The following is a 72,089-nucleotide window of genomic DNA, read 5'->3' as shown; positions in this document are numbered from 1 at the left end:
TGATGTTTTAAAGAACATCCAATAACCACAATATCGTCAATATAGACAAATGCACGTTCTGGGGTTAATCCAGCCATAGCGATGGTCATCATTCGCTGAAAACTATTCGGACTAATGTTCAATCCGAATGGTAGTCGTTTAAATTGGTAATGACCAGAATTTGTTGAGAATGCTGTGAACTTTTTTGAGTTTTCTTCTAAGGGGATTTGATGGAAACCTGACATCAAATCCAGCGTACTAAAATATTTCGCTCTACCAAGTTGATCCAAAATGCTATCAATTCTTGGCAAGGGGAATTTATCTGGTAATATTCTTTTGTTTAGCTGACGAAAGTCTATTACCAAACGCCATTTTTTGTTGTTATCTTCTGATTTCTTTGGGACTAGTAGTATTGGTGAATTATAAGATGAAACTGAAGGCTCTATAATGTCTTCTTGTAGCATCTTTTGCACTTGGTTTTCAATTTCTTCTCCTTGCGAATAAATTGTTTTGTAGTTGGGAATGTACACAGGAACATTATTGTTTAAGTTAATGTTCTGTGTGTAAAAATTGTTAAATGTCAACTTCTCATCAGGTAAACAAAAAATGTCTTCATAATCAGTAACTAGTTTTTCGAAATCATTTTTCGCATAAGTGGGAATTTGTTGTATATTGACTCCTTTCAAAATCATTGCACGTCGCTCCGAGTTAGGTTTGCTAGAATTTTGAGTTTTGCAGATATGAAAGTTTCTGAGCGGTTCCATTTTTGGTCTGAAATTAGCATAAGCGATATAAACTTCGTCATTTGTTGTATTTATAAATTTGAATATGGGCTCTTTGGCCGATATTATTGTGTTACCACAAAAAATTCCAGGTTCAACTTCTTGTGAATACACCACCATATCTTCTTGTAACTCTAATCCTGGTATGTATCGAGTGACTTCATGGCGGGGAGGTAGAAAAAGTTTTCTCTGAAAATTGTCTTCAATTGGGATTGAAATTTCTTGCTGCTGTACTTTAAACGACAACAACCAAGGCTCATAATCTATTTTACATTGGTTCACACTTAAAAAGTCTCTTCCAATAATGCCATCGGTTGGTATTGGAAAATCGTTTTCCACTATTTGAAATTTTTGGTTCACCGATGTGCCATCTACTATTATATTAGCATAAGTGCTACCAAGTGACGAAATACCATTATGTCCGATTCCAGAAATAAAGCATTTCTCGTCGGGATAATATATTTGTGTAGGTTTTACTATGTTTGCTTTTATGATAGATATATCAGCACCAGTGTCCACTAAGAAAGTACAACGGGTATCAGACAAATCTAGTGTCAGGTTTACATAGTTGGAAACTTATGCATTTATCGTGCATGCTGTCCAAACTGTGCGCCTAAAAAATTTGGATTTGGCATTATTTGTTGGGAGCCTGTAAAGTTCTGGCTATTCACCATCGGAATTTGTTGATTTTGCTGATGTTGTTGCATTGGTAGTGCTAGAGCCTGCTGTTGGCTATGTTGATTTGTCGCTTGCAATCCAGGTTGCATGAAATAAATAGTTGGTCGTCCTCTTTGACTGTAATGTCCTCTTGGATTTCCATGTCCTCGTGTATTCCATTCACTTCTCGTACAAAGTAAGTCGCATCAATCCGTAGCAGCTGTCAAATCAACATTTGTTATCATAAGTTAAGTCGCATAAGATCACAGGTTGGTTCGGTAGAATATTTATACACTCGCATTGTATGTTATTATTCATAACATAATATATGCACGCATATCGCCTCCACTTTTGTACGTAGAAGGCCTTTTCGCGACATCTTATAAGTGAAATTTTGCACATATAAAGCCTCCAGGTGATTTCGTTATACGTACATTTTGGTTGTCTGGGCAACCCGTTGATCTCCAAACTTACAGTTCGGCCGCTACCGAATGGACTCATCCGCTACTCAACTACGATAAACTTTACTCTGCTTCGAAACCTGTTGATTCGCCAAGCGCGAGGCCTTCCATGTTGACCCTGACCAGAGATGTTCCGGAACTATCCGATGAGCCTCTGGCGGCAGTCAACATGGACCCTTGCCATTGTCAGACAAGTATACACCAGAGAATTTGTTTATATAAGAGAAGCGCGAATACTGAAACCATAGGTTCCAATCGAACCGTCAAACGTGGTTTCAATCGAGCAAATTCAATGAAACTGCGAAAGATGTTACGCATAAGAGACGATGGATGTGTGTGAGTGAAAAGCGGCACGAAAGTGACGTCATAGGTAAGATTGATTTCTCATGGCGACTGCCGGAATGACACGCACACTACAATATTCCTCGAATCACCTCAATTATTAACGGTTATTGCTAATATTGTTTATAAACAAAGGCAAAATGCTCTCCGCGCTTCTCTAGTATAATCATTTTCTCTGGTATACACCTACGAATAATGTTTTTCCGTGCAACCTACTGCTTCCCCGTATTACGCCTTTCAGAGATACATCGATCACTCAAAGAAATGCGGAACGCAAAACTTATCCTAATCGATGGCATCAAGGGTAATAATCTGCTAGTTAAACCCGTCACCAGCATTCTCGTCAAACTTTTCAAATAATGGAACAAACAAGCAATATCAACTTTGTCTCGAACATCGTCAACTCCGACCCTGCCTTACACGCTGAACAACTATCATCGGTTGACACCCACCAAAACATGCTACCAATTAGATTTCGTCTGAAGCATACCCTACCAGACCTCGCCAAATCGAACTCTGCGGCCTACGACCTTCTTCGGAATATAACGACACAACCATCAACCAGCAGAGCATTGCAGCCAGCATCACTTGATTCGCCAAGCGCGAGGCATTCCATGTCGACCCTGACCAGAGATGTTCCGGATTTTTCCGATGAGCCTCTGGCGGCAGTCGACATGGACCCCAACCAATCTCGGGCAAGTATTCTTCCTCCTCCATTGACTTGCAGTTTTGCAAACCTTCCGATGCACACTTTTTAGACAGTCAACGGACCGCAGAAATAAGAGTTGTTTCACCAGTCAGTACCACCTCAATCGACGAAAACAGCAGCAACACCAGCCCTGGGAAGAAGGTTCTACTCCTGCAGTGGAATATTCGTGGTTTGCAGTCTAACCAAACCGAATTGTCGCTACTTGTGGATCGCGAGCTACCTCTTGCTATTGGTCTGCAGGAAATGATGACTAGAAACATGACCAACAAATTCAGAAATCAATACGAATGGATACTTGCTGATCGACACTACAGCCAAGGAGCTGGCGCAGTGGGCCTTGGAATCCTCAAAGAAATCCCCCATCAGCTAATGCAAATCAACTCAGCAATCCCCGTATGTGCTGCTAGACTGCTTGCCCCATATAACATGACAATCGGTTCAATATATATCCCACCAAACGCCACGGATGCAGATATAATCGATACGTTGGACCACTTCGCAGTCAATCTACAACCACCATTCATTATTGGAGGCGATTTCAACGCTGTGCACGAAGCATGGGGAAGCGAAAAATCATCAAAACGTGGGTGGTGACTTCTCGAATGGTTTGTAGATCACCAGCTTCTTGTTCTCAATAATGGAGAGCCAACATTTATTAGTTCTGCTCACGGAAGTACCTCAGCTATTGATCTTACCGTGGTATCGCAAAGTCTGGCTAGTAAGCTCTATTGGTCAATTACCCAGCCAACAAATATGTTCACATAACTGAGACTGCAAGCGAATAAAGTGAACGCTTATTCGGTAAAAACAGATTGTATAAAATGCACACATTCCCTCTATTCGCACAAATCTGGAGGCCATATACGTACATTTCAGAGAATTTATCATGGTCAATACAACTCCAGACAATTTGATTTGGCGTTCACTATAATTTCATGTATGATTGTGTATTGCAGTTTATATGACTTAATTTTTACAAACAAATAAAGTAAAAACAAATAAAATAGCACGATACAAGCCTCGAACCACTGACCTTTAGATTACTAGCCTGATACACTACCACTATACCACGCACAGGTCTTTAGGCTAATATAAATGAAACACTGTAGAGCATCGTATGTGAATGTTACCACTCTTAATTGTCATTTGGCAAAGACCAAACCAGTGCAACACTGAAGGTTTCATGTTAACGTTTGCAGTTGGAACGAAGTGCAGCAATTTATTATAGACATCGTACGAAAATACTGATTCAAAGTGATTTCATCGTTTTTCTGTTGAACGGTGATGTTCTTTTAACCGGTAAGTCAATACCTATGTCGATGAATTCCACCTTTTCTGTTTATGTTGGGTTCTTGCCTTGTATAACTTTATCTCTACATCAGATGGACTTATATGTAATCTCACATTGATGATTATAATAGAATCACACCAAGTAAAAAAGAAATCGTAATGGAATGGCAGTAAGAAATTACATATTTGGTCAGATTAAATTGGAATTCTATAAGATGCAAATTCAAGTCAGATGAAATTGATGACTTCATTAACAATTTCAATCAATTAAATTTTGCATCATATCCAATTCCAACGAAAATTGTACATTTATACAATTTGAAATGAACATCCTTATATGATCTCTGGTTTGCTGGGTAAGGATGATACCTATGGTAGCGACCATTTTCCCATCGAAGTACGTTTGCAAACTGCTTCTCCACAGCTCCGATGCCGAAAGCGCTGGTTATATAAAAATGCAGACTGGCCCGCATTTGAGCAAAATATACTAGAAGCTCTTCCAAGCGGAGGAACTACAGTATCAACAGAAAACCTCGGAAAGATAATTTTAGACGCCGCTAATGCCTCTATCCCAAAAACCTCGGGTAATGTTAGAGGAAAATCCCAAATATGGTGGACAAACGAAGTTCAAACCAAAGTCAAAACGCGCCGAAAAATGCTTAGAAAACTAAAACGACTTCCACCTGATGACCCACAAAAGGAAAGTGCACGAAAAGCCTTTCAAGAAGCACGGTCCTCAGCAAGACAAGCAATTTCGAAAGCCAAAAATGATTCGTGGAACAACTGCTGTCAATCTTTCAATCCCAACACCCCGGTAGACATACTGTGGAATAACTTTCACCGGTTAAACGGGCAAAGAAAAACTATGCAACGAGGGCTCACAATCGATGGGAGCCATGTGCAAGATCCGTTTAAAATAGCCCAGCATTTTGCCGACTTTTTTCACCAAATATCTGCATCAAGTGTGCAGCAAAATCTCGAATCAGAAGCAGAACAAGTCCAAGTATGTGAGGAACCTTCGTACATGAACAAAGATTTCTCTATTCAGGAGCTTCTCCGGGCTATTGACGCAGCAAAAGGACATTCCACCGGAAACGACAACATAGGATCCCAGCCAACAAATATGTTCACATAACTGAGACTTCAAACGAATTAAGTGAACACTTATTCGGTAAAAACAGATTGTATAAAATGCACACATTCCTTCTATTCGTACAAATCTGGAGGCCATATACGTACATTTCAGAGAATTTATCATGGTCAATACAATTCCAGACAATTTAATTTGGCGTTCACTATAATTTCATGTATGATTGTGTATTGCAGTTTATATGACTTAATTTTTACAAACAAATAAAGTAAAAAAAAAAAAGTAGTACGATACAAGCCTCGAACCACTACCCTTAGATCACTTATCTGATACACTACCACTATACCGCGCAGTTATTGTTAAAGAAGATGGTTTTTAAACAAATATGAATGGAACACTGTTGAGCATCGTATGCGAATGTTACCAATCTTAATTGTCATTTGGCAAATGACCAAACCAGTGCAACACTGAAGGTTTCTTGTTAACGTTTGCAGTTTGGAACGAAGTGCAGCAATTTGTTATAGACATCGTACGAAAATACTGATGCAAAGTGATTTCATCGTTTTTCTGCTGAACGGTGATGTCCCAGTGAACCACGTATCGTATAAGAATGTGTGCCAAAAATCTCATATTCATACGTCAAAAATCAGAATCGCACAATATGCCAAATCATAACGAATAAATGTTAACACAAATTGTATATAATTCTCCACTACGATTCATTGTCGACAAACTTTGTTGACAACAAACCATGCCGTAAATAGTATAATCTAGAATCGCGTCAAGTTGTATAAACTGACAGATCATATATCAATGCAGACTAGCATCAAATGAAATCGCAATAACTTAGCGAAATTTACCACCCGAGGTTGGTATCTTCTGGCGGTGGGCTTCAAAGAACAACAAAGCGTGTGTGTTGTACACTGAGAACAGCGTTGCGGTTGAAAATACTATATCAGAGCAGTGAATCAAATTGTCATCAAAATAGACGAAAAACAAACAACAAAGAAAGCTCGCTCACAACCGTGTATCCTAACTTTAGCGGATAGGGATACAATCAAATGCAAAATTGTCATGACAATCGCAGGGCGCAACATTGTTGCTACCTTTTCAACTCGCGATCAATCAGTTATTTTAAACACAAACCCAAAGTTGTTTTATGGATGCTTTTCTATAATGAGTCAATGTTTACCAACACGAAGAAAGTTCTCAAAAATTGCAATGTGAAGCCCAGAAAATCGCTGCGCACGTGGTGATCGATCATTGTCATATTGTGTTCAGGTGGTGATAAACTGGTGTTGCGGAATAAAATTGTTGCAACAAGAATAGGAGATGACAATGTCTTTGTTGTTGCGGGTTGGATGACATTTGATTGTATCAGAGGGTTAAATTAAATACACAACGCCACTTGATTTGTGCAGACTAAATTCGCATTTATTTAGAATATTTTGTGCATTCAATTTTACCATGGCACCATTTGTATAGTAAAAATTACTATATCATGGTTAAAAACTTGCAGCAGACCAGAATCGAACCAAGGATCTGACGATTACCAAGCGCGAACGCTAGCCGCTCGGCTATCGACGCGGTTGGATTGAGAGGGAACAAAACGCAAATAAAAAGCGTTCATGATAGCACAATCGTGGTTGGAATAGTAAATTTAAAAACACGTTCATGGTTCTCATTACTGCAACGCTTGTTTCAGTGTAGAGCAAACTTCCTTTCATATTGGCAAATAATCACTCCTTAGTCATGAAGCGGTCTGTGCTGTAGTGGTATGGTATTGGGTTAGGGATCCAAAGGTCTGGTGATCGAGTCTCACTGGGAACTTTTTTTTTATTTTTATCGGAATTTTGTGGCATCGTATTGCTGACCATGGAAAGTCTGAAAAAGTCGTGGGAAGTGCGTATATGGCCTCCACTTTGGTGTGTATATAGCGTTTTCATGCATTTTATACGAGTGATTTGATTCATATAGAATGATGTATAGCAAAATATATACCAGCCAAAATGTTTACTGGGCGTTCTCTTAACCGGTAAGTCAATACCTATGTTTATGAATTCCACCTTTTCTGTTTATGTTGGGTTCTTGCCTTATAATCTCACATTGATGATTGTAATAGAGTCATACCAAGTAAGAAAGAAATCGTAATGGAATGGCAGTATGAAGTTACATATTTGGTCAGATTAAATTGGAATTCTATAAGTTGCAAATTCAAGTCAGATGAAATTGATGGCTCCATTAACGATTTCAATCAATTAAATTTTGCATCATATCCAATTCCAACGAAAATGGTACATTTATACAATTTGAAATGAACATCCTTATATGATCTCTGGTTTGCTGGGATACCCTATGATCAGGCATCTACCGCTGGCAGGAAAACTAGCGATGCTTCAAACCTACAACTCAGTGTGGTCAGCCGGAAAATTCCCTGGATGCTGGAAGCAAGGACTGGTTGTACCTATTACAAAACCGGGAGGAAAACAGCAAAATGTAGACGGATATCGTCCCATTACACTACTCAGCTGTATTGGAAAGATTTATGAGCGCATGATCAATCATCGTTTAATTACCTTTCTTGAGGGAAATAAGGTGTTAAATGAGAATCAACATGCTTTTACTGCTGGCCGAGGCACATCCTCTTATTTCTCTGACCTCAAATAAATCCTAAACGAGGGTGAACGATCCGGCTCCCATATCGAGTTCGCCATACTCGATATTAAAAAAGCGTACGACCAAACCTGGCGACCCAATATCCTGAAGCAGATTGAAAACCTTAACGTTGGACACCGTATGCGGAACTGCATAACCAGCTTTCTGAAGGATCGACGTTTCCGTGTGAGTTACGGCGGAGCAACATCAGTTGAGCGTACCCAAGAAAGTGGGGTACCTCAGGGCTCTGTCTTGGAAGTTAAGCTTTTTCTACTGGCAATAAATCCAGTCTTCGATGAAGTACCAAGTAATGTTCGCATACTGGTATATGCCGACGACATCATACTTATAGCCTCATCGAAACACCTACCTAGAGTCCGCAGTGCCCTGAAAAAAAGCTGTCGAAGCCGTCAACGCATGGGCCAAAAGCGTAAAATTTTCACTCTCTGCCTCCAAATCATGCATCCTGCATGTTTGCAAGAAACGCAAGCATAGATGGCGCAATCGTCGTTTAAACATTGAAATCGATAACGAATGCATCCCAGAAGTGAATATTGCCCGATTTCTTGGAGTATGGATTAATCGCCGCGGCGACTTTTCCGCTCACGGTGCAAAAACTAAAGAAGCCTTGCTAAACCGTATACAATACCTCAAAGCTATTGCACCTAGGGCAAACCTAGTAATTCTTTGGCGAATAGCCGATGCAATCTGCATGCAAAAACTGTTCTATGGAATCGAGCTGTTCGGCCTCGAACTCTGTAAAGCATTTCAAACCACTTTCAACAAAATCGTCAAAATTACTTTCAAAGCGACCCAAACAACTCCTGTCATTAGTCTGGTGGTCGAAGCAGGTGAACTACCACTGCATCTTCGCATGTCCGAAACGCTAATTAAAAGATATTGCCGAATAGAAGAAAAATCAGGATCTGATCACCAATACCTTCACGAAGCTGCTAATGCCGCGTTATATGACCAAACAGGCCACGAAATCCCTAATATTGCGAAACTTCACCGTAAGGCTAATAGACCGTGGTATCAATCCATTAGGGGGAGATCCCCCAGTACCGGACACTTAAGCCACAAAATTCATAATTCGAAAAATATTGATTTAATGGGCTCGTGTTACCCATTTATGATAAATATCATCATTTTTATGGTGTACAAAAATAAATTTGAAAATATAAATATGAATTTGGCATTGCATTTTGATGATGTATTTTAGTACCAAATTGTTCGATCTTGAAAGGTGGCACCCAATACCGGACACGATCTGGAAATGCCTCGAATTCTGTAAATTTGAACATCATTGAATGTGTACACTATAGGAATAGTTTATAATTACCAATTCAATGCATTTGCAACATTTACAAGAATAATTCGAGTTTTTCTTAGTTTGCAATATGTCTATTTAAAACCTCTTTCATATATGATGAAAAATAGCACATTTTACGATGTTGTTCTGAACGTTCATTCTTCTTAATTTTATTGCATGTTTGATACCATGATCGACGGAAACCATGAAAAATGAAAGTATTTTGAGACACTGATGCAATAATTACAAAGTTATCATATAACAAATCAAGCTGTCCGAAACTGAGGGACAGGAGGTGCCCAGCCAACAAATATGTTCACATAACTGAGATTGCAAGTGAAAAAGTGGATACTTATTCGGTAAAAACAGATTGTATAAAATGCACGAATTCCCTCTATTCGCACAAATCTGGAGGCCATATACGTACATTTTAGAGAATCTATCATGGTCAATACAACTTCAGACAATTTGATTTGGCATTCACTATAATTTCATGTATGATTGTGTATTGCAGTTTATATGACTTAATTTTTACAAACAAATAAAATAAAAAGAAATAAAATATCACGAAACAAGCCTCGAACTTCTGACCTTTAGATCACTAGCCGGATACGTTACCACTGTACCGTTCAGTTTTAGATGCCAAATGGTCTTTTAGCAAATATAAATAAAACACTGTAGAGCATCATGTTTGAATGTAACCGAACTTAATTGTCATTTTGCAAATGAGCCAGTGCAAAGCTGAAGGTTTCATGTTTTATCGAATTAACGTTTGCAATTGAAACGAAGTGCAGCAATTTATTAAAGACATCGTACGAAAATACTTATGCAATGTGATGACATTGTGTTTCTGTTGAACAGTGATGTTCTTTTAATAGGTAAGACAATTTGTTCATGAATTCCACTATTTATGTTTATATTGCGTTCGGCGATGTGCCCTGTATGATTTTATATCTACATCAGATGAACTCATATATAATCTCACATTGATGATTATAATAGAGTCATACCAAGTGAAGTTAAAATCATAATGGATTGACAGTTTAAAGTTACATATTTGGTCAGACTAAATTGGAATTCTATAAGATGCAAATTCAAGTCAGATGAAATTGATGACTTCATTAACGATTTCAATCAATTTAGTTTTGCATCATATGCAATTCCAACGGAAATTGTACATTTATACAATTTGAAATGAACATCCTTATATGATCTCTGGTTTGCTGGGTGCTTATCCAAAATTGTAATTTGTACATATTTACTTCAATTATGGTACAAAATACATTCATGCTATCAAATTAGGGTTATGCTCGATCATGTTTGCGGGATCCAAAGTATTTTTTCATATTAAAAATAATTACTAAATAGGCTCAAAATTAAGAAGATACGTCAATTTTTTTAAGATTTTCAAACTTTTCTACTTTTTTGAAAAGGCATGAATATTTCAAGGATGTGTTATTCTACGCAAACATTAGTCTACATAAGAGCTTTCTTTTCTACTAATACACCATCTTGATTGGACCATGATTTCTCAATGTTTCGACTTTGTCCGGTATTGGGTGCTGTCCGGCACTGGGGGATCTCCCCCTAAAGTTGATCGGTCTATCAGCAAAGGTTCAAAAAAGGTCAAAACTCTAATACTGCAATCTCTCTCGTTCATGATCTTCTGCACACAAAATACAGTGAACATGATAAATTATACACCGATGGGTCGAAATGCGATAATCACGTTGGCATTGGTGTTGTAGGAAATAACACCACAATCGAGTCAAGTTTACCATCCCAATGCAGCGTATTTTCAGCCGAAGCAGTCGCGTTGCACACCGCTGTTTGCACAGCTACCAACACTCCAACCATTATTCTATCGGACTCTGCAAGTTGCATAGCTGCCCTGCACAAAGGAAAATCCAAACACCCTTTTATACAGACAACCGAGCCAACCAGAAAGACATTACTTTTTGCTGGATTCCCGGACATTCCGGAATTCGAGGGAACGAAAAGGCCGATCGAGCTGCTGATCAAGGAAGAACTCACCTATCAATGCAGTGCCCTATTCCAGCCTCCGATATCATCCACTGGGTTCACCAACTCTTCCAAGAAAGTTTTCAAACTATTTGGGAATCTCACCGCCCAACATTCTTGAAGCGTTGTGAAAGTGATATCAACAAATGGACCGACAGAGAAAATCGACGTGAGCAGCAAATACCAACCATGTAGAATTGGCCACACTAGGTTAACTAAAAAGCACCTAAATGATAGAAATATTTCCAAAAATTGTGATACTTGCCATACTGAACTCACTGTTGAACATATTCTGCTTAACTGTATCAAATATGATAATATTCGTGAAGAATTACGAATCAATAGCGATGTAAAAATAGCTCTAGGGAATGATAAACACGAAGAAGCTAAAGTTTTGAAGTACCTTAAAAAATTTAATCTATATGATAAAATTTGAATCCTTTATTTCTAAGGGGCGAATGAACATGACTGTTTAAAGCCTCTATAATAATAAAAAAAAATTTCATTTTAGTAGTATTGCTTCTCTACAGAAAATATAAAAAGGTTTGCAAACTTTTTTTTATATCTATATTGAAAATTATCTCCTAAATTGAAAACATCACCGTATGAAAATCCCTTCTTCAATTTTCCAATTCATCACACATATCTGAAATTTCGTGAAGCTTTCAAAGGTTAGTCTGGACTCTTGACGAGCAGTGAATCGAAATGAGGACACGTCTTCCAACCAGCCGTTCAGTAACCTGGTCATCGCTTTTCAATATCCTGTCCATATTCTCAACGTAAAAAAATATGCTCCGAAAATGAAATCCTTTCACTTGCCCTTGCACACGAGAGAAGATGCTGCTCAACTCTATCGGCAAAAAGTGCGCCATTTCTTTCGTGTGTTCTTTCTTTGTCCAACACCGACTAAACGGGTCTCGCTTATCTAAATGTTTCCGGTGGGGGTAATCTTTTTCCTCACCCGTTTTCCAACTTGGGCCGGATCGGGTACCGATCCTTTGTTCCTCCCATCGGGGCGCGTCTGAGCTGCAGTCGTAAATAACATCGATTGAGATTCTATTTCCGGACTGATTCGGGGGAATGCTCCCTTGTCTCTTCCGGCCGAGCCGACGAGAAGACGACTTCAACCCTCTTGCTCGAAGATGGAGACGAGGCGTAGCCAAAATTAGGAGCCACTTTATGACGGGGCGGCCTGAATTACAAGTCTTCGGCAAATATTGATTGGTTTACGGTTTGGACAAGCGGGCAGTCCGAGCAGCTTCCTGTTGCCCGGGAAATTGAAATGTAATTTTCGATTATTGGTCATAACTTTTGCTGGTCGGCCCATTTCGGATGATTCTACTCTACCTACTACGGCTCGGTTGGCTGCTTTAATAGGGAATAATGGAGAAGGCGGTTTTATGGAATAGAAGGAGGAATTGACGTGGTGTGGTCAACAGCCGCAATAAATCGTGTTTTGATTGTCGGCACTAATTTTCCAATAAATTTAGCAATTACCTATCCTTAGCAAGCACTAATTGTTGGATTGCTGATCATCAATCTTACCGTGCGTACTGAGAGGGGAAGCTGTTTTATATCCTTGATGGTTAGTTGGTATACTGCTTGGAAAAATTAAGTGTTCTGCTGGAATGTAGCAAAGATTTTGAATTGCTTTCAATGTATTGATTGCATTCATGAACAAAGGACTTTAGGTCTTTTTCGAGCGATTTCAAAACTTCATATCTTCTTCTTTTTTGTTGTTTCTTTGCCAAAGTTGCCATTTTCGCATTCGTAAATTGTGTGGCAAGAACGATCATATTCAACGCCCAGGGAAGTCAAGCAAATGTTTTTTACGAAAAGATCCTGGACCAAACGGGAATCGAACCAAGACATCTTCAGCATGGCTTCGCTTTGCAGCCACGGACTCTAACCACTCATCGTTCGATCGTCTCTTAAAGGTGTATTTTGGGTTTTAGATTTGCAGGAAAAGTCCGGTTTCTCGAAGGAACGAGTTCTCTCGTAGACAGAGTTGTTTTGTAAAGCCCGGCTGGTCGATGATATGTTTGCGAGGTAGGTTATATTTGGGACAACAGCTAATGGCATGTTCTGTCGTATTACTTTGCATATCATTCCACTTCCGCACATGTTGTAAGAGAGCCGCGAGTGCCCTGTTCGGATTCGAGAAAGAACTTTCTGCTCCCGCCAGTTTGGTATATTAGTCCAAAGGGCTGTGTCAGCCTTGATTCTTCTCAAGCATAATGACCGATCGCTGTCCCATTTGAAAGCCTGGCGGCCCATAGCAGCCAATCCGTCAGCATGCTCGTTGCCCAAAATGCCATGACCCACATAAGTGTTGTCTGCGTTTTCATATTAGAAAGAAAATTCTGAGAGGCCTGGATGTTTATTCGTGTCAGAGTATATAGCGGTATAACGCACTACCCAAGTCACCAATAGCCCGCTAATTCGCCTTCTGTGCCAATATAGTGCTATTATACAGCTGACATGCTCTATATAATCGTATAATAGCCCTATAAGGCCAAAAAGGCGAATTAGCGGGCTAGTGGTTACTTGGGTAGCTGTGTCACTAACGATCAACTTTCTTCTGTCGGTCGATATGCAGTGAGATAGATTGTCAACGACTCCATGGTGAAGACGGTGCACTGACTTGGTAGACGGAGAAGTATTTCTGTATCGGAGCTAAAAACTCCGACTCCTACACGGTTGGCCAATTTGGAACCATCTGTATAATAAACCTCGGCATTCGGGTAGGCTTTAGATAATCGTTCCGGAAAGCAACCTTGGACGGCTACCGGATTGGCGTTTCTACGGAAGTGATTTTTGATTTTTGTTTCTACTGTGATCGTCTTGGCCGACTAGCTTCTAGGTCCAACACGATGAAGTCCCACCACCGTGGGAAGCGTAGCGTTGGCTACTTCACTAAACATAGTCCTGCCCTCTACCTACGGATATTTACAGGTAGTCAACTGCGTAACAATACAGTGCAATGGATGCCTTGTACCGAAATGGAAGGATTCCAGCTTCCACGCGTGCGGAAACTGCAGGGCTTGAGGGGAGAAGGCCCGATAGCACACGAAAACAATTATTTTTCGTGGGTGATGAGGTTTCAACAAGATCATCGAAAGATCTTCCAGATATTTCTATGCCGTACAGCAAGCGCTCTTCTTCTCGGATTCATCACCAAGAGGGTGAGTATGGCTTCGGTTATCTCGAAGCTTCTTGATGATTGCATCTTTTTTGGGTCTTTCTGGAGTTTCTCAACCATAGCAGTGAGTCTAGCAACTTGATGAACCAACTCTTCGATTTTGCCGTGTTTACGGATTGTATCAAGGCGGTCTCACGACATTAACATGTTGCTACGGTTTCGCAGAGCGCGCTCCATCTCAGCAATTATTTCGTCTTTCCTCTTAGAGTCCTCAAGGCTTTATTTGACGGTAGTCTTAGGGCCGCTTTGGCCCTAATCCTAGTTTAACTATGTGGGTAAGTGTGGTTTACGACTTAAGCCTTGGTGAAGACATCGGATCTTAAGCCCTAAAACATAAACTTCCTTACTCAGGTTGACTGCTCCAGCGAAAGTGTCGGTACTATTACCCATTCCGTTCTGTGCTTCGTACTCGTGACGGAAGAACTACATCACGCAACTTCATCGGGAGAGTACTGTGCTCATGCACTTTCAGTCGCAGCCTCTATTTATTCTGCTAGTTCGCTGTTGGAGCTTATTGTCGTCAAAAACGCTAGTCTCTACACATTGCTACGGTGTCTATGCGACTACTAGTTTTGCCCAATTGACGGTTGAAGATCTCACCGGGGCTTTGGACAGCTTTCTGTGCGACGACGCATACTTCCTTTGGGCTGTCCTCTTGTCAGAGCCCACGGTGTCTCTGGTAGAAAACATTAATATAAAAAAATCAGTATCGATGAAACACCCACCAAATGAAAGCTTAGGCTTTCCCCTTTCATTTGAGACCGGTTTAAAAATGTTCTATCGGGGGGTCCTGAACATTTTTTTTTTTTATTTTAGTTAGAGATACGTACCATAGGTGATCTTCTTCCACCAATAGTATGATACAATGAATCGCTGGTACCATATGATGACTACTCAATAGAACCGTAGAAGGCCATGACAAATATTTCTGGACAAACATTGGAAAAGGGCTGGAGAGGTCTTGAGCCTTTTTCCAGAAACGTTGCTGTTGAGCCCTTTTTAGCTCGCCCATGCAAACTAACACCACTATCAGAAAGATTGGTGAATTGGGCTTGAATTGGGCGTGATCGAGTTGAATTGGGCTCAACAGCGTCTTACAAAGACATTGTTCACCTATGTCAATGTGCCCTTTTTAAATGTTTGTTCAGATTTCCATAAAACAAGCTTGTTTTTGTTTTGGCAGTGTTGCTGTTCAGTTGATTATAAATTCGGTAAATAGTAAAATTGTATATCTTTAATCAAAATTTATTCATTTATACAAAACTAAAATGGTTGTAAATAGTATTTAAAATTTTGAATAAAAAAATGTTAAGAGATTTGAAAGACTTCCAATAAATAACCATTATTTAGATTCAGTTGTATGCTACCGTCTTAAAATTCAAATATATTTTCATAAGATATTGCTTTTTACAAATAGTAATAACCAAAGCGTTTGAAAACATTTACTCATGGATCATTACATTACCAATGGTTTCACAGATTGCAAAAAAAACAACTAAATTGGCATCAATGGTAGGAATATCGGCGCTGCGTTATAACGCTTCATTGCTTAAGTTGTCGCGTTCTAAGGTGGCATAGCGAAAAATTGGTGCTTGTGTCGCGTGATAAGTTTATAAATTCATTGTTTTGGGTCAACATTTTGGTTTGCTGATTAGAGTTCCAGTGTGGCTTCATAGCCGTGTGGTTAGTTTCACCGAGGCATTTAGCCGCATCGTGCTAAGGAGCGTGGGTTCGATTCCCGCCTCAGGCCGAAAACTTTTCGAGAGGAATGTTTTCTGACTGTGCCACTGGGCGTTGCATGCTAGTCCGTTGTCTAGTGTGGTGCTTCCTTCAAAGGGCAAATAGCCCACTGGAAGCATTAACGTGTAGTGCCTCTTTTTCTCTCTTTTAGGTATGCCTGTTAATAATTACAATAAATATATCCCAATTTCACACCTAATAATAAATATATATATTTACACTACACTCTGTCAGGAGACCTGAAACATGAAACCGTAAAGTCATGAAGACAATTGTTCGAAGATTTGCGTATTGTGTTTGAAGAATTTGTGTCTGCAACCGTTATCAGCAATAGTGGTTGATATTATTGAACAGCACATTCTTCACGACATCAGGATTACAGTCTGGTATTGTCCTACAAAAATATGTCGAGCTTGCACGTTTATTCGTACAGTAACCAGTTCAAACTTTCGAATATAGCACTGTATAAATATAAATACAATTTAAAACCTACCTAAGCATGTAATGATGTGAGAACAACAATCTCATCGAAACTAAAGGGAAAACGTGGTAGACACAGTAATGCAAAAAGTAAGTGCCAATTGAATTGGTTGGTTGTCGAATCTACACGGTTTACCACCCAACTGAGAATCTTATTCAACATCTGTGCAACCTAAAAAACCCATTTGTTCGCTGATGACTTGTTTTTGATTAAACAAAATTGATTTGAGCACCAGATGAGCAGGGGCCCAGATAGCCGTAGCGGTAAACGCGCAGCTATTCAGCAAGACCAAGCTGAGGGTCGTGGGTTCGACTCCCACCGGTCGAGGATCTTTTCGGGCTGGAAATTTGCTCGACTTTCCAGGGCATAGAGTATCTTCGTATCTGCCACACGATATACACATGCAAAAATGGTCATTGGCATAGAAAGCTCTCAGTTAATAACTGTGGAAGTGCTCATAAGACCACTAAGCTGAGAAGCAGGCTCTGTCCCGGTGGGGACGTAATGCCAGAAAGAAGAAGAAGAACCAGATGAGCAGCTGTCTAAGGGGTTTGGATGTTGCAATCACCCCAAACATCGCTTTCAAAATCAGCAGACCTAACCAATCAGTTCAGGGGTTTTTAGAGGTAACACATTTGCACTTTGATTTGAATGATATAGCAGAAACTGTAATAACGTAAATGTAAATGCATATAAATGCGTTCAGGGGCCTTCCTTAGCCGACTGGTTAGAGTCTGCGGCTACAAAGCAAAGCCATGCTGAAGGTGTCTGGGTTCAATTCCCGGATCTTTTCGTAAAGGAAGGTTCCCGTTACCTCCCTGGGCATAGAGTATCATCGTACCTGCCACACGAGATACGAATGCGAAAATGGCAACATTGGCAAAGAAAGCTCTCAGTTAATAACTGTGGAAGTGCTCATAAGAACACTAAGCTGAGAAACAGGCTCTGTCCCAGTGAGGACGTTAATGCCAAGAAGAAGAACGTTCAGGGGTTAGTTGATTATGTGACGTCCAAAAAGGGGGGTTGGCCTGGGCAGTTCGATCTGCAAGCGATGGAGAAGATACCCTGTCGATTATCGAGCATAATTCCGACGTCATCGGGACTCAAGGCCGATGTAAGGATACTGGCCTAAAAATACTGTTGCTGTTTGCTGTTGCTTCTGGCGTTCCAGAAAAATATGGCAATATTGAGAAAATGTGGAAGACACTGTTGCTTTTGAATAATTTTAGGTGCTCCATTGCTGGAGATTTGAAAATCGTCAATCTGTTTTTCGTAATAATGGGAGGTAGTTCAACATTTCCTTGCCCATACTGTACCACACAAAAAAGATTTATCCAATTTAGCTGCTCATCCACGAATACTTTGTCACATACGCGTCCGCGAAATGGAAAAGTCTCGGCTCGGACCATAAACTGGCGGAGCAGTTCTTCAATTGTATTTACTATCCACTGCTCCCAGATTAATCTGTCAGAAGCTTTTGAAAAATCGGCATGTTTTGGAAGTGTAATGGGATCTAAGTTTGCTAGCAATTGTAATTTATCGTACTGTTCTGTAAATTATCTCTTTTAAATGAAAAAATGTATTTCAGGTGCTTGATCATTCTGATCAGGCACATAAAAGTTGTTTTCAAACGAGTCTGGATGATGATTTTGCAGAAAAGTTGAGAACTTTTCAAAAACGTTGATTGCTTACCCAATAGCTCGAAGTTCCATATTTCTGCTATCATATCCCGGAGTTTTGTGAAATCACAGGAAGTGGTTTGAGCAAATACGGGAAACAAGCCAGTGAAACTGTGCATTTCGATTTTCAAGTTGCTTGGAATCATGTTAAGGTTCCGGAGAACTCCGAAGCATATGATCGACAGCTTCTTTGCGCTGTAGTAATGTACAATAGTGAGCATTTGTAAGCCGTATTATCCGTATTTACTTTACCGATATGTCGTGTATATAATTGGTTTAAATAGAATGGTATAATGCTTAATCTAAATCCATTTTATTAATTGGTTAACTATTCGTAGTACAATTTCTCATGGCTACCTAGATAAGCATGGAAGAAAATGACTGTGTGAAGAAATCAGTACTGAAAAAACGGCATTGTACTGTTTTGAAAAAAATGTTCAGGACCCCCCGATAGAACATTTCCAAATAGGTCTCAAATTAAAGGGGAAAGCCTAAGCTTTCATTTGGTGGATGTTTTAGCGATACTGATTTTTTAATATTAATGTTGTTCTACCAGAGACACCGTGAGCCCTGTTGAACTTCTACTGGACGCTCACGTGCATTTCGTTGCTCTATGACGACTCGTTCTCCGCTGCTGCTTTTCGAGTTCTCCTGGTTGACCAGTTGGATACCGAGGTCGGTTCTGCGATTTCTGTTGGAAGAGCGAGTTCACTGGCACCCCGACGACCCAAAACTGATTTGTGACGATTAATGCTACTCGGCCAGTCCCTGATGGTGGGGCTAGCTTACTCCGGCTACGCGCTTCTTCATGCTTCGATACTGGGCGATGGAGTGCCGAAGTCGATCCAGCGATGCCAGTTGGAGGATGGCTTCCGGGTCACCGGTGCGCCAACGACTCAAACCGGTGATACGCTACGTACTACCCGGTGGTGGATCTATCCTACTCCGACAAAGATTTCCCCGGCGGCGGAAGATATCCTGAACCGATGCTATCCGGGCAGATGCCGAGGTCGGTCCTGTGATTCCGGTGGTAGAAAGCTTCCGGTTCACAGGCGCCCCGACGATTATTTGTCGGTGCAACAACGCGATCTACTCAACTAGTGCCCGACGGTGGACTTAGCCTACTCCGAAGCTGGCCGGGCAGATGCCGAGGTCGGTCTTGCGATTCCGGTGGAGGGTATTTCCGGTTCAAAGGCGCCCCGACGATCATTTGACGGTGCTGTTTCGGGAATTACTCAACTTACTCCTATTCGATGTTGAACGGCCAAGTGCCTGGGTTGGTTCTGCAATTCCGGTTGGAGGATAACTTTCGGTTCTCGACGACTTATTACTGATACTACGGCTACGCCCGCAATACTCAATCTAGTCCTCGACGGAGGATCTAGCCTGCTCCGATCGTGGCCCGGAGCTCTCCGGTTTTCACGCCATCTCCTTTACAGCGACGACATAATCTGCGTTATCCCTCTGTTCACCGCATTTTAAGAGCTTTCATGCTTGCACATGTTCTGCACGATGTTCTCCGGATTTAGGACGCTTGCGGTCTCTGACATCATCTCCCTTCGTGTACCCTGAGTCGAGGGCCGTCTTTTATAACATGCTCCGGGGTCTCCTCGATATTTGTACAGACTGCCCATTGTGGAGACTCTGTGTTTCCGAGTCTGATATTTCCGGAAGCATCCATGGCCTGACAAGAACTGGGTCAGGGAGAAGTTAACTCTTCCATGTTTTCTGGTCGTCCACACCGTCACATCAGCAATTAGTCTGTGAGTCCACCTTCATTTCTCACGGTACCACTGATGGTAAGGATTATGGTCGGTGTATTTATGAAAAAGCCATCCAGTTGTCGACGTCGAATTCGACGGATGTCCTTTACAACTTGGCTGGCGAGCTATTCTTTGAGGTGCTGGTAAGTTAGGTCCGTCGAGTCGACGTTAGACACTACACACTTTCGCTGATTCAGCTGGGGGTGTACGGTGATTGAGATTTCTGTCCCGTCATTCAACTTTTGCATTCGCAGTAACCGGTTAAACTGTGAGTTGCTATGTTCTTTCAAAACGTAGGAGACACCCCGGTTACCCTCAAAAGTGAAGATGAATTGAAGCCAAAATTCAAATTTTTAAGAGCACAAATCTGGACAACCGAACACCCATTTGAGGTGAAAACTTAATCAATTGGTCACCATCAGCTAGTGACCAATCGATTAAGTTTCCAGCTTAAACGGATGTTTGGTTCTCGAGATTTGTGCTCATGAAAATTAGAGGTATGGCTTCGATTCATATTCACCTTAAATGCTCCATCTTTTGACTCGCCAATGTATTTTTCCACGGTTAAACGCAGAAGGAAAGGGTCCTAGTCTATGAATCCGTCCTTGGCAGTCATCTTCAGGTACTTCAGAGGACCTGTTGTACCATCTCGGTCCATAAAACTTGGAAGGCGAGCACCCAAATATTCACCATATTTCAAACGTTGATGCATATAATATAGATTTGATTCTCATTTAAGTATTTGAAAATCGTATCTAAATCGTATCCACCAAAAAAGTTCAAAGCTTCAAAAACTTCTTATCAACGTAAAGTCATTTTCACGACCAGAGTGGTCAGTGGCGGCAGAACACATCACGTTCCAAGAGTCAAGAAATCAATGGTCCATAAATCGTACTTTGTGACGGTAACTAACAACATATTTTTTACCATTCCACATACCGACAAAGTCCGAGCTCTCACGTACTGGTCTCCTCAAACCCGAAACCAAAACTGCAGCAACCCTCTAAACGGAGCAAAGCGTTGTCGTCGTTGCCCTGCCACAACCACTTGTAGTCACGTTTCCATTCCAAAGTGTGTTTTTATGGTGCGTAAACCATCACATCGTTCCGGTCGGCCGTTGACGGAGACGCACTTTGGCCTCGTCCCCACTCGAGCGAAGTCCTCGTTCCGAGTGAAGTCAGAAGGCTAATATGTGGAGCCCCGACAGGAGGAGAGCATAAACACGAGACCACGGCCATTATTCTCCTATTAAAAATGTAACTAGCTGAATGACTATCTAATATCTTCTTTATGGTCCTTTTTTTCCCTCTGTTATCCGGGCTACGTGTTGGGCTCGGAAGGATCGCTTTACCGAAGGGGAGGAACAAACGATACGTGTGCCGTGATAGGCATTAATATTTTAGGCGCGAACGAGCCATCGGTTTCGCATTTAAGTGCGTCGAGCTTGAACATGGTGACGATGGCGACTGGGAAGGATAATTTTCCACAGGCAATCCATTGTCGTGGTTGATGTTCATGCTAGAGCACGACCATATTTAACGTGACGAGAAGATTAATTTGATTGAAGTGACTAAGAGTTCTCATTTGAATTAGAATGTTTAATATATCGATTCGGAACAATAGTTCCAAACTTGTGTTTACGAAGTTTCTGTCCTTGTTTTCTTACGACAGAGATAGAAATCCGCGGATGAAATGACCCATGACACGAGCAGAGCATATGGTAGCATAAAAACTTACGCATTCACTTCAATCTAGTAATCTTTGACCATTACTGCCAAATCTCGACAATGGCTCTTGTCACGCGTTTCGTCGTTTTGAGGCTGCTCCGACTTCACCAATACCTCATTCAAAATTACATCCGAATCGGTGTAGTTAGCACCGTACTCGCCATCGGAACCGGCGTAATCCATTGGATCATTGTGCACCATTCGAAATTTTTCGTGCAACTAAACGAAAACGTGCAGGAGTTCCCGTTCGGTGTCACCTTTGGAATCCTGACGGTCATCCTCATCAGCACTCTGCTCCTGTACGCACTCCATCTGGAATCGGTGGAAAAATCGCACATAAGGTCCCGCAATGCCATCCGCTCTCGCTACGTGGACTTCATCATCCTGTGTCTGTGCACTCAGATGAACGATGCCACCGAGAGGTACCTCTGCCAGGGTGTCATTTCCCGGGACAAGCTGGACGCAATGCAGGCCGAAATCGAGGACAGCATCGAACGGTTCCGCGAAAGTGCCCGTAAATTGCTGAACGCCCCCGCCAGCATCTCCCTGCAGGAGCTGGAAGACTACTTTCGCCTCAGTCAGCCCGGAAGCGACGTCGGAGAGGAGATTCTCAAATTGAAAAGGTAATGGCACTTATTGGGCGTTGCACACTGGGGTAGATCGCGGATTTCGACGGCCAAAACGTTCAGAGCTATAACAGTAGCGCAACCAGGACTTGGTTATGAAGGGAGGGTTTTGAAATTTAGAAGGTTATGCTTTTTTAAAGGTATATTTTGATTGAAACATTTTAGTTGAAAAATTGAAGTAAATTTCCCTTTTTCAACACGCATTGTAAAAATGTATTGAGTAACATACACAGAAAAAAATATTTAAACTTCAATGTGATGTAAACTGAAGTCTACTGTAAAAATCAATCAAATTCGTGTGTTGTTACAGCATCATGTAAACTACATACATTTAATTTTTATTTAAAAATGCTCGAATATTACATGACCGTGTAAATTTGAAGTGAATTCGATTTAAAAATTATGGTTTGGTCATTGAAATTTAAGTTTATTTTGATGCTCCAAATACAGTGGGATTCCGTTTTTGGCATGCTCCGTTTTTGGCATGCTCCATTTTTGGCACCCCCCGATTTTGGCAACAAAATGGATCCGTTTTTGGCAACATTTTTGAAAACCATTAAAATTTGTAAACTTTTGCAAAAATCTGTGTGTCTTTTGTGTTACTTATTTGAAAAGCAAGTCAGCTTTACGCTTATCGCATTCTAGAGCTAAATTTTTGTTGATATTTCCCCGAATTGCACCAACTGCTAGTATAACCGTACGCGCCCATTTATTTCTAAAAGGTCGTGTGTTTGCAACGTTTCATAAAGTAATTAATCTCTATGAGTATCTCAACTAGAGTTCCAATGTCTTTTCTCAGGCATTAACGCTGTATGACCAGCCCACTTGAGTATACCGGTAGGTGATACACATTCTTCTTCGAATTTGGAAAAGCTCTTTTGAACGAAGCACAAGCACCCACACAAGAGCAACAAAAAGTCTATGGATTTCTATCATGAACTTTTTCTCGCCTCTCCAGCTCAAGCAAAAAGTTGGGTCTCTTAGAATTTCTTTGACAACACCAGGATAAATAAATGACCCAACTGCTTCTATACGCTGTTTCGCCACCATGACACATGCAAACACAGTCGTAACTACACTTTATTTCAATAAAGTAATTAAAGCGTGCGATGATTACGGTAGAGACTCTGTATAATGTTAGATATTTGAAGAAACGATCCAATGATGCTCAGGATGGAGTATAATGCGTGCCATTGTGTTGTGTACGCTTGAGTGTAATGTTTTTAGCGCTCCGCCTTTGCACTATGTTTTCTCCGCGAATTGGTGCCTAATAAACAATAAATTTAGTTCACGTTGCTTAGTATCGCTGTGTTCAATCGTTGTGCTTAAGGAAAATAACGGTTGGACTGATTAAGGGCACGAACATAATCGAAAATTTGTGCGTGATATTATCGAAGCAAAAAGTGATGGATGCGATGGATACGCTTTGCAAAAAGTGCTCCGCAGACATTGACATGATGAAGTGTCTTTACACTGTCTGTGAAGGTAGATGCGCGAGAAAGTTTCACGCCCGGTGTGTCGGTGTCACTGAGAACGATTTATGCGCACTATCGAAGAATATCGTTTGGATATGTGATGACTGCATGATCGAATTTTGCAAGGTTAGAGATCGCATTCCAGAACCTCCGAAGGCTCAGTCGGTAGATAATAGTTCACTCTCAATTGATCTGAAAAAGCTAAAACTGCAAATCGACGACATCAACAATTCTTTTGCAAAGCTATCTGTTGCCATTGCTTCAACATCGTCATCTCCGTCAACACAACGACAACAACGCCACTCAACACCAATTGTTTCGCCTTAACCCCTGAGCAGTTCGAGTATATGTTTGCCTGAATGTTCGCGCTCATCTACACGCAGCCGTGAGAATAAGTTTTCTCTGCTCTTGTCGAATATCGATGGACGTGTGACTGAAAACGAGATTGCCTGCTTGGTATCCCAATCTCTTTGTGCTCCAGAACCCGAGTGTACGGATGTAACAAAACTGGTACCTAGTTGGAAAAATTGTGAAGAACTGGATTATGTTTCCTTCAAGATAGTGTTAGATAAACGTTGGAAAGTATTGGCTCTGACTGCTACAACATGGCCGCCTGGTGTAACGTTTCGAGAGTTTGCTCACAGGAACAAAGATCCTTGGAAACCGATAGATGGGAAAGCGTAGTGCTAGAAATATCTGTGTTTGTTATCATTGTCTTTGTTTGAGTAATATTTGAGTTTGAGAAAAGTGTAATGATTTTGTTTTCGAGTTCGTTTAGTTGATCAATGAAGTTACTTTTTTATAGTATGTTTTGTTATGATTGTATTGTATTATGTGAAGGCGATTGATCGTAAAGAATCCTTTTTATGTTTTCTGTATAGAAGTTTAGTTTTAGACAAAAGTACAATTAAGTTAAAACAGTCTGTACAGTTTAACTGAAGACGGTGTGAGTAAATGAATAAATAAATACATATCAGGATTTTAATTAAGCATGCGGGCACATGGATCAAAATATTCCTAATGCTATCCTGGTGATCCTTAGCTAGGTCTAGGAGTTTTCTAACTATATTCTGGAGAATCCTTACGGGATCCTATGTTCCTCTCGGAATCTTCAGCGGAATCTTGAAAATACTGAGCGAAATCTGGGTATTCCTATCGAGTATTAAAGATTTCTGGCGGGATCCTTAAGAGATATAATTAGTTGTTTGAGACGATGTGTAAAATCTATCGATTCCTTGTAATTTCTTAAGGTCTCTGACGTCCTGTATGTTTCTAGCGGAATGCTGGAATTTTCTAGTTGTATGCTGAACATTTCTACCAAAATCTTGAGAATTCTGAATAGGTTTCCCGTGGATTATGGAGATTACTATTGGTAGTCTTAGAAGTCTTTATAAACTTTCGAGAATTTTCAGCAATATCGCAGCGGAATCTGAGCAATGTTCTTAAAATTCCTAGCAAGCTCTTGGATTGACGTTAATTGCTACATGACTTTTAGGCAAGATCCTGTCGATTTCTAGCGAGCTACTTTAGAGTGTTAGCGGATTTCTGTGGATTCTTAACCGACACCTGAAGATTCTTATCGGGATTGAGGGGTTTCATAGCGGGATCCTGCGAATATCTGTTGGATTCATATGATTATTTTATAATATGCAAGCTCAACTTCTAAAACTAATTGAAGTGATAAGAAGCTTATTTGTGTATTCTACGAAATTGTGGGCCACAGTTATGGATCTTGGGGTGCTCTAGCATTCGCATGTTGAGCATCACTGTTCTATACCATTTTTCAATTATTTCTAGGGGATTATTTCATCCATATTGCTGCGGAAAATTCAAATGATTGTATAGTCAACATTCTGTTTCGATAAACATGTTTGTATATTGATTTCAGCTGTTGCTGTGTGCCCTTTTGATTGAAATAAATCATTTTATATGAGATACCATACTATGCAAAGAACATAATTTTGAAGAGCCATTTTCAATTGATCGAATATTGTCAAATTTGGCAGCAGAAGCGATAGCCATTAAACCACCAACCCCGTCATTGTAAAATTGGCCGCTTTAACTTAAAAGACAAACTGTTATATTAAGTTATGTTCATTGAATTAAAAAATCATTATGTTTTGTAACACCTAGAACTTTTTTGTATTACGATTGTTAAGAAAATTTTCCGTTTTGCGGTAACCGCCGAGTTCTACCGCAGCTGTCAATGTTCTACCGCAGGCTTCGAAATCATTCTATCATTAAAGGAAACAATTCAATCATAGTATGCTTGAAAGAGAAAGCGCTATGAAAAATTTCAACAAACAACAATCATCAAGACGGTATCCAAGGTATCATTGAAGCCTACTGATGATTTACCAGTGCAAATTAGTAATGTGACAGCTGCGGTAGATTTCTGTTGAACCTTAAAACGGAAAGTTTTCTCTGAAATTGCAATAAATACGTTTCTAATGAAAAGTATTGTAATTCTGTATTATTTCACTATTTTATGGAATTGTCCAACTCTAGAATAAAGGTCACTTATGCGATTATTGTTTTTACACGGTCTATGTATGCAAAAAGTTTCCATAAAGCTCATAGAACATCATCGAAGATGCTTCAGCAACTTCAGCAATCTAAAGTGTGTGGAGCGACTGCCACAATTAACATGACAGGTCTATAAATTTATAGCATATCCCTCTCCTACGGAAATCCGCTTCGAAATGGACCATTTGGAAGTCTGGCCATCATTTGAATCCATAATAATGATGTAATAACGTTCAAATAATATTCTTGAAAGTGAAAAAAATGGGTTCCGATTTTGGCACGGTTCCGTTTTTGGCAACTGAAAGTTTCGATTTTGTTGCCAAAAACGGAATCCCACTGTATGTGCATTGAAATAAACTTAAATTTACAACATATTTTTAGCTGTGTAGTTACACACATCTACAAATTTACAATACGACGCGTCGTATTGTAACGATGTGAGACGAAGAAAAAATAATATTAAGGCAAGACAGATAGGTGGTACGAGAGATGGAAAAGAGAAACGACAAAAGAGATAATTCTGGACAAACATTTCAAAAGGGCACATCGACATTGGTAAACATTGGCTTTGCCAGTCGCTGTTGAGCCCAATTCAAATTGATCACGCTCACCAATACCACTATCAGGAAGAGCTAACACCAATCTTTCTGATAGTGGGGTTAGTTTGCGTGGGCGGGCTAGAAAGGGCTCAACAGCAATGTTTCTGACCTCTTGGGCCCTTTTCAAATGTTTGTCCAGAATTTTTGTTTTGCTCCACGTGAGACGTTACGATCTGGACGTTATCATTTAGGACAGCCGGATTCGAAATTTCTGAAGGCCCAGCATTTAAACAGCCTTGTATCGGACCAACATCTGCATTTAAGACGCATATACGGCTTGTTAGCATTTAATGCCGCGTATACTGCTAAATAAATGCTTTATTAAGTGCTTACTGTTAACCTGAGAATTGTTACGTTAGGATTTGACTGAGGAACCACTGACACAATGTATGTAGGCTTAGCTGAAATGCTTGTTGAACATCGATTCGTTCGTGTACTCAAATGAAATCTTATATTTGATTTGATTCCCCGAAGGTTAGGTTGATTGGGAAGTCAGAGTCCACGGTTCTTTACTAGTTCTACATGTAAAAGAAACAACTTGTCCGGTCGGGTGGCTAACAATAACTGACTCGTTTATTTTCCGTTCTCTCTATCTACATGGTATACATAACAATGTGGGTGTGTACGAATGTCGGGGGGATACTGAACAGTGAGAACTAATAAATTCAAATGTAATAACTATCTTTTTATGTTACATCTCCCCTTTCATCAAAAACTTAATAATACTCAAAATCATTATCTCTTCTTATTCGAACTTCTCTACCACTTCTCGTTCTAACTGGTTCCTCCGTTGATGGTTGAACTTGCTCTGGAATGTCTCTGTTTTCTCCTTCCTCGGGTATTGAAGATGGTTGTGCTTCTTCACGCTTAGTCGGTAGAAGTACCGAGTCAGGATCGTCGTCATCAAGTGCACATGGCTTCGTTCTGGAGTGCCTCATGTCTCGAACATTCCTGCGTAGGTGACGACCGTTAGATAGCTTGACAATGTACGAACGCGGCTGTTCTAGTTTGCGTTCTACAATTCCTTTCTTTCACAGGTGAGACTTCGTATTTTGCACCACTACATGTTGACCTTCAACAAATTCAGGTGCGTTGCATGTTCCACGATCTGCATAGACCTTCTGTTTATCTCGGAGATGTCTTAAGTTGTTTGACACATTTCCAACCAATCTTGGTTGCAACACTTCTTTCGTTGCTGGTAGTGTTGTTCGCAAAACTCGACCCATCAATCTTTGGTTGGAAGATAATAATTGCTGATCACGAGGTGTATTTCTGTGCATCAGAAGAGCTAACTGAATATCAGAGTTATCTTCTGTGCAGCGCTTCAATAAGTTTTTAGCTGTTTGCGCAAATCGTTCCGATAAGCCATTACTCCTCGGAAAGTGCGGGCTTGAAGTCACATGATCAAAGGTCCATTGCTTGCTGAAGTTGGCAAATTCCGAGGATGAATATTGTGGGCCATTGTCCGTAAACAGTATTCTGGGGATTCCAAATGTTGAAAACCATCTCTTTAACTCCGTTATCACTGATTTGGATGATGTTTCTCTGAGTTTCACGAAATCAAAATACCCAGAATAATTGTCAGCAATCAGAATGAAATCGTTACCTTGAAAGTGGAATAAGTCTGATCCCACAATTTCGAATGGTAGTGTTGGAATTTCGGATTTCAAAATATTGTGGGTTGTCGTAGCACGTTGATGTTTTTCGCAGACTGGACAACCTTCAACCATCCTCGAGATATCTTTGGTCATACCTATCCAAAAGAGCATCTGTTTCGCACGGCTTATGCATCCTTGAACGCCTGCGTGTCCCACATGAATCATACGCAACATTTTCGACTTTAGAGATGTCGGCACCAAAATTTGGTGTGATCGGAACACAATCCCTTCATATACTGACATTTCGTCCCGAAAATTCCAATACTTCCTAATTGTTGCAGGAATACCTAATCTATTATCTGGCCAACCTTTCATGATTGTAGACATCAACTGACTTAGCTCCGAATCCTTGCTAGTTTCTTCGATGATCTCAGCCTTGGCTATTTTTGACATTTGCAGAACTATGTGTACTTCCAGCTCGTCAAATGATTCCGCTTCGTGTTGGTTGTCCACATCTCTACTTAAAATGTCTGGGATTGGAATATCGGAATCTTTTTTATACACAATAGTGGGAGCATACTGTGACACGTCTAGCAAGATTCTTTTCGAGCGAGGAGGTGCACGATCCAATGTTTTCTTGCTAATTGACTCCAAAGGTTTGTGGTCCGTTTCTACAATCAAATTTTTTCCGTAAACATATTCATGAAATTTGTTACAAGCAAATCGAATTGCCGCAGCCTCTTTCTCAATTTGAGGGTAATTTTCCTGAGCGGGCGTAAGAGATTTTGAAGCGTATGCCACTGGTTTGCCATTCTGTAGCAATACAGCTCCCAAAGCCTTTGAGCTTGCATCCACTGATAAGGTAACGTTGGCATTAACGTCGTAATATGCCAAAACCGGAGGACTCTGCATTAATTGCTTGATCTTTTGGAACGATTCTTCCTGTTCGTTACTCCATTCCCATTGTACATTCTTAATGAGCAACATTCTGAGGGGCTCTGTTATTGCAGAAAGATTTTCAATGAATTTTCCTAGATAAGTGATCATTCCGAGGACGCGTTGGAGCTGAACTTTATTCTCCGGGCGTTTAAGACGCTGAATTGCTGCTAGTTTATCAGGGTCTGCCTTAATCCCTTCTTGCGACACTATATGGCCAAGGAATTTCAGAGATGACTTGGCAAACGCACATTTCTCTTTATTGAGCTTTAATCCCGCTAATTCTAATCTTTGGAGAACCTGTTTCGTGATTTCTTCTAACTTTTCCTTCGTTAGAGCGTGAATCAGAATATCATCCATAGAACTTTCAACCCCTTGCAAACCTTCCAAGACTGAGTTCATCAATTTCTGGAAAACTTCCGGTGCGGAAGCTAGTCCAAATGGTAGCCGTTTACATGTGTACCGACCCCGAAGCGTACCAAAAGCCAAGTACTTTTTGGTTCGCTCTGAAACTGGTGTTTGCCAGAAGCCCTTTTTGAGATCCAGTACGGTAAACCACTTCGAATTACATTCATTCATTTATTTAGTTAACATCTACACAGATAACACTGAATCAACAATTTCACGCCACAATACTCGGTTCGTGGCCGCATCTCTCCATCCTCGGTTCTGCCCCACGCTCGCCAAATCGATACGCACTTGATCCGCCCACCTAGCTCGCTGCGCTCCACGCCTTCTTGTACCAACCGGATCCGAAGCGAATACCATCTTTGCAGGGTTGCTGTCCGGCATTCTTGCAACATGCCCTGCCCATCGTATCCTTCCAGCTTTGGCCACCTTCTGGATACTGGGTTCGCCGTAGAGTTGGGCGAGCTCGTGGTTCATCCTTCGCCGCCACACACCGTTCTCCTGCACACCGCCGAAGATCGTCCTAAGCACCCGACGTTCGAAAACTCCAAGTGCTTGCAAGTCCTCCTCGAGCATCGTCCACGTTTCATGCCCGTAGAGGACTACCGGCCTTATGAGCGTTTTGTACATGGTACATTTGGTGCGGGCGTGAATCTTTTTTGACCGCAGCTTCTTCTGGAGGCCATAGTAGGCCCGACTTCCACTGATGATGCGCCTCCGTATTTCACGGCTAACGTTATTGTCAGCCGTCAGCAAGGATCCAAGGTAGACGAACTCGTCGACCACCTCGAACGTATCCCCGTCTATCGTAACACTGCTACCTAGGCGAGCCCTGTCGCGCTCGGCCCCACCAGCTAGCATGTACTTTGTCTTGGCCGCATTCACCACCAGTCCAACTTTTGCTGCCTCGCGTTTCAGGCGGGTGTACAGGTCTGCCACCTTTTCAAATGTTCGGCCGACGATGTCCATATCATCCGCGAAGCAAACAAATTGACTGGATCTCGTAAAAATCGTACCCCGGCTGTTAAGCCCGGCTCTCCGCATAACACCTTCTAGCGCAATATTGAACAACAGGCACGAAAGTCCATCACCTTGTCGTAGTCCCCGGTGGGATCCAAACGAACTGGAGTGTTCGCCTGAAACCTTCACACAATTTTGCACACCTTCCATCGTTGCTCTTATCAGTCTCGTGAGCTTCCCGGGAAAGCTGTTCTCGTCCATGATTTTCCATAGCTCTACGCGGTCGATACTGTCGTATGCCGCCTTGAAATCAATGAAAAGGTGATGCGTTGGGACCTGGTATTCACGACATTTTTGGAGGATTTGCCGTACAGTAAAGATCTGGTCCGTTGTCGATCGGCCGTCAACGAAGCCGGCTTGATAACTTCCCACGAACTCGTTTACTACAGGTGACAGACGACGGAAGATGATCTGGGATAGTACTTTGTAGGTCGCATTTAGAATGGTGATCGCTCGAAAGTTCTCACAATCTAACTTGTCGCCTTTCTTGTAGATAGGGCAGATTACCCCTTCCTTCCACTCCTCCGGTAGCTGTTCTGTTTCCCAGATTGTGCCTATCAGCCGGTGCAGACAAATGGCCAGCCTTTCCGGACCCATCTTTATGAGTTCAGCTCCGATACCATCCTTACCAGCAGCTTTATTGTTCTTGAGCTGGTGAATGGCATCCTTAACCTCCCTCAAAGTGGGGGCTGGTTGGTTTCCATCTTCCGCAGTACTGACGAAGGCATTTCCTCCGTTGTCCCGTCCTTCATTGCCTGTGCTCTCAGCACCATTCAGGTGCTCGTCGAAGTGCTGCTTCCACCTTTCGATCACCTCACGCTCGTCCGTCAGAATGCTCCCATCCTTATCCCTGCACATCTCGGCTCGCGGCACGAAGCCGTTGCGGGATGCGTTGAGCTTCTGATAGAACCTACGCGTGTCCTGAGACCGGCACAGCTGTTCCATCTCCTCGCACTCCGTCTCCTCCAGGCGGCGTTTTTTCTCCCGAAAGAGGCGGGTCTGCTGTTGCCGTTTCCGTTTATAGCGTTCCACGTTCTGCCGGGTCCCTTGCTGCAGCATGACCGCCCGCGCTGCATTCTTCTCCTCCAAAACCTCCTGGCACTCCTCGTCGAACCAATCGTTCCGTCGACTCCGTCCCACGTACCCGACGTTGCTCTCAGCTGCATCGTTGATGGCTGCTTTTACTGTTCTCCAGCAGTCTTCAAGAGGGGCTTCGTCCAGCTCACCCTCTTCCGGTAATGCAGCCTCGAGTTGCTGCGCGTATGCCGCTGCGACATCCGGTTGCTTGAGCCGCTCTAGGTCATACCGGGGCGGCCGTCGGTACCGTACGTTGTTAACGACGGAGAGTTTTGGGCGCAGTTTGACCATCACCAGATAGTGGTCAGAGTCGATGTTAGCGCCACGATAGGTCCTGACGTCGATAATGTCGGAGAAGTGCCGACCATCAATCAGAACGTGGTCGATTTGCGATTCTGTCTGCTGTGGTGATCTCCAGGTGTATCGGTACGGAAGGCTGTGCTGGAAGTAGGTGCTACGAATGGCCATATTTTTGGAGGCGGCAAAATCAATTAGTCGTAGGCCGTTTTCGTTCGTCAGCCGGTGGGCGCTGAACTTTCCAATCGTCGGTCTGAACTCCTCCTCCTGGCCAACCTGAGCGTTTAGATCTCCTATGATGATTTTGACGTCGTGGCTTGGGCAGCTGTCGTACTCGCGTTCGAGCTGCGCGTAAAAAGCGTCTTTATCATCATCAGTGCTTCCGGAGTGTGGGCTGTGCACGTTTATTATGCTGAAGTTGAAGAACCGGCCTTTGATCCTCAACTTGCACATTCTCTCATTGATCGGCCACCACCCGATCACGCGCCTCTGCATATCACCCATCACTATAAAAGCTGTTCCCAGCTCATGTGTATTGCCGCAGCTCTGGTAGATGGTATGGTTACCTCTAAACGTTCGCACCATTGATCCCTTCCAACACACTTCCTGCAACGCTACGATGCCGAATCCACGGTCCTTCAGCACGTCGGCGAGTATGCGTGTGCTCCCGATGAAGTTGAGAGACTTACAGTTCCACGTACCGAGCTTCCAATCGCTAGTCCCTTTACGTCGCTGTGGTCTTCGCCGATTGTCCCGGTTCGTATTCTCTCGTTGATTATTCGTTGCTTGATGTTTTTACGGCTGGCTTGCAGGGCCTGACACCAACCCCCTAGATTTCCGGAGGACCATTCCCCCTAAATGTTCGGAGGACCATAGTGCGCAGTTTAGCTTAGAGTCCTTCTCTGGCACTCGGACGATGATCAGCCGCCCCTGACATGGGGAACAGACGCTGTTGTGAGCCGCTCCTAACATGGAGTACAGACGCTCAAGGTTTGCATAAGCAAAAGCAAAAGCAAACCCCCCCTTCCCTGTCAGCATACGACCGAAGTTCCCACCGGGGGTTGGTTACCCGATCTTCCCTAAGGTTACTCGTACCCCGGCCAGTACCGCGAGGAGGTAGGGATAGGAGTTGCTGGGCAAGAGGCTAAGGACCGCACAAAGGGGTCTATTTTATTCCTTCAGGTACGCGAGGTACCAATGGTACGCCATGCCCAGCCATTTACCAACCAAATTACATATCCGGCTTGAAATTTCCTCGATGGTAGATAGTGGATGAACCCGGCGAAGGATATTCTTGTTCACCTGCGACGGGTCAATGCAAATGCGAAGCTTACCTTTCTGTCGGACTATTACCATTGAGTTCAGCACGGGTGTGGGCTCGCTGATTTTCTCGATCACACCCATCTTCTCCAGTTCTGCTTTCACTTGATCCCGGAGTGAATGTGGGATCCTCCTTGGCGGATTGTACTGAAAAGTTGGACTTTCAGCTAGATCGATGTCGTACTCGAACCCGTTAACACAACCAAGGCCAGTGAACAACGATTTTTCCATCGACAACTCCTCCACTTTTGCAACCAATCTGAAGCGCACGCACGTTTTGCGACCAAGAATTGGCGTAACATCACCGTCAACCACTTTGAACACTGCATTTTCCGGATGGCCTTTGACGATCACTCGAAGAGCTGCTTCCCCTTTCACCATCATTTTGTGATTACTATACGACACTAGCCGCTTCGTGGTCGATGGCATCAGCTGTTCACCAAGCTTACAGAAAATATTGTACGGCAACACATTACACGCCGCACCGGTGTCTAGCTTCAGACAAACGTTCAATCCGTTGATTTGCAATGTTTCGAACCATACATCATCACTGTTTTCATCATCATCATACACCGCTCCAATGTAAAGCTCTTCCACTGACAGTTCTTCGGATTTGCCATCATCCTCTTCGCATGATACCGTTCGCACATATTTATTAACTCGCTTTTCGTTACCGGCCGTACCGAAACACCGGTCTGCGAAATGGCCCTTCCGCTTGCATTTTGCGCACACTTTATTGAATAGGGCACTTGCAGCCTTTGTTTAGTGTGCCCAACGGACCCATTTGATTTTGCTGGGAAACGTTCCGTAACGTGTTTTCCGTTTCAAGCCGTTACCCAGCAAAATCAAAGGGAGTCGTTGGGCACACTTTTGTTTGCTGCAAGCGCCCTATGCCGGGCATGATTTCCTCTTGTGTTCGTATCCACACCGGTTGCATTGAAACACATCTTCACTTCGAGCATCCCGGTTCTCGAATTTCTTCTGCCTAAGCAAATCCACTTCAGCACTATATTTTTCCAACATCACTTGCGATTGTTTCATTGATTGCTCATGATTTCTGCAAATGTCGATTGTTTTCTGGAGATCGTAATCATCGTTCAGCAGCTGAGGAATCAGTTTCGTATGCACAGTTCCGGAAATTATTCGGTCTTTCACCATTGAATCATTTAGCACACTGAATGAGCATCGCTTTGCCTGCTCACGCACATGAGTCAGAAACGTGTCAAATTGCTCTCCAGGATGTTGCACAATTTTACCGAATACATATCGCTCGTATGTCAAACACGATTTCGGTACGAAGTATGCACTGAACTTATCTTTCAAAACGTTTACGTCTCTCTCTTGCAAATCCGTGAGGCCAAACGTATCCATCACACGAATGCAGTCTTCACCAATACAACTAAGCAGCATTGCTGCTTGCACATGTGGTGGTTTTTTGTCCAACTCGGTAGCTACTGCATACCACTGGAATTGGCGCCACCACTGCTTCCACTTTGACGCCATATTTTCCTCTATGAGCAATGGCTTTGGAGGCTTAATCACCGCTCCCAGCGACGACATGGCCTTCTGCTCGAAACTTAAATCTTCGTTCGACATTTTGCTCAACAAACTAATTTCAATATTTTCTTAACTTCCATGACTTTTCAAAACTCGGTTCGATTCCGCCGATCGGGCACGCCGAATCCACGACTCTGACACCATGTGTTGGAACGGCGCAAGACGTTGAAAAAACGGGACACTGATTTTGTAGCGATTTCCATATTTATTCGGCAAAGGGCTTTAAAACTATAATATAAATTTCATTTTATGTTCGATTAATCTTTTTTAACAGTAAACAATACTCACATCTCAGTGACTCTAGTATTTTCAGTCAACGTCTTCGTTACCGTCATGTCAGTCTAGTCAATTTACCTATTTGAGTCGATTTTAAGGTTTTAGTCTTAAGTCATGTTTTAGGATGTATGTTTACTTACAATTGCATGGTTTTATGAAATAGTTTAAGGTCAAATTCAGTTTTAATTCATGTAAATAGATTAAGCAGGATATAGTGTATGGAACCTAACCTGAAACCACAACATTAGCAAATTAACTAATATTTGTAATTAATACAACTGTCTTTCATATATAACTCACTTTTGGGAATTACTCGAGTCCATTGGAATTCATTGTGAGTAATCGCATGTAAATAATTGTCTAAATTAAAGGATTTTAACTGGATTTTAGCTACGATAGCTTTCCAAATGAATCACACTTTATCAACGATCTTCTCATAAGCTATTTGTTTATCTCCACTCACAACGTTGAAATCATTGGGTGACAAGCCGTCTGTCAAATCCACAGCGTCCCTGTTGGGAATTTCTACTGCCGCGCCAAAGGTTGTAACGCCTCCCGCGACATCCCCCTCCACGTAATGCTGCTCCGGTCCAGCAGGATTACCTTCCGGAAGTACGTTGATCACGGCCAGCTTTGCCACGGGCCGGCGAAGAATTCCTGTAGCTGTTTGAACATCTACCTGCCGGACACGACCGTCTTTCCCAGGGATGACCTTCAAGACTTTACCTCTAGGCCATCGATTCCGAATGGCCTCGCCTACGATGAACACAACATCACCTTCCTTAACAGGCTTTACTTCGTCGTGCCATTTAGTACGCCGGGTCACGACTGGTAGATATTCTCGGATCCACCTACTCCAGAACTGATCCAGAACATAGCGGCACAAGTTCCATCCATTACGAAGTGCCTCGCCCTCTGTTGTAGGTGCTTTCTCCGGTTGTTTGACCCCATTCGAACTAAGGAGAATAAAATGATTCGGAGTCAAAGCCTCCTGGTCCGACGTCTCCAGCGGTACGTACGTCAACGGTCTGGAGTTGACAATTGATTCCGCTTCACAGATAATCGTGTGAAAAACCTCTTCAGACGGCGCACGGAATTCGTTGATCACCTCCATAGCTGTTTTCACTGATCTTACCATTCTCTCCCAGGCACCACCCATATGCGGGGAGGACGGTGGGATGAAGAACCAACGGGTGTTGGTGTTGGTGAATGTTTCCGCAAGCTCTCGGTTCATTGTAGCCAACTGATTGGCCAACTCTCGGCTAGCCCCAACAAAGTTTGTTCCGTGATCGGTGTAGATTTGTGCCGGTGCGCCTCGACGCGCAATGAATCTCCGTATTGCCAACTTACAGGACTCCGTAGAGAGTGATGCGGCTACCTCCACGTGGACGGCTCTTATCACCATACACGTAAAGAGCGCCACCCAGCGCTTCACCTGACTGCGGCCGATTTTTATCATGTACGGTCCGAAGTAGTCGACGCCAACCAGCGAAAAAGGACGGACGAACGGAGTTACTCGCGCTTCTGGAAGAGGCGCCATCTTAGGCACCGCCGGTTGTGCCTTGTAAACGTTGCACCATTGACACTTCTTCGACAACTTGCGCACCATAGTCCGGAGTGTTGAGATGTGAAACCGCTGACGAATCTCGTTAACTACTGTCTCGCCGTTGTGATGACCAAAACGCCTGTGGTGCCAATCTATCAGGAGCTCGGTGACACGATGATTCTTCGGCAAGATTATTGGGAATTTCGAATCGTACTTGGCAAGTGGGGACGCCTCTGTTCGGCCTGCCATCCGTATCACCCCAAACTCGTCCAGGAATGGCGACAACTGCTTAAGCGGGCTGCTGTTCTCCAGGTTCAGCAACCGATCTTCACTCTGATTTGCTTGCCGCAATACAACAAGCTCTTCGGCGTATTCTTCGGCTTGTGCAAGTCGCCACAATGCCCTCTCAGCTCGAACCAAATCTTCCTGCTTCAACACTCCTCCAGACTGCATCGATCTTTCCTTTCCTAGATCCAGATAACGATCCATAAACTGGTATACATATGCCGTGGTTCGTAGCATACGCTCCCATTTGGAGAACCGATTGTAATCGATGCACGGTTGTAACATTACCGCATGATGCACGTGAACTACTCGCAGTTCCTCTTCGATGTTTACTACGGGAGCTTTTTGCCGTGGCCATTCACTTTCCGGCTTAAGTAGGAAGTCTGGCGCAGCAAACCAACGGCTATTCGGACGACAATCAGGGCCCTTTCCTCACTTTGTGGCTTCATCCGCTACATTGATTTTGGTGGATATCCAACGCCATTCCTCAGGCTGCGTTTCTTCCAGGATCTCTCCGATGCGTACCGCTACGTATTGCCGATACCTCCGAGCATCCGAGTTGATCCAGGAAAGCACATTTGTGGAGTCACTCCAGAGGAATCTGCGGCTCGGTGCTATAGTGTGATACTCGGAAATAGACTTCGCTAGTCGACTTCCAATCACCGCCGCTTGTAATTCTAATCTGGGAATCGATAGTGGCTTTATCGGTGCCACTTTGGCCTTTGAAGCTATCAAGGCACATCGAGGCTGCCCATTGTCGATAATCCGGAAGTACGCGACACAAGCATAGACAGATTCGCTCGCGTCCACGAAAATATGAAGTTCAAGGGTTTGCAAACTGTCTGGATTGTATCCGGGAAAATAGCAGCGTGGTATCCGCGTTTGACTCAACTCGGAGAGCTTCTTAATCCATCGCTTCCAGTCTTCAAGCACGTCTGATGGAATTGCCTCATCCCATCCAACTTTAGCTCTCCAAAGGTCTTGGATGATGATCTTGCCGTGGATGAGCAGGTTCGAAATCAATCCAAGCGGATCGAAGACGCTCATGACGAACCGCAGGATGCTCCGCTTCGTTACTTCACCGAACTGGTCCGGCAGTTTGACCGCATATACGAAAACATCGTCGTCCGGTAGCCACGCCATACCGAGAACACGTTCTACTTGGCTTTCCTTGTCCACGCTAAAGTCCTTTCTTGTATCCTCTGCCACTTCTCCCAGAATCTGCAACACCTGCTTCGAATTTGAACGCCAGTTCCGTAGTTCGAATCCCGCGGATTGTTGAACCTCTCGTACCTCCGACGCCAGTTTTGCCATGGCTTCCTCCGTATCGCGGCTATCGAGGTAGTCATCCACGTAGTGGTTTTCCACCACTGCTGCCGCCGCTTCCGGAAATTCTGCCTTGCACTCCATCGCGTTAGTGTTTTTCACGAAATTTGCCGAACAGGGCGAACATGTCGACCCAAAGGTTGCCACATTCATGACGAAAACCTCCGGCTTCATCGATGGATCGCTTCTGTAGAGAAACCGCTGAACCTGTTGGTCTTCCTTTCTGATCTTCAGCTGATGATACATCTCTCGGATGTCACCTGCAATCGCTATCTGTCGCTGACGGAAACGGCACAATACTGTTGGTAACGACGTGAGAAGGTCCGGCCCCTTTAAAAGTGTGCCGTTCAGAGACACTCCGTTCACTTTGGCGGCCGCGTCCCAAACGATGCGAACCTTACCGGGCTTCCGTGGGTTAGTTACCACTCCGAGAGGCAGGTACCATGTACGATGAGGATCACTTTCTTCCAACTCCTGCGGCGTCGCTTTGTGGGCGTAGCCTTTGTTCAAGTATTCGGAAATCTGCTTGTCCAAACTCGCCCTCAATTCTGGATGATTTCGAAGTTTCCGCTCGAGGCAGATCAGCCGCCATAACTGGATGGCAACTCCACGACATCGTACCGCCATAGCAATCCGGTTTCATAGTGACCGTCAGCACGCTTGACAGTCGTTTGCTGCAGGATCTCCTTCGCTCGACGATCCTCATCTGCTTCTGGCCCGCATGTCACGGATACTCCAAGGTTTTCAACCGCAAAGTAGCCTTTTACTAGGTCATGTAACCTATTATCGTCTTCGTTCTTGCATATGTGTAATATTCGAGGTGACGAATCCGCTTTCGAGTCTCCGATGCTCCCGAAGATCGTCCATCCTAGCTTCGTTTTTGCCGCCACCGGTCCAAGTCGTCCTTCGCGCACCTTGAGGGGTAATGACAGTCTTATGTTGTCCAGCCCAATCAGGATTGTCGGAACGGCATTCTCGTAGCTTCTTACTGGTAGTCCGGCCAAATACGGGTACCGACGAGACAGTTCTTCATACTGCAGCGTCTGTACAGGAAGCTCCAGTTTACTTACGGTGCTGACGCTTGTCAACGAGAAACTTTTGCTGCTTTCTTCGCCGGAAATCCTCAGACTGACAAGCCGTGAGTCAGCTTCGTGCCGAGAGACATTCCCCGTCCAGGTCAAACACAGTGGTTTCAAGTCTCCTCCAAGATTCAGCAGGTTTGCCACCTCTCGATCGATCAGGGTCGATGACGAACCTTCATCAAGAAAGGCGAACGTGGATAATCGGGTCTTCTCACCATACAACACCACCGGGATGATGCGAAAAACCGTGGCGCTTCGAATCCGACAATGCACGTTGACGACCGCTTCAGATTTCGGCCGCGCTCCTGAACTTTCAGACGTTGGTTTCACCCCTATCGGTTGACCCGGGTGAAGTGATGGATGGTGTTTTTTATCGCAATCTCCGACTCCACAGATGCGTGTAGATTTACAGGACCATTTCCCATGGGGTACTAAACAGACCGCACATAGCTGGTGCGTTTCAACGGTCTTTAACCGATCTCCGAATGACAAGGACTTGAACTTGTTGCAGTCCTTAATCCGATGCTTCACACTGTGGCAAACGTAGCAGGGTCTTTCCTTGCTTTCCACCTTCTTCACCTGCTGTTGCTCAAATTTCCGGGGCTCCGAAGACACATGAGCGTTGACGAACGCCTTCTCCTTTCGTTGCTTCTCGTTTCCGCCGGCCCGAGGTCCTTCGAAGTCGGTGAAGTGCGCCACATCACTTGCGGCCGACGTGATGGCACTCATATACTCGCAAAACGTTCCCAAGTCCACAGGACCGGCGCTCTTCTTGTATAATGCCCAATCCAATCGGAGATGCGGCGGCAGCTTTTCCACCAGCTCTTGTAGAAGCGTGGGGTTAGTGAGGTGGGCTAGCTGATTTGCGGCCTGCAAATGACCAACAAGATTCTGGACAACGAGGCCGAAATTCACTAGAGTTTCAAGCCGTTCAGCCTTCGGAGTGGGTACACTACGTACTTTGCTAAGCAACGACTGGACCAATCGCTCAGGGCTCCCGAAAAGAATCTCCAGCGTCTCCATAACTTTCGGGACCGATGTTGGCAGCAGCAAATTACTCCGAACGGCCTCCAACGCTTTGCCCTTAAGGCATCTCTGGAGCCTCACCAGGTTCTCTGACTGAGAGTAACCACACATTGCAGTGGAGTTACGGAAGCTGCTCACAAAAAGGGGCCATTCCTCTGGATTCCCAGAAAACACTGGAAGTTCCTTTGGAACAACCTGTCTGGCGGACAACTGCTGCTGGAATTGTCCCCACATCGCCTGTTGATTTTGTATCTGCTGCAGCTGGGTAGCATATGGCTCGTTCTGTTGCTGTGGCGATGAATGTGACGATGCAGGTTGATGTATTGCTGACTGAGGCAATAATATCTCCGGCTCGACATGATGTTGTGGAGGTGAGGGGGTGTAACGCAGATGGAGGCTGAGATTGATCGTCGACTTGATCACACACCACCGATCTCGATACGTGCGACTGTGTGTGAGCCTGTTGAAACGAAGGATTGAACGATGGCAACGTTGATGCTGGTTGCACGCTCGATTGCTGCTCGATTGAGTGGGCTAGGGGTTCTTGCGACGAGTGCAAAACTGGGGGAAGCTGCGACGACGTCGACACCATGCTGCGAGGAGCTTTTGCTTGTGCTGAATTCGACGGAGGCGATTCGACAGTCAAATCCACAGGCGGTCTACCAGTTGTGTGTGGTAATGATGTTTCGCTTACGGGTGGGAACGATACACGTGTTCGAGTTTTTGGCTTCGAGATCGGTTCTGGGAATAAGAACGTCGGTAGGGGCGATCGTGGAACTACCTTTGGCAGTATGGACAGGGATTGCATCTGCGTGGATGGGGGAAACAACGACTGTGTATAAACCGGCTGGGTGTACACCGACTGTCTATACATGGATCGTACTGGCTGCGAACTTTGTACGGTACCACCGATTCTTATTGGAGTCGATGCTGTTATCGGATTATTGATACCTGCCACCGACCCGATACCTTCTGCTTCTACGTTATCGTTGATAACAGGCCCAGGACGATTTCCTCTGCCAACCGCTTCAACGTTCGGCGATGGGTTCGAGGTGATTTTGGGCACAGCTCCGGTGTATCGAGAAACCCCAGCAAACCAGAGATCATATAAGGATGTTCATTTCAAATTGTATAAATGTACAATTTTCGTTGGAATTGGATATGATGCAAAATTTAATTGATTGAAATTGTTAATGAAGTCATCTATTTCATCTGACTTGAATTTGCATCTTATAGAATTCCAATTTAATCTGACCAAATATGTAATTTCTTACTGCCATTCCATTACGATTTCTTTTTTACTTGGTGTGATTCTATTATAATCATCAATGTGAGATTACATATAAGTCCATCTGATGTAGAGATAAAGTTATACAAGGCAAGAACCCAACATAAACAGAAAAGGTGGAATTCATCGACATAGGTATTGACTTACCGGTTAAAAGAACATCACCGTTCAACAGAAAAACGATGAAATCACTTTGAATCAGTATTTTCGTACGATGTCTATAATAAATTGCTGCACTTCGTTCCAACTGCAAACGTTAACATGAAACCTTCAGTGTTGCACTGGTTTGGTCTTTGCCAAATGACAATTAAGAGTGGTAACATTCACATACGATGCTCTACAGTGTTTCATTTATATTAGCCTAAAGACCTGTGCGTGGTATAGTGGTAGTGTATCAGGCTAGTAATCTAAAGGTCAGTGGTTCGAGGCTTGTATCGTGCTATTTTATTTGTTTTTACTTTATTTGTTTGTAAAAATTAAGTCATATAAACTGCAATACACAATCATACATGAAATTATAGTGAACGCCAAATCAAATTGTCTGGAGTTGTATTGACCATGATAAATTCTCTGAAATGTACGTATATGGCCTCCAGATTTGTGCGAATAGAGGGAATGTGTGCATTTTATACAATCTGTTTTTACCGAATAAGCGTTCACTTTATTCGCTTGCAGTCTCAGTTATGTGAACATATTTGTTGGCTGGGACTATTCCTCTTCTAGGCACAACCATCTTAGTGCCAACCGAAATTGGTGGAAAAATATCCTCAATGTGTTCGGGCACTGGATTTCCTCCCGCTGCTTCATCCACTCCGTCCACCCACTCCTGAACCTGGCTATTTCGGCTAGCTCGGCTTCGACGACTTCTACGACTATCCGCTTCTTCGTCCTCAGCCTCGGCGATTAGAAGAGCATATTTCTCATCGAGATATTTCTTCTCCAGCGCAGCTTTTGCTTCCAGTCGAATACGATCCTGTTCTTGCTGCTCTTGAATCAGCTTTTCTTGAGCCCTTTTCTCCTCCTCCAGCCGTAATAGTTGAAGCTGCAACCGTGAAGATCGTGAAGTGCTGCCGCTTTTACCGGATACCGAATGATCACTTATGGTCACCGTGAATACGCACCGCTCGCATGACCACTTACCGATGTACCTCTCAGCCACCCCCGCACACGTACGATGGTACCAACGATGACACCGATCGCAAGCTACCATTTTCGTCACGTCGTTCGGGTTTTTGCACTTTTCGCAAATGCGCTGAGATCTCGTTGTCGTGGGCATCATGGATTCGTACTCTGCACCTCCGTAATCTTTTAATCCGTTTCAGCAACACACTTTCTATGAGTTGAGATTTTTAAAGAGTGTTGGAACGGCGCAAGACGTTGAAAAAACGGGACACTGATTTTGTAGCGATTTCCATATTTATTCGGCAAAGGGCTTTAAAACTATAATATAAATTTCATTTTATGTTCGATTAATCTTTTTTAACAGTAAACAATACTCACATCTCAGTGACTCTAGTATTTTCAGTCAACGTCTTCGTTACCGTCATGTCAGTCTAGTCAATTTACCTATTTAAGTCGATTTTAAGGTTTTAGTCTTAAGTCATGTTTTAGGATGTATGTTTACTTACAATTGCATGGTTTTATGAAATAGTTTAAGGTCAAATTCAGTTTTAATTCATGTAAATAGATTAAGCAGGATATAGTGTATGGAACCTAACCTGAAACCACAACATTAGCAAATTAACTAATATTTGTAATTAATACAACTGTCTTTCATATATAACTCACTTTTGGGAATTACTCGAGTCCATTGGAATTCATTGTGAGTAATCGCATGTAAATAATTGTCTAAATTAAAGGATTTTAACTGGATTTTAGCTACGATAGCTTTCCAAATGAATCACACTTTATCAACGATCTTCTCATAAGCTATTTGTTTATCTCCACTCACAACGTTGAAGTCATTGGGTGACAAGCCGTCTGTCAAATCCACAGCGTCCCTGTTGGGAATTTCTACTGCCGCGCCAAAGGTTGTAACGCCTCCCGCGACACCATGTAAAAGAAACAACTTGTCCGGTCGGGTGGCTAACAATAACTGACTCGTTTATTTTCCGTTCTCTCTATCTACATGGTATACATAACAATGTGGGTGTGTACGAATGTCGGGGGGATACTGAACAGTGAGAACTAATAAATTCAAATGTAATAACTATCTTTTTATGTTACACTACATCCTTTTCGCCTAGTTCTGGATGTATCGTAAATTGTATGTGAACTAGTGTCATTTAGAGCATATTTTCACCCTAGAACTAATATTTTCTATATAATTCGAGATTGAGTCCAACACTACGTGCATATACGATAGCTCATTTGTTTGAAACTACGCGTATTAGAAAATAATGATTTGGATACGATGGCGATACTTTGATAATTTTTCAACCCGACGAGCGGTCTGCCGTCCTCGTTTCTCTTGTAGTGTAGTCCCAGGGTAGCCGTCCCTTTGAGGTATCTGACAACTCGCTTCAGCGCCTGCCAGTGATTGTCCGTTGGTGATTGCTGGAACCTTCCCAAGTAGCTGACCAGGTAGCACAAATCCGGGCGTACACACAGCATTTGATACATCAGGCTGCCCAGCAACTCGCGGTATGGCTGGGAAGTGCGACATCCTTCACGACAGCCGCAATCCTTTCTCCATCGGATTCTTGGCGGGGTTACATTCAGTCATACCGAACTTCTCCTTAACGCCTAACGCCACCGAACGCCTTATGCCGAACCGATCCTCCAGCCTCGTCCTCCTTGAGTTGGAATACCCATTTCGTTTTGAGTAGCTTCACGCCGGCGGGGCACGCCACCATCTTCCAGACATCGTTGGCCAGAGGGCACGATCCTCACGGGTACGGATTTCATCGTATGTTTCGGGAACGTCTGAAGGGGAGGGAGGACCAACAGCACTAGCTCTAAATCCAGTAAGATAATCAAGGAACTTACCCGGAAAATGGGGCTCCCGTTCGCTGCGCCTCTCGGACTGCTCGCCTCTAGGGCCGGAGGACATGTCCAGATCTGATTGCGAAGGGAGTGCAGGGTTGGCTAGTTCCGTCGCAGCTTCGTCATCGGTATCATCTTCGGTTAGAAGTGCGCCTTCGTGGTCGGACGGGTCGAACGGACCGACCGCCGCATCATCAGGTTGGATGGCGTCCTCATCAATGGCTTCCTTGGCATGTTCTTCCCCCTCTTGCTCGTAGATCAAGGGTACCATCAGTCTCTCTTCCGCGCGATCTCTTGCATTGTTGGCCCACGGAAAGTAGTTTTCATTGAACTTGACGTCACGAGCAATCACGATTCTCCTTTCGTCCTTGTCCCATAGCCGGTAGCCTTTGGGCGCGTAACCAACCATGATCAGCTGTCGACTCTTCGCGTCGAGCTTCTTCCTCCGTTGACTCGGTATCCAGGCATAGGCTTGACAACCAAAAACGCGCGCCTTCTCCAGACTTGGCTTCCGACCGTACCATAGTTCAGCAGGCGTAACGTTTCTTGGAACAGCCGAGGTTGGGCTCCGATTGATCAGGAACACGGCCGACAGCACCGCTTCACACCAGATCGATTTTGGAGCATGAGATTCAATTTGCATGGTACGTACCTTCTCTATAAGGGTCCTGTTGAATCTCTCCGCCACTCCATTTTGTTGCGGAGAGTAGGCTACAGTTGGCTCGACTTGAATTCCCTTCGCTTTGTAGTAGTTCTTCTGGCTGGTTGAGAAGTACTCACGTCCCTGGTCCACGGTCAGTTTTGAAATCTTCGTGTCACAAGCCGCAGTCGTCATCGCTTCAAATTACTTGAATTTTTCAAAAACTTCCGATTTCTTCCTGATCAGGTACACCACAGCGAAATGCGAGTAGTCATCGATGAACGAGATCAGATAGCGATGACCTTCCCAGGATGCAGGCTCAATCGGCCCACACACGACCGAATGGATACGCTCCAACGGTCTGGTCGGTCTCTTGCACCATCGAACGGGTCCCGGCTGTGTTTTCCCAGGACACACACGTCGCAGAACTTGATCTTCTCCGGCTTGAAACGCACACCAAGGGCCAGGTTCTCACGCACCAGAGTAGCCATTCCACTTTCACTGATGTGACCGAGACGACGATGCCAGAGGGTAGCACTATCCGCTTCAGCCAAGCTTGGATTGGCCCGTTCCACTGCGATTTTCATAACGTAGAGGTTGCCCCGCATATGTGCCGTCGCAATCGTCTCACCATCCTTCTTCAGCGTTACGTATTTTTCGTTGAAAATGACTTCCACGCCGGCCTTCGTCAGCTTTTTCACGGACATGAGGTTATCCCTGAGAGAGGGAACAAAGAGAACATCCTTCGCATGCATCAGATCTCCACGGTTGCTCATTCCGCTGACAACACCTGATTCCTGATTCCATCTCTCCTTGCTTTTACCGCCGTCCGCACGGCCGCCCGCCATATAGACAACCGATTTTGGCTCACTGCCAACGTTGGCGTTCGTCTTTTTCCGGCTATCCTTCTTCATGTGGCCCCGTTTGCCACAGACATGGCACTTCCCGTTGAACTTCTCGCTTCCTTGCTTCTTCCGTTGGTCACCGGCGAATGCAGTTGGTTTTTCATCGTTGCTATGTATCCGGTCCAAACGCTTCGACTCGTCGCTTAGCAACCGGGTTTTCATCAACTCGTATGTCAACTCGTCCTCCGGCAAATTTTCAAGGGCTGTCATCAGGGGATCATAGGACTCCGGGAGGGTCAAACTGAGGGCCGCACAGACGTCGCTTTCTTCTAGTTTTGAACCGCCCACCCGGAGCTGCCGAACGAGGTCCTCAAACTTCAGCAGGTGGGCACGCAACGATGCCCCTTCCTTCAGCTGCAGACAAGCGATTCGCTTCCGTATAACCGTTTGCTTACCGGCCGACAGTCCGGAGTCGTCCATTGGTGACTGCGATGGAGAACCTATGTGAAGATAAATTAACCTTGAATGCTGTTAGAGAACGACTATTAGCAGAAGATATGATGAAATGTAATCAAATTTATAAGGAAGGTTTAAAAGGAAGATTCAACAACGTTTGTAAGTAGACTTCGGAAGTCATGAAATGTATAACGAAACGAGTCGTGGAGGTTCCAAGGAAAATGCAATCGGTGTTACAAAAAAGACATTAGGCTAAATAGTGCAATTCGAATCAGAAGCTAATATTGCGTGTGGTGGAAAAGCTGTAGCGTTGATAACCGGTAAGTCAACGTATTGCAAAGACGGGAGAAAAGTTTCAAGCTGGACTCCGGTGCTAGTAATTTTTTCATTTATCAAAAATAGCATTTCATTTCTATGGAGAAATTGAAGCATCCGAACTGAAACCATTTGCTTACAAATTGTTGATTTTTGTTTCGTGTGTATTGTTATTTGTCAGACACTTCACGTTTCTTGTGCAAAAACAGAGGGAAAATACTACAGGAGTGAAAGGGTTCTGTACCACTGAAAATATTTTCGTTTTTCGTTCGCTATCAATCATGTATCATGGATGAACGATTATGAAATGCATGAAATGAGATGACATAATGAGAAATAGTTCGCCCGGCACTGTAGCATTTCCCGCTTAGTTTCAGATCAACCGGATTACTAGGCTCAGCCTTGATCAAGCTACTGAGATAGCAAATAGGATCCACTTGATTACTCGATCGTCAACAGAGACAAATGCTTCCACCACAATTCCAGGTTTATCTAAGTTTGTATCTGTAATCTGGATCTGGATCTGGATCGTCTCTCCGGAAACTTATTTGTTCTTTAGGCCTAAATGTTAACCAAACCAAAAATGTTATGCTCTCAAATGCTGCATCAATTGGCTGTCGAATAAATCCCAATTTAACTGAATGTATGACAAATTTCTCGAGTTTGACTCGGACAAATTTCCAGTTTGTTATATTTTTGGAAAGGGAAGAAAATTGTGTTATTTATTAGCATTTATTAGCAGCAATGCACAGGTAATTTTGAATTCACTGCACTGCCCATACTCACAAAACAGTTCCATTTATAAAGGGAATACCATAGAATATGGGACTGTTATGCAAGTATTGGCAGTGCATTCTTCGATGGTCTTAGAATTTGAAAACAGAACAAAACTATAAAACCGACTGACACTCACAATGTCAATACAAATAAAACTAACTAATCAATCTGCAGTTGTAGGATGCGTAGTGATGACTTCAAAATCAAATTGGTAAGCCTTATGTTTTTTCGGCAATATGGGGAGAATTATAACCATGATTCAATGAACAACTTTGCAGGAAGTTTATTGCTGGGGCGATGCTTTCGACAGCTACAACAACTGATCTAGCTCAGGTACAACTTATTTGATCAAAGCTGAAAAAGCTCAACCTTTAGGATTTATCCAGCGAATTAGAAGTTTTGGCCGACGAAACCAGCGATCTGCCCCAGTGTGCGTTGTGCGTCTGCTGTCGGTACTGATTTATTCGAAAACGGTATCCTTTTTTTTTTCTTCTAATCGTTTCCCTTAACTGCAGGTCTTCTAAGCCTTTGCTTACGGAACGAAGTATCAAAGAACTGCTCGGCAAATGATGAAGCAATTGGGAGACGGTTGCGTTGCGATCCCTGGACCAGCATAAATTCGAACCAATTAGGAGATTATCAAAGAGGGGGAAATAGAGAAATGCTTTCAGATGTTTGATTTGTGTTTCTGTTTTTTGAGTTTGTTATTTTCAGATTCGTTTGAACGTTTGTAGCGTTGCTGTTGCATTTTCCGTCTTAATTGCCTCGGAGTAGTTGAGCTGCGATGTTTTCCTGAGGAAATGTTATGCTTCTAGAAAATGTTTCGGAGAAATATCAGTGGGAATAATAATTTAATGAAAGATGATGAAGATATCCTATACCGTCGAATGAGTCAAACCTTATTTGAAATATCTCAGCAAATATTTTTAAAAATGATGTACAATTTGAATGATGTACTCTATGTAGATGTCAAAAGCTACCAACAAAATGTTGCATTGCTGGGACAAGTAGTTTATTTGAAACAAATTATCGAACAGCTGTCATTAGATTTGTGCTGTTGGAAATTCGAGGTTTGGTTTTAATTCATAAAGCTACTTTCAATCTAGAAACAATGTTATGAATTGATTCAAATACAGACTCCGTTCCACATTTCCCAAAGCCACCAACAGAGCGGGGAAAAGTCTTGTCACCGGCAGCCCATATCTGATGAAGAGTTTATTGTTTGACATCTTGGGTTATTTTTCGGAACATGGATAAAACCGAATAAAAGCTGAGCCTGCTGTGGAACCGTAAAGATGACAGTTGTGAAATAAAAAGATAAATCTCAACTCAAAACGAAAAAAATCGTCGCACAAGTGAGTGAGGGGTGGGACAAGTTGTTATGTTTTTCTGTTGGAGTCACTTTGGCACCGATTCCTTGTGATGGTTTTCCGCCGTTTTCTTTCCGGGTTGCTTCTTGAGGCAAATAAATTGGGTACCGTTTTGTTCTAATTCCGAACATCCAGTTTATGTATTAGAATTTTGTTTAAATATTTGATTGAAATATGTCAATAGCTTAATAAAAAGACGATCAATTGCGTCTCACGTTTAATTACTTTCACGCTAATGGGAACTCAAGGAGTTAGGAGGAGCTTTACAATACTGTTGATTTGAATTATAAGGTCCAAAAGTAAGAAAATCCATTCGATATATGAACTTTTGATAAAAAAAAAAAGGAATTTGATGTGGTTAGATTACCTTAACAAAAGGAACAGGTCTACTTTAGAGCCTTCAAAGTCACTGTAACCCTATAGTGTTCAGAATTTGAATCAAAACGGTACTTGTCAAAGGCAGAACCGTTTTATAAGCACCCAGCCCGGTTTCCATGCCACCATGTCATGTTGTTGGCTTCAATTGTGTGTTACGGGACTGTTGGTTGAAATCACCGAAAAATAACCGGTAAGGATGCAGGTCCCAAACAAAAGAGCGTGATGATATCGTCAAACATTTACAAGTAGGATCAGTGTTGGGCGCCGAAAGCATACCGTGCTCGATGACGACGATGATGTGATCTGTGTTTAATTGAATGGGTCGTTTTGTGCTTTCGGAGCGAAAGAAAGAAAATTATTTTCATTTCGATCGTTTTCTTTCAATTTAAGTAATTTTATGAGAAGGATCAAAGAAAGCATACGAACCCCTATCACACTTAACTCGCGCAGCGGAAGTTTGAGCTTCGCGCCTAAATGTATGTAAGTATTATGTATGTTGGAAGAGAACATCGCATGAAAGCTCGTAGGCACTGAACGAAATTAATATAATGGTTTCATGTGGCTTGTCCTATGGCTAAGCTTACCATGGTTATTTTTTCGTTTTAATTTCAATGATACCTGTTCGGAGTTATTACGATGGGTCGCTTACTTTTATATCACGGACGCCATGTTAAAACTGATTAAAACACCGAAATTAGCTTTGACCTAGCGTATTTGTTCGGTTATTTATGGGACACCCTAAAAACTACTACAAGATAGGTCAATTTTGGTGTTAAGCTTCATCATTTTCAACGTAGTCGTGGGGCATTATTGAGCAATTCTCGCTGAAACCAGGCCGCCATCGGCACCCATCGTTAGAATTCCAATTTTATGTCACTGATCGCTAGTTTTCGATAAAACTTAAGGGTGGTCCTTTCTGTTTTCTCAAATTGGTGGACCCCTCGTACGCCAGCTAGCTGAACAGTTTGCGAAAAAGCCCATTTTTTGATAAATCTTAGGTATTTCTTCACGGGATATGTCTCATATTTCGCTTGGAACACATAGCAAACTCAGTGGCATCGTATAGAGAAAGGATATAGCTTTCATTTAAACTTGAAAAAAAATTGGCGGCCATTTTGAATTTGGCCGCCATCTTGAATTTTGTTAGAAAAATCGATTTTTCACCATTAGCGCACCGCTAGTTTTGAATTCTGAGATCACCATCAGAAAGCTGAGAAAAAATTGCGTAAGATAGGCCACAGAAACTAGGTGAGCAATGGTATTTACCCTATCAAATGAACGATTTTCTAAATCATGTTATACGATTTTGACTATATGGCGAGTGCAATCAATACAAACATCATTTTTTTTACAACAAAGAAACAAGTTTTCAACCTTTGGTGTATTATTTGAGACAGATGAAGAACAGGAGTATTAATTTGAGTGAAAAAATCTGGCGGCCATCTTGGATTTTGACGCCATCTTGGTTTTAAGTAGTAGAATGAGTTTTCACCTTGTTAGCACTCAACATGTTGAATTTCAATGCTACCGTTACACTTATTCTTCTTCTTGTTTTTTTTTTTATTACAGATATTGGTCATCTCTAGATGACAGCTCCAATGACTTAATAATGATCAAGGTTTTTTTTTTCCAAATAGGAAAATTTCGAACTTAGGGAATATTATCTATATGTCTTTTATTTCTAAAATGATCTCGTTAGATCAGGTCTGAGCTGATGTTTGTTGAACATTCAAATTTGCCTATTGAAAAATATAAAATAAAATTGTCATATTTGCGGTCATTTCCACGGTACGGTGGACCCATAAAGGACCAAAAACTACCCTATGTCAAAGCTGATCCGATTATTTAATTCAGCTATCACATGACGTCCGTATTCGATAATATAAAAAAAATGAATTAGAGTCAGCTTCATATCAATTAGTTGCAGCAAACGGATTTAAAACGCCTCAATGGGCGTAGCCAGGATTTTCATTAGAAAGGGGCAAGCGACCTCAAAAGTTTATTCACGAATTTCACGCAGAACGATCACTTTACACAACTTCTGCACGCTTTTTGAACGGTGATGAATACAACGTCTTAATATACAACCCTTCTTTTCCATAGTAGCCAAGGTGGAATCCGTAATACGTCTCAGCCACAGACAAATAGACGTAACACTGACGAAATTTCCATCGACCACTCATTTAACGATCATTTTAAAGTCGCTATATTACATATCTGACAACCAGAGGCGTGCGCATCGTTTTTCTTCGCGTTTGACGTTTCACACTACCGCCATCTGCCGGTCATGTTGCACGAAACACCTTTTCGTGCATCATGCTCACCAGATGATGATAGTGTAAACTGGGCGATGGATTTTGAAGAAATTCGTTCTAAGTGTTACGTCTGTTTGTCTGTGTCTCAGCTAAGTTGGATAATTTGATATTGGAGAAAGTCAAATGATTGGATTGGTAAAGTTACAGCAATTTCTGCCTTGCCAATCACCAAAACGAGATGTAGCTATGGATGAGCTATGAAAAAAAAACAGATTATACGACATATTCTGAGTGGATAAATTGTTTGATCCCAATTCGGTGTGGATTCAGCAACGCCTCTCCCAAGGATTTTACCAATCTCCCCAAATGAAACGGTTGGTACGGTTGTCCCCGTTTCTTCCTTTGCAATACTTCAAAAATTTTCGTCTATCATGTTATTCACTCGTGAATGACCTGATCGTCGTTAATTTTTGAATTATCTTCAAACCCCAAGTCTGCACAGGCCTGGCCATTTTAATGTTCGTATCAAATCTTTGATGTGCTGCAAACATTAATGCTGACAAGAAAATACTTGAATAAATTTTGGTATTTCCAGGATGCAATAAGGACTGTTCGTTTAAGAAAGTGGACACCTAAATATTAGAAATTTGGTGTAAAAATTCCATAAAAACAAATAAAATTTTGTTTCAGTGTGATCTCAAGTGTTTATTTTGACAGCAGACAAAAGTTGACATAAAAAAAATTATAAATTCTAAACGATGGGTCGAATTGACATGGCGACTCTCAATTTTTTTCTGCACAAATGGTGTACAGAAAAACTGACGTTCCGAGATTTGGCTTAAATCGCGAAGTGTCCAAATTGAATTTTTTGAATGCTGTGGCCAAAACAGATATTCCTGACGACGTACGATACATCCCAACAGAAAAATTTGGGAAAAATGATTTGGTATGGCAAGCAATTTGCTCCTGCGGTATGAAAGTACTACCCAAGCAACCATCAACAACTTGAAAGTTCAGAACAAGTTTGCACAGAACTTCTTTTGTACTTGAAGGTAACAATCAAACTTAAACGAACTTTATGTAAACTGTAAAGTTCGGTTAACTACTTAAAAAGGGAGCTGATTAAGCCAAAACATGCCCTTTTATCCGAACTTTTGGTTGCTTGGGTACATATTTCACGACGGGTTCAATCAACGGCGAAAATTACGGAACTGAATGCATTAAAAAATGGCTTCTGCCCATCTACTGAAAGCATACCATGCCTCCATTGTTTTTGCCAGACCTAGCATCGGCTCACTATGCTTCAGCTACTTTGGAGATGCTCAAGAAGGAATAAGTCGAATTTGTAGAAAAATGATCGAATCCATCAAATTGCTCAGAACTACGCCTCATTGAAGCATATTGGGCAATTATCGAACGGCATCTTAAGAAGGATGGAAGAGAAGCAAACTCCATCGATTTTTTCAAGAAAATGTGGTCAGCAGTTCGAAAAGTTCCGAAAAAAGTTGTGCAGAATTTTATGGGAGTTATCAAATGAAAAGTAAGAGCATTCTCCAGCAATGCTCAATAAATGTTCAAATTTATGTGAATTTGATCGAAATTACGTTGATTTCCATGTATTTTAGGTAAACTCATGAATTTGTTCGAAAATAAACAATTTACTGTAAAAAACACGTGTCCACTTTCTTAAATGAACAGTCCTTAAACGCCTAAAAACGAGCCAATTTTCTAAAAATTGTTATTTATTTCCCAATGGACGGGAAAATCACTTAAAAACACTATTGGAAAGCTTGAAAACAGTTGAATTTTTCAATGTTTATAGCTTACAACCGAAAATGTCACCTACACCTCTTTGCATTTGGACCCCTTATATCTTTGGATCGACCATCTCGTTGAAAAATCAAATTCAATACGATCATTTGTGGAATCCCAGAACGTGTTTAGTTTTGTATAAAAGGGCCCCTTTTATGAGATCTGACCCGGGCCCCCCGAAACCCAAATCCGGCACTGCTCATGATAACACATTTTATCGTGGAAAAGTTACGTTTATGTAATTTTCAAACGGCTCTACCCCATTTGGCATAATGCCATTTGGCATAATGCCGTTTGGCATAATGCCATTTGGCATGATGGTCGATTGACATAATGGCCATTTGACATTACGGCAATTTGGAATAATTTGAAGAATACATTTTCAAATGTTATTTTTTTCATTATTCAAACCAAATGAATGTCATCTTCGACTCAGATAATAGAATTGGTTCACTTCCGAGTTTCGACCGTCGCCTTTCAAGTCACGCTTGTACAGTTGTGTTCAGAATAATAGTAGTGAAAGCTGATTTTCATACAAAATGCTCAACTTTGGCATGTTGTAACTTTGTTTCCTTATGAGCAATCGGCATGAAATTTTGGCAGTGAACTACAAATATACTCAATTTCATTATCACTCTTTTGCAACTCTTTTGAGATTTACCTTCTTTAGAACATTGTTCTTCGTACTTAATTTCTGCGCTCTCATAAATAAGAAATAAAGAATTTTAAATTCATTATGAAGCTAGGTTAGACCGTTTAATTTTACTGCGTTTTCAGCTACGACACAATCGTGGCACCCAAGATACGGTCAAAAATCATGCTAATGTTTCATCACAAACAAATGGAAACAGACTTTCAGAGAGAATTATGAGATTGAATTAAACAAAGAAAGAGACGAATGCCCCTTCTGGGTAAAGTCTCTATGAACAAAAAAAAAATCTCACTCTATGGCGTCAACTTTTGTACTCCTCATATTATTCTATGAACACGAAGCTACAGTTGTGTTCAGAATAATAGTAGTGAAAGCCGATTTTCATACAAAATGCTCAACTTTGGCATGCTGTAACTTTGTTTCCTTATGAGCAATCGGCATGAAATGTTGGCAGTGAACTACAAATATACTCAATTTCATTATCACAAGATTTGAAAAATCTCACACTGCCGGCTAAAAAGTTAAGCACCAGGTGAAAACGCTTAAAATAATAGTAGTTTTTCTCTTTTAATTTTTTGTTCAGCAAAAATTTTGTAAAAAATTGGCTTGTTTATACATTTATAACTTGGGTGGAAATGGTTGAAACGATGAATAAAGAAAAAATCAAAAACTCAAAATTCAGCAGATATTTAAATTATTCTTCTTCTTCTTCTTGGCATTAACGTCACCACTGGGACAGAGCCGGCTACTCAGCTTAGTGTTCTTATGAGCACTTCCACAGTTATTAACTGAGAGCTTTCTTTGCCTAAATTGCCATTTTTGCATTCGTATCTCGTGTGGCAGGTACGATGATACTCTATGCCCAGGGAAGTCAAGGAAATTTCCATTACGAAAAGATCCTGGACCGACCGGGAATCGAACCCAGACACCTTCAGCATGGCTTTGCTTTGTAGCCGCGGACGCTAACCACTCGGCTAAGGAAGGGCTCTTATTGATACTTCTATTATCTTGAGCGATTTCACCTGGTGCTTAATTTTTTAGCCGGTAGTGAGAAAATTTTCAAATCTTGTGATAATTAAATTGAGTATATTTGTAGTTCACTGCCAACATTTCATGCCGATTGCTCATGAGGAAACAAAGTTACAGCATGCCAAAGTTGAGCATTTTGTATGAAAATCGGCTTTCACTACTATTATTCTGAACACAACTGTAGCTTCGAGTTCATAGAATAATATGAGGAGTACAAAAGTTGACGCCATAGAGTGAGATTTTTTTTTTTGTTCATAGAGACTTTACCCAGAAGGGGCATTCGTCTCTTTCTTTGTTTAATTCAATCTCATAATTCTCTCTGAAAGTCTGTTTCCATTTGTTTGTGATGAAACATTAGCATGATTTTTGACCGTATCTTGGGTGCCACGATTGTGTCGTAGCTGAAAACGCAGTAAAATTAAACGGTCTAACCTAGCTTCAAAATGAATTTAAAATTCTTTATTTCTTATTTATGAGAGCGCAGAAATTAAGTACGAAGAACAATGTTCTAAAGAAGGTAAATCTCAAAAGAGTTGCATTGCGTTAACTGCTATAAAAATCAGTCGATATACTGTTAGGAATTCAGTATGGTAATTCGCCTATTGTTGAACGGATAAAATTCACGCCTTCTGTTGAACAGTCCGTGTATTGCTAATCACGAGTTCTACAATTAGTGAGCGTTTATGCCGTTTATCAATTGCCCAAACAACCAAAATGTACGTATAACGAAACCATCTGGAGGCTTTATATGTGCAAAATTTCACTTCTAAGATGTCGCGAAAAGGCCTTCTACGTATAAAAGTGGAGGCGATATACGTGCATATATAATGTGATGAATAACAGCATACAATGCAAATATATAAATTTTCTACCGAACAAATCTGTGATCTTATGCGACTTAACTTATGATAACAAATGTTGACTTGACAGCTGCTACGGATCGATGCGACTTACATTGTACGAGTGTACGAGCCGAATCAAAATGTTCAAATAAACTCAGAAAAAAGTGTTTTATGCGAGGAAACGCATCAATCTGACGAATTTACCCACCGTGTTTTGCGGGTTTGATGTGATATGTATGAATTAACGAGTTATTACGTGTACTTTCATGCGACTTCTGGTTGTCTGAGTGGCGATATACCCTAATAGAAATTTTACATTCTTTCAAACATAAGCTGCTCTTTTTAGTTCTTTTGCAGCGTAGCGAATAATAGGCACGCCATGGTAGGATGTCTACTACTCGAAAAAAAAAACCTGAAAATCCTGGAACTATCAGGGAATTTCATACAATCTGGGTAAAAACTATATTTCGCAGGGAATTTCGGCCATAATTGTTTTGAAGCAGTAGTTTATGATAGAATATGTCCACCAATAGGGATGCCAACCTTGAAACGCTCAAGAGCCTAGTATGTTGTTGCACAAAACTCTTCTTAATAAAATAATTTCGTATGTAATATATTTTTTAAGGTATTTTTTTCTAAAACCATGAAGATTACGCAACTTTAAAGTGTCACTTAAAAGTATTTTAAAGTTTCATTTTTTAAATGAATTTAAATTGATTTAAAATTATCTGTCTACTGATCATCTATATATTTTAAAGTATTTTCTTAACCTGGAATTAATAGGTATAACCAGGGGAAAACCTGTAAGTGAGAAGAGACCCTGCAAGATAGATATTCATTTACATCGGATTGCCTTGGTATGAAAGCATTCGCTAAGCTGCAAACTCGAAAGAACAGCTCATGTTAGAAATATGGTGAAATTTAGTTCTAAATTAATTACAATTAATGCGTAATATTAAATTCTGGAAAATAAGAACAATTCGGTTGCACAATTTTGAAGCGCTCGGATAGAAGACTTACCGTTTTGTCTCAAATTCCGAACAGATTCATATTCCGAACACTCGGGTTTTGTATGGCGATTTGGTTGAAATGTTTCGCTAAAATTACAAAGAAATAGCAGTCAATTACAATTCAGTTTTGCACGTCTTCCAATCTTCTTTATACTTCAGGAGTAGTGATGATTCTCTAGTTCGAGACCAGTAGAACCAGCTCAGATAAATTTATTTGCGAAATTATTCATTTGAATGCGATTTATTCGCGCTGTTCGGAATTTGAATCAAGGTGTTCGGAATATGAGACAGAATAAACAGAGTGTTCGGCATTTGAATCAAAATGTTGTTCCATACTTTTACGTGAAAACAATACTAAACGAGTTCAAATTAACATATTTTTTGGCACCTCCAACAGCTGACAGTTAGACTTTGCGGAGAAATCAGAGGCGTTTTGTATCACTGTTGGCCTTAAGTGTTCGGAATATTAATCAAAACGGTACTTCTGCCACTTCATATTTCCCTAAGGATAAATTCAAAAGATTCCAATTAAGAACACAGTTGAATAGCGATCATAACAATTCGTAGCATATGGGATTTAAGCCCGCATTCTTTCATTCTATCAAATTGTACACAACGTTTATGTTATGGCGAAGTATGCACTTCAATAGAAAAGTAATCGCCTATCTCGATGTGTGGGAAATTTCTTGCAAGAAATGCTCAAGAAAAGCATTTTTCTTTGATTGCAGTACGCAGTTGAAAAGAAATGTCATTTCAAATGGAGCTCATTGTAGGAAATTTCTTGACCATTTCTTGAGCAGAAATTTTTACTTTTCTTGAGCGGAACAGCATACCTAGCTTATGTCTTTGTGTTTCACCACATTCAAACTTGAAAGCTTGCTTATGATGCTGCATTAAAATAAGTCATCCCATATGAATCTCCATCTATGGAATACCTCACCAGCGCTATGCTCAACCCCAAATGTGACAAGTAGTAACTACTGATGGTTTTATCATCAGCCTCAAATGCACACTTTATTACTTTGCGAGAATAGGTATATTTGGAATTTCCCCGTAATATACTTTTAAAATAAGCAAAGTCTATCTTGAAGTGCTTTCTTGTGCTTCACATTAAGGTTTATGTACTAAAAATCATGGCCAATATATTCCTCTTCTTCCAGTAAACTTAACTTGTCTTAGACGAACGTTTCAAGCACTAAAAAACGTTTTGAAAATAATATATTTTTCGAATGGCTGTTATGCTAAATGGCCCTTATGCCAAACGGGGTAGAGCCATGAAATCCATGGCTTCTGAAATATGTCCGCTTACTTTGATCGCCAGTACCTACAGACCTAAGACCTACAGACCTAAGACCCACAGACAAGTCACAAGAAATTGCTCGATTTGTAAAATTGGACCCAAAGCTTCTCTCACTGACCGCCAAGTGGCGACACTAATGTTTATATTGCACATACTGATCGCGCTACACTTGGTGTCCAAACTTTTAAAACTTCCAACACAACATGCAACACAAGCACATGAAAAAATGGCAGACGAGATCTGCCAAATATAGTCCATTCTACGAAACGGCAACACCAATGATATTGCTGTTACTTTCACGCATTACTAAACCACCTCCTGTCAAAATTCCTTTCATAAAATATGAAAAATGAGCATTGTTCGATACTCTACCAAGCAAATTCCGGAAACGACCGTTATCGTATCGTATATTAACTTTCATCTGTCTGGCACGAGCCTCGACGACTCGCCTACGCGAAGGGCTAGCCCAAAATTGGACTTATGATTGCCACCGCAATTGGCGCATATGAACTTTTCGGTATCTTCCTTCACCGGACAGACGTCCTTGGCACCGGACAGACGACGGCACTGAGTGGGGTTTTGATAATTTCCTCTTTTTTTCTGAAAATGTTCTCATGTCACACGGACATCGAACATAAGTCTAGCTTTTTCTAAAGCTTTTCGTGCTTCTTCTCTTCAAGATGTTCGAGAAAAAGTTCACGATCTTTAAAAGTTAAAAAAAATCAAATCATCTTTAAGAGTTTCCGGCAAAACTCGACAGTCTCATTTCTTTGCGATTTGGAAGGAGACCTTGATTCCCCTTATGGAGTTCAAGATGTCCTGTCTAAATCCCGCAAGTTCGTAACAACTGACCATAATAGGCGGCACTCTTTGTTTCCTCACTTGAGTCAAAGAGCCTGAGCTAGAGACTGCTTCGAAATAGGGCCCTTGGTGTTCGAAAGTTTGTCTAAAATATCGAACTGATTGCTCATTTCGATGCAATTATCAACATTAACCATTTCACTCTTGGAAGAAAGCACGCATTCTGGAGTAACGTTTTTTCTTCCAATCTTGCCACGTTTAGTAAACCCCACATTTTTGGAAGGAAGTTGTGAATTCACCCTTCCTTTTATTTGTAGTTGCAACCATGTTTAGTAAATAAACGAAAGAAGACGAGACGTCCTAAGAGGTTTTTTTCCCCAAGACGGTGTCCAAGAAGGATTACCACCGCTAGCTTTCGCCAACGGGTCCAACGAAAAATCGAAGGCATGGGTCCAAACAAGGATCGTAAAGGGATCAATAGTAGAAAAAATAGTACTGAAAAGTACTGTTTGAGTTGCACGGAAATAGTAGTTTACGTAACATGTTGCAGAATGATGATTTTTACGGGTGCACGACGTTAGGCATAAATACGTTAGGCATAAAGACGTTAGGCATAAGTACGATAGGCATAAATACGATAGGCATAATGGACGTTTGGCATAAAAGATGTTTGGCATAATGGACGTTAGGCATAATGGACGATAGGCATAATTTTCAAAATGAAAATAGAAATCGTTTACTGGAAAAGTGTATTGACTTTTTTGATAATTTTTTTTTCCTGTCTTCATTAACGAGATTTTTAGCCCTGGACTAGTTCATCTCGGGACCGACGGCTCTACTTTCCTTCCGAAGGAAGTCGTAACTATGACTTTCAGTCACTATCTCGGGGTTGGGATTTGATCTCAGGTCCTCGGCGTGAGTGGCTTGAGTTCTAACCATAGAGCCATGCTGAAGGTATCTTATTTCGATTCCTAGTCGATCCAGGATCTTTTCGTTTTCTTCACTTTCTTGGCCATGAAGAGATTATCCCTTCTATAAATTGAAGGCTGTTCTTTATAGTTTTGATGTCAACAAAATTATTGGAGTAAGTGCTGCTATTGTCTTAATCAAAAAATTTCCCTTCTTCTATAAATAAGCTGTTCTTTCGAGACATTATTGCTTTTAATATTTCCATCATACATTTTCCCTTCTTTGAATCATAGGCTTTTCCTTATACTTATACGGTTAATTAAATGGTTGGAGGAATGTTTGAGAAATCACCTTCTTCCAATATATGGTGTTATTTATATTTTTATTTTTCTAATAGTTTTTGGAATTGTAGATGTAAATATTTCCATCCGAAATTTTCGTTTCGACTTGCTGTGATTGATTATAAGTAACACTAGGTAATCAAATAAGTTGTTGGAGCTCTATGCAATAACATTGGGAATATCATTTTTCTCCCAAATGCACGCCATGTTTAATGCTGGATACTGTGCTATGTTGAATTTGAACTTGACTTTTGTAATTAAAATAAATATCTAATCAAATTTTAATTTTCAAACTCGACGAATATCGAAGAAATTGATTGAAAACCATCGAAAATTGTTTGCACAAGTAGCAAAGGAACCGTTCTCACTACATTTAATTGACGAGCAGACTCGAAGTAGCAATGTAACGCAAAGAAGATAGTTGTCATACTACCAGAAAATTATTGCTGAAGATAATGTCATCTATCATAACATAAATTCTTGACTTGCCTCTCGATTATTGTCTTCAAGGTACTTATTTGCACTATAAGTATTAATATTTATATGGAAGATTTCCCTTCTTTAGAATTAACTCAATTATGTAAGAGAAATATAACAAAAAAATGTCATGTACTCATTAAAATAAACATCTTTAGGAACAAATAACACTTTGATTGCACATCGTAAATTTAAATTGATACTTGCAAAAATGGATTGAGCTGGATTTTAGAATGATAACAATAAAAATGACAACCAATTTTCCTCCATATCTGTCATTCGGGCCATGGTCACATTTCATAGCACCGAAAAAAGTAATTTAATACCAGCCATTCAATCCACCCTTTCGTAACGCTTTTTGAATGAACATCGCACTTTTTTATGAGCTGTCACACCTTAAGGACAGATACCCACCCCCATCAGCGTAATTGAATTTGTAAATGGGCCCGAAAATTTTTCGATATAAGACGAGTTTCAAATGACACACGCGTAAGTTATTTTATGCCAAACGTCCATTATGCCTAACGTATATTATGCCTAACATCCATTATGCCTAATGTCTTTATGCCTAACGTCCATTATGCCTAACATCCTTATGCCTAACGTCCTTATGCCTAACGTCTTTATGCCTAATGGGGTATACTCGATTTTTACAGCACGAGTCGTACATATTTATCCAACGAGGCTTGCCGAGTTGAATAATAACGACGAGTGCTGTAAAAATTGAGTTCTGCAACGAGTTGCGTACAACATTTTTTGCAATTTTGTAGAAGACCACTTGAGGGTATCCGAAATCATATCGAAATGCATTCACCACCCAGCCAACAAATATGTTCACATAACTGAGACTGCAAGCGAATAAAGTGAACGCTTATTCGGTAAAAACAGATTGTATAAAATGCACACATTCCCTCTATTCGCACAAATCTGGAGGCCATATACGTACATTTCAGAGAATTTATCATGGTCAATACAACTCCAGACAATTTGATTTGGCGTTCACTATAATTTCATGTATGATTGTGTATTGCAGTTTATATGACTTAATTTTTACAAACAAATAAAGTAAAAACAAATAAAATAGCACGATACAAGCCTCGAACCACTGACCTTTAGATTACTAGCCTGATACACTACCACTATACCACGCACAGGTCTTTAGGCTAATATAAATGAAACACTGTAGAGCATCGTATGTGAATGTTACCACTCTTAATTGTCATTTGGCAAAGACCAAACCAGTGCAACACTGAAGGTTTCATGTTAACGTTTGCAGTTGGAACGAAGTGCAGCAATTTATTATAGACATCGTACGAAAATACTGATTCAAAGTGATTTCATCGTTTTTCTGTTGAACGGTGATGTTCTTTTAACCGGTAAGTCAATACCTATGTCGATGAATTCCACCTTTTCTGTTTATGTTGGGTTCTTGCCTTGTATAACTTTATCTCTACATCAGATGGACTTATATGTAATCTCACATTGATGATTATAATAGAATCACACCAAGTAAAAAAGAAATCGTAATGGAATGGCAGTAAGAAATTACATATTTGGTCAGATTAAATTGGAATTCTATAAGATGCAAATTCAAGTCAGATGAAATTGATGACTTCATTAACAATTTCAATCAATTAAATTTTGCATCATATCCAATTCCAACGAAAATTGTACATTTATACAATTTGAAATGAACATCCTTATATGATCTCTGGTTTGCTGGGCATTTTACAATTTCTGAAAAATTGTTGTGTTATGATTCATTACGCAACTCAAAACAGTTGCGTTATGAGAAAGCGTTGCTAATTAATCATTACAGCACTGGTTTCAGTTGCGTAATGACTATTACCGCACTACTCAATTCAGTGCAGGAAAGTTTCATGACAGATTGGCGTGATGAAAAACAGCCTATTACGATGAGAAATTGCAAAAAGTACTATTTTATTGCTTTAGGTAGTTTTTAAAGAAAAATTTCCAAGAGCAGAGAGAATGCGTGTACGCACAGCACGAAGGTACGATGCGCACTGATCTTCTGGCTCAAATTTCCATAATTTTCAGCTGATTTCAATAAAATTTTGGCCCAACAGCACAACACTAGTCAAGATTTTTCTGTCACGTTTTGTTTCGCTTCCGCGCTATTTCAAGTTCGGGTGGTACAAAGTTGATTCGGCTGATGGTGCTATGCCACCCGGCAAATTATGTGAAGACAATTGAGTGATGCTAAAATGTGTTTAGTGATTTATTGAAAAATTCAAATCTAATAAACATGTCGAATAGTGACTTTGTAGAAGTGGAAATCGAGTTTTTGGTGAAGACAGAAGCCATGGAGTTCTAAAAATAATAACACATAGGTATTAGAGTTTGATTCACACAAAAACGGGCTCTGCTGTCCAACACAGGTTCTGTTGTGCTATGAGGGAGAAAAGTGTATATTGAGAAAGTGCATCTGTGTGGGGAGGAAGTGTTGTACCTGGCCAGAGGGGAAAAAACAGCAGAACAATGGTCGATCTAAAACCTTTACTATGGAGAGCACGGAGGAAGATCGCAACGAAGTGAGGCGGTCTGAATTGGTATTAGTAACAGTATTTAGGAGAGGAGATCACCGGTGTATTGTAAAAAAATGTATTTGAGTAGGGTAAGGATGGGCAAGATGGGTCACCGAAGGAAAGGATCTTTATAACATTCCATATACAAATCGACTTAACTTGTTTCCTTCCAAGGGCCGATTTCTTCATCTTCGCTTGGGCCGTAAATCACGTTTGCCCATATGACTAAACTAAGTTTAGGGCCTAAGCGGGGTGAAGAAATCGGTCGTAAAACTATTTCATACACTAATATGATGTGATAGAAGGCAAATGAAAAGTCATTGAGTTGGATATCCGCTTTTCCATCAGTTTTCAGAATGTATGCTATTAATATAAAAACAACCTTACATAATAATTTCAAAGCCATATGGTGTTTCAACGATATATATTACAGAATAGTCCTTCAGCAGAAAAAAAAGATTTCACAAATGACTTCAGAAAACAGAGCGAACTTACTTCCTCCTTTTCCAATTATGTTTCGATTGCATCGCTGAAGGAACAAGTAAGAATTGTTTAAAATAATTATCCTAATACGTACCCTATATGTAGATTCAAATCAATGCCTCTTTACATGCTCTAAAAATATTAATGTCGGAAAAACAATATTTAATGCGCGTCAAAACGACAATGACCTATCCTGCCCTCTGACTCATTTTGTCCCTTATTACCCTACATATCAAGATTCCAAATATATGAAAGGTAAGATACACAATGGAATAACAAACAGGTGAGGTTAAATCTGATGGTAAGTCAATTATTTACAATTGATAATCAATTGTACAAATCGTATCTATCATAATATACCATTAACCATACAGGATACCCAATTGAAGCAATATGGATGGGGAGAGTGGAATTGCCAACTCCTTGTCAGTAACATATTGTTGATAGAGGATGGTCCTTCAACCCCATTCATTGAGACATCCTTTTGTATGATGACATGACCAGTCGATCAGTGGCTAGAATCTGGGTTGTAATTTTGGGATTGCCTTGAGTAAACCTTGAATTTTAACAAAGGTTTGGAACAATCAACTGGATAACATCATACAAAGAGGACAGTCTACTGTCTAACGGCTGTGCCCTGCAACAATGAGTGGTAACCCTTACATACATACATACATACAACAGCACAACACTACACGGATAAAAATCTGATCCTCACACCATGATTTACAAATCATGAAATTCGTAAATTGGTTAGGTCATGATATCAGGATCACAAATCATGATTCCTGGAGTCATAATCATGATTCCTCATAAGCGTAACATCCAGTGCGAAAACACTAAGCGGCGCACTTTGCTTCATCACATTCGTATCGATCACTCTTAATTCAAGATGACGAAGCGGTTGAGTGGTAGAGTACGTGACACACAATCGAAAAGTTCTTGGATCGAATCTCAATGTATGCTATTTTTAACTTTTTTTTTATTTTTCTCGATTATAAACGGATGCGCGACTCAGCATTTTTGGAATTTGAATCATGATTCCGAGCAATCAGCTACAAAAACCTAACGCGTGTGTTGCGTTACGGCAATCTGACTCATGATATCATGAGTCCAAATCATGGTGTATTTTCATAAGACGAAAATACGCTGGAATCATGATATCATGAGTCATAATCTTGTTTTTGGGTTCTGATTTCTACCCGTGTAGTCAAGTCTCGTGACCTGTACTGGGAACCTTAGTCGAACGGTCGGTTCCAGATTTATAAGGAAGTGGGGTCTGTCTGAAGGTCATTTGAGACATTTACATAATTATTTTGCACGGATCATATAAAACTGCTGTGTTTGGAACTGAATCATAAATCAATATTCCAACTTTTTCATCTCATTTGGAACCATTCTTGCCAGTTCCGGATTTCCTGATAAAGATTTTTCGCCAGTGCAAATTTAGTTGCAGGATAGGGTTACTTACAAGTACCTTCGGGATGTTCTGGAGCCGATGCGGGACCCTGGAAAACGACATCAATCCAACGACTGCTAACTCTATCGTGCGGCATATAAATCTTCAAGACTTTTCGCTGCGAGTATGATACGATGCATACTGAATAATTAATTGTACATAGAGTCAATTTTTAGTACTTTGGAGATGTTCTGGAGCAGATTCCGGGCCCTAGATAAGGACATCAATCCGATGACTGCAAACCATAGGAATCGGCATGAGAGCATCCTGGATATACTTATAATTGACTCTATGTTGAAACTTCCCAACCCGACATCTTTAACAGGACTACACAATTCGATTACCCTCAGACACATATTAATCCACAAAAAAAAAAACTTTCCATCAATTCAGCACAACTTAAAATCCAATCAAATTCAGATAATGAAACATCAGCCACCGTGCAATCGTCACCCTTGGTGGACGTAATCACCGTCTACGGTAAAACTTCATTCCGCGCGCCGAGTGACCATCAACCTCGTGCTGGTTTGGTTCGGCTGGAAGTTGTTAAATCGGTCTGTCAGTCAGTGAGCCACTAAGCCAAAGCGACCCTACAATCGATCGGGGGTCCGTCCACTTTGGTGGTGGGAAAAGCTGACTCCGAGACCAGACTCAGTCATGGGGAGAAAGAGGGGCCCGACCCAAGAGCTCCTCAGCAAACATCGCAATTCGTCAACTTGGTGATCTAGATCGGTTGACTGCGGGCGACCGGATTACGGCTGAGCACTAGGTGCCATGTTCAAATCGGCGAACACGACAAAGCCCAAAGGTGGTGACCGGCTAAAGGCGGGCGATGGACCTGCGTGGCTGCGCACAGTTGCATGTGTTGGGGGCAAATCGAGCGAACTGCGCACGAGAAAGAAAATCTTGTGGCAAGGTCACGTGCCGTAGAAATATCATGTGGAAGAAACTAAGCGCGCGCGATGGGCGAAGCACAGTGGCGCGAGGCCGGACAAAACTTATGATCTGAAAATTACTAGGTAACATCTTTTTTTGTCAATTTCTCATTGTGATAGGCTGTTTTTCATCACACTTTTGCAGAAAAGAAGGCCGTTTGATGACAGAATGGCATGATGAAAAACAACATATTACGATGAGAAATTACAAAAATAATAATTGAGTGATTAAACTTAGTTGCGTAATGAATATTACGCAACGATTTTTCATTACGCAACTGTTTCGAGCTACGCAATGAATCAACAAAACAATTTTAAGAAATTGCAAAATAATGATGAACGCATTTCCATATGATTTCTGATACTGTCAAGCCAGGTGACATTATTGGGTTATATAGGGTAACTGTGGGTCACTATTTTTACAGTAAACGACTACCAGAATAATGAAAATAACGCGCCATGCTTCAAAATTTTCTTTTAAAGTTCGTGTACAATGTTTTGCATAGACTGTATGATATGTAATAGCCTTTTATCTATTTGGATGAAAATAAAAACTAAATCTGGAAAAAATAAATCACTAGAAAACCGAATTTTCAATTCGACGGGATCATATCGGGTATCCAACAATGTTAATAGGCTAGAATTTTTAGTCACCATGTGAGGTTTTGTCTGACCTTTGTATGAAGACGCGCCACTATGCAACGGACACACGCCGGGGCTAGAGAGAGGTGTTTGCGCTGCTTAAGAGTTGGATGGATGATGGCAGTAGATTCAAGGAGAAACCGGCAAGGAGAGGATGCGGAGAGAACGTCTGCAAGCGTATTGCTTTGCTACCGTTTTCTTAGTGCGAAGTGCATCAGCGTGGAAGAAATTATGCAACTCAGATGCTGAGGGGCGAAGTAATAGCTACACACCGTAATGTCCACCAGCAGCTTTGGCGAACATTGTTGGCTGCTTGCAGGTGCAATGACATTGGAATCGGTTCTTCTAGAACGATTCCGAGTTTCACTGAATTAGTGACCTGGTGTGATGGAAGTGGGCAATTAATAAGACATTATTTAATGGTATGTCAATTAGTGATTTCCTGATAACTTTTCTCGGTTCTAAAAGTGTTTGTAGAAAAGTATGAGCTATGAAAGTTCAATTACAAACCCTGAGAATTTTGTAATGCAATCCGTATTTCTAGAAAAAATATGTTTTAGTTTATTTTTTAAATTTTCGATTCATTTAAAATATGAAGTTTAACGTGAATTGGATGATATGTTCTGAACCACGTGTTGGAGAAGGTAGTTGAAAAGGACAACAAATGTGACAATCTCATAGCACCAAACATTGGTGACTCCCAGATCCCACTAACCCAATATCTTTTCCATGACAATTGTGCAGATGCAGAGTTGATCTCGGTCTCTATTAACAATGCACTATGGCCCACCCAGTCAACATTTTGGCTGGTATATTTTTTGCTATACATCATTAAACATGAATCAAATCACTCGTATAAAATGCAAGAAAACGCTATATACACACCAAAGTGGAGGCCATATACGCACTTCCCACGACTTTTTCAGACTTTCCATAGTCAGCAATACGATGCCATAAAATTCCGATAAAATAAAAAAAAGTTTCCAGCGAGACTCGAACACCAGACCTTTGAATCCCTAATTCAGTACCATACCACTACACCACAGACTGCTTCATGAACGAGGAGTGATTATTTACCAATATGAAAGGAAGTTTGCTCTACAACACACACGCTTTGTTGTTCTTTGAAGCCCACCGCCAGAAGATACCAACCTCGGGTGGCAAATTTTTCTAAGTTATTGCGATTTCATTTGATGCTAGTCTGCATTGATATATGATCTGTCAGTTTATACAACTTGACGCGATTCTAGATTATACTATTTACGGCATGGTTTGTTGTCAATAAAGTTTGTCGACAATGAATCGTAGTGAGGAATTATATACAATTTGTGTTAACATTTATTCGTTTTGATTTGGCATATTGTGCGATTCTGATTTTTGACGTATGAATATGAGATTTTTGGCACACATTCTTATACGATATGTGGTTTACTGGGCAGGAATCAGTTGTACGCGGAAAGATGCACTTTGAGCTTAAGAATGAAACATTAGACAAAAACGATCTTCTACAAAGTTGTTTGTATTAGTAAGATCAAAGAAATTGTGCAACTAACTTTCTTATTTGTAGAAATTATATTATACAGGTATGTTCCGTTTTTATCAACACGATCGAAAATTTTCAGTTGACAAAAATGGAATAATTTTCTTAGACAAAATATTTTACAAATTTGAAAAGAATATTGCAGTTTTGTCAGGATTATGCACATTTTCATTATATAAATGCACAGTATTGATGTTTAGGAGTTGTGAGGAGCATTTAGATTGTTCATTCTTATAAATTCGTAATGAAATTTGATTGCAAACTCTAATCAATCAAGATGATTTTGTTATAGTTCATAAAAAGTTTAAGTTTTCTTGGTTAGAATTTCAATTAACGTAATAAAGAATATTTAAACGATAATCACATAAATGTCCTTTGCACCATAAGGTGCGTAATATTTGTAAACAATAACTACAAGGAAGTGGGTCAAGCTGGTCATTGTTTTTTTTTTTTTTTTTGAGAGAGATTCAACAAGAAACAACTTTTTTTCTAATGTTCATCCTCATCTTTCTGCTTTTCTCCTTGTTTATGCATTACATCCCAACTAAGAAAGAGCCTTCTTCTCAGCTTAGTGTTCTTACAAACACTTTCGCAGTTATCAACTTAGAGCATTTTTGCCAAGGTTCTTTTTTGCACACCCGATTGGCGATTAAATGTAGAGTTATATTTCGAAAGCTTTGCAAACTTGAACGAATATTTATGGTTTCCTGTGCTTGGAATTGGCAAAATCTTATCAATAAAATGATTGTGGTGATCTTTCTTCTAGAATTATTACTACCAACATCGACAGGCATGCACTAATCGCCAATCTAGAACAGCGCCACCATCGCCTTTTAGCTTAACGTTAGATCGCGGATAGACTGGCAATAAATTAACCTGACAAATAAAATGACATGCAATCTCCCATACAAAACGACAGATTAGTTTTCAATTGTTCTTCCAGTTATTCCAGAGAATTTTTCAAATCGTTCTCTTCACTCCAACTCGTCGGAACACATGACCAATGCAACAGTGAAATAATCATATAAGTCTATTTAAAAAAAAGACACTACACGTTAATGCTTCCAGTGGGCTATTTGCCCTTTGAAGGAAGCACCACACTAGATAACGGACTAGCATGCAACGCCAGTGGCACAGTCAGAAAACATTCCTCTCGAAAAGTTTACGGCCTGAGGCGGGAATCGAACCCACGCTCCTTAGCACGATGCGGCTAAATGCCTCGGTGACACTAACCGCACGGCTACGAAGCCACACACATTCGCCTGTTCTTAAACCATTTCGTGACACACAAACACCATTCTATCTTTATTTATATCATCACATCAATCACACAAAAGTGTACAAACTCAAGAACAAGTATCACCAAATTAAAACTTTTTAATAAGAAACTCTTTTGTAAAATTTTATGAATAAGCGCATGGCTTTATACCAACACTCCTAATTAACATTTTAGTCTCCACGTGGGGAAGGGGTTCATATCTGCTCGAAGATCAAGATCCCAGCAAATTTGGGATGAACCCGTGCGTAACGTGGGAACGTCAAGTATCACCAGTTTCTTAAATTGTCAGCCCTCTAACTCTTTCTCGATGCAAACTTATTTTATGGAGATTCCAAAATTTTCTATAGATTGCTTAGTTTTGCTCTTCCTCTACTCCTTGGAACAGGATCTAATCGATGGCTGTTTGCTATAATTTGTGCAATGCAATGAAAATGGTTCAAAAATATTCAAAAAGCTGCACAGCAAAAACGGTTCGTTCGATTGTTAGACAACTAAAGAAACAAAGTTAGACAACTGAATAAAGATTCCAAAAAAAATACACACAGTAAAAAAAAAATTTTTTTTGCATTAAAAAACATAATTTTTGACACAAAAACTCAAATATCTCAAAACCCTATCGGAATACCAACGTAATTTTTTGAGGGAAAACGGTCCATTATATTAGCTATCTACCATAAAAATTTGGTGATGGTAAACCAATAATCAAAAAAGTTATGACATTTCAAACATGTCACAATTTTCACATTTAGTAGAAAAACAAATTTTTTTTTCGGTGTAAATTATTACGGGAACCGCAGTTTGTTGCTGATTTTATTGTTAAGGGCCTTGCGTTAATTAAACAAGTCGTTTCCATGTACTCATTAGTATTATGTATATTATATGTATAAATATGATGTACATGTATAAATATTATATGTATATGTATATATGTATAAATTAAAAAGAATTAACAGATTACACGAAAATAAAATTTTTTTTTACCAGGATATTTTTTTTTAGAGTATGATCGATGAGTTTCTAAATGTTATATATAAACTTTAAAAGTTTTTGATTTGGGTATGCGTTATGAGATCATGAAAACATTTTATTAATACTTATTTATTTATTTATTGTTATTCAATTTTTTTACAATATCGAACACTTTTGCATCATTATCAGTACAGTTCGAGTATAGTTTTGCTTTAATTTTATTTTCTGACAGTGGAATGAAACAGTGAAATTATTGGGTTCCTTGGATCGTTTTTACTACTCTTCAGTAGTAGTAGAACAAAATGATAATTTTGTTAAATCTTCTTCTTTTCTGCGATTCGCCCAATCAAATAGTTCTTTTGCAGTTTTAATTGGTTGCTCACGTTCTTTGGCTAAACTTGCTCTTGTGGCCATGCGCTTTATGGTTCCTCCAATAGCATCACAAGGACCTTTGCCATGTGACGTAGCAAAGAAATGCCATTCTGCATCAATTCCGTACTTTGATTTAAATTGACATAGGCTCGAAAAATTCTTACGGTTTTTGTACTGCGATGCTGCTCCATCAGACATGAAATATATCTTTCTGATTTCTTTATCCTTATCAACGCGTAAAAAGTTAATCATTTTGGCAATGAACAAATTTACAGATACTGAGTCGTGTCTTAAATCTTCGGAAATTACAATAAAACTAAAATGTTCAATTTGCGTACTTCCATTGAAATAAATAACGAATGGATGAATTGTAGCTTGTTGTACGTTCCAGTGATGGGACTGCACTTCATCTTGCAATACAAAGCTATAGTTTTCAGAAAAATCACAAATGACTAAAAATTCACCATCTTGTAATGTGTTTTTCGTATTTTTTAAAAAGCGGGATTGCTCT

The 72,089-nt window shown here is 41.1% G+C and overlaps 1 protein-coding gene across 1 annotated transcript; it reads left to right on the top strand.

Annotated features, from left to right (window-relative positions):
• Nucleotides 1-21,945: 21,945 nt before the first annotated feature.
• LOC5575561 lies at nucleotides 21,946-48,856 on the top strand. Its single transcript, XM_001662017.2, has 2 exons — nucleotides 21,946-22,514; nucleotides 48,693-48,856. Exons 1-2 carry the CDS (start codon nucleotides 21,952-21,954, stop codon nucleotides 48,745-48,747), a joined length of 618 nt encoding a protein of 205 aa, XP_001662067.2. The 5' UTR covers nucleotides 21,946-21,951; the 3' UTR covers nucleotides 48,748-48,856.
• The last annotated feature ends 23,233 nt before the right edge of the window (nucleotides 48,857-72,089 follow it).

Source organism: Aedes aegypti, chromosome 2 (assembly GCF_002204515.2).
Source record: "Aedes aegypti strain LVP_AGWG chromosome 2, AaegL5.0 Primary Assembly, whole genome shotgun sequence".
NCBI lineage: Eukaryota > Metazoa > Arthropoda > Insecta > Diptera > Culicidae > Aedes > Aedes aegypti.
Note: the sequence above shows the minus strand (reverse complement) of the source record. Positions and strands in the feature narration are given on the sequence as shown.

Coding starts and splice junctions, on each gene's coding strand:
- LOC5575561 (XM_001662017.2), top strand. CDS start 21,952: ATGGCTCTTGTCACGCGTTTCGTCGTTTTGAGGCTGCTCCGACTTCAC. Junction 22,515..48,692: donor GAGATTCTCAAATTGAAAAG/GTAATGGCACTT, acceptor CCTTAACTGCAG/GTCTTCTAAGCCTTTGCTTA.